Source organism: Chionomys nivalis, chromosome 23 (genome assembly GCF_950005125.1).
Source record: "Chionomys nivalis chromosome 23, mChiNiv1.1, whole genome shotgun sequence".
NCBI classification, from domain to species: domain Eukaryota; kingdom Metazoa; phylum Chordata; class Mammalia; order Rodentia; family Cricetidae; genus Chionomys; species Chionomys nivalis.
Window position 1 is genome coordinate 32437667 of NC_080108.1, and position 72089 is coordinate 32509755.

A 72089-nucleotide genomic window follows, 5' to 3' on the forward strand; every position below is an offset into this window, starting at 1 on the left:
TTGGGATGTGGAACTGTTCAGTGCCTCTTTTACCAGACAGGGTGTTGTCAGTGCAGAGGAAAAGATTGAGTTTAATAGATATAACTTTTCTTTAGGTCTTGGTAATTGAGGAAAAGGAGGGTGTCAGGACCACAGAATTGAGAGAAGGGTATGTCGGACCTGTTTCAGGTGAGAGAGCTGTGTATCTGACTTGTTTAAGGTGAATGCTTCACTTAGATTCCATGGAAATCACAAAAATTCTTTCAGTTTGTATAAATAGTGGTATCTTTATGCCAGAATGACTGTGACAGATGTTTTTGCTTAATTAAAATTATCTTTAGAAAATCACCAAAGAGGGCTGGAGAGATGGCTCAGAGGTTAAGAGCATTGCCTGCTCTTCCAAAGTTCCTGATTTCAATTCCCAGCAACCACATGGTGGCTCACAACCATCTGTAATGGAGTCTGGTGCCCTCTTCTGGCCTGCAGGCGTACACACAGAATATTGTATACATAATAAATAAATTTAAAAAAAAAAAAAGAAAAAAAGAAAATCACCAAAGAGAATTAAACTCTTGATAAGACTGTGAAATGCAGCATGACAGAGAAATGTGATAACTTGTATAAGTTCTCAGACCTTTATAATTTTGCAGGTACAAACTTTAATAACCTGCATTTATATATCTTAAGACACCTTTTATTTAGAAGATGGTAAGAAACTATACTGAAATTTGTTAGGTGAGGTTTTTCTTTTCAACTGGCAAAACCTGTCATCCATCAAATTGCATTAGAGATCTTGAGAAGGACACAATTTAACTTGATTATTGAATTTAAAAACACAGATGACTTAATCAATGACTACCTAGAGCCACCCCTTAGGTTCTTCCATGGTCATCAAGGGCAGAAGCATCAATGTTGTATTTGTCTTTTGTTGGAGCAGGGCCTGCCAGACTTTTGAACACTCTATGGATTAAGAAACCTGTAGGAAGACAAGCCTACTTACCCTGAGCATCTAGGCTGTCGATTTTAGTTAATTTGATCCACTGTCTGGAGATGTTCAGGAGTTTAGTTGAAAGGCTGTTCCACACAGTGGTTAGCCCTTTCACTTGATGAAGCAAATTGAGGATGGATTTTTTTCTGTGCCCATCTGTCTCCTATATTCTTTGGAAGCAATGGGGTGCTGCTGCTAGGAGCCAAACTCTCTCTGTGTTATGAAAAGTCTTTAAACAAACATTTAAAAGCAATATTCCCCACGATCTCTGAAGGTGAGGGTTTTTATCAAGTATATATTTTAAGTTATAACCACAGTATAGAATCTGCCTGGAGATCTCTGTCCAAGATTGGCTGTACTGGTTTTTAACTGAACATGAGAAATTTATCTGATTCACAGGACCAATAAAAAATTTACCAGTGGCATGACCCTGGCAGGTACCCTGGTGGGTGGGGAGGACACTGAGTGGGAGAGAAACAGATACACCTTGTAGATGGAGCATAGAGTTTATTTAGTGAGTATTAGGAAGAATATAAAGGTAAGGGAATTATGGTAGTAAGAGGTAAAAAGAGATGAAAGAGAGAGAGAGACAGAGAGAGAGAAGGGGAAGCAGGAAGGGAGAGGGAGTACAGTATATGGACAGTCAGGGAAAAAGGGAGAGAGAGAAGGGGGAGAGGAAGGGAGGGAGGAAATATGAGGAGGCAGAATAGTTTGCCTTGGCATAAAGGGGGAAATTGATGGTAGGATGAGCTTGTCTCTTAAAGGGACAGGGTATTCAGGTGACAGGGAAGGTCAACAGAATTCTGACATTTACTTGCTGTGGACATTTAACAGTTTATAAAATGTATGTTTGTTCCTTTAAAAACAAACCCACAAATTTCCACATTGTTTTTGAATTAATAGTTGGTTGTAATATGTGTAAAATCAATCCAGCCTCAGGAACTTGTCCTCAGTCAATTAACGTATCCTAATTAATCATGAAAATCACAAAAAGATTCATTCATCTTTCTTGCACTCTACATGAATGACATAATGAAACTGACAAGGGTTTGTGTTTAGATCAACCAAACTGTGTTCATGATCTTAGTTCTGATTCAGGACCTACCTATTTGCAACATATTAGTTATTAGGGACATAGTTAAACAATTTTAGGAAGACCCACAGACTTGACAATATACTAATTTTTTGTCTTGAAAGGTATATAGCAGTCTTTCTTTTCTTTACATAAAAGTTTGACTTTTAGGTAGTGATTACTGCAAACATGTAGCATCACCAAAAATTCTCACGAATTTTTTCCTTTCCATACATGCCAGGAAGCAAACATGTATGTTTGGTATGTATGGTACCCCAACATAAACAAATGAATAAATTAACAAATATGTATTCAGAAAGTTAAGAGTATATAAGAACATAAACATGGTGATCATTGGTCCTCAAAAGTAAATATATTCACATTGTTATTAAAGTATTTAAATATTTTGGATATACTAAGTGATTTATTAGATTTGCTGACTGAACCTTGTTAAGTATGGTGATGCTCACAGAATATTTTATTATCTGGGTCCTGATATCTTTTGTCATGGTGATGTCATGTCTCTTGCCACTTTTTTCAGTATCAATACATGAATATAAAATTACACAGAAGCCCTTGTGACACGTTGTGCTGTATTTCTGTTCTAAAGAACAGCCAATTCTTAGTTCCTTCAATATTCAATTCTTTGGAAGTTTGTACCTTCACCCCATGGTAGACTAGATGTTCAAGGGTATGGTCCCTTTAGACTTCAAACTTTTTCTTAGCTTTGGATTTGAAGACAGGAATGTTTATCATCTTAAAGGGACAATGATGACAATGAGCATCCCCTGTTCTAAAGAATGACTGATTTAGGAGATGGGGCAAATGAAGAATTTCATATTGTTATGATGATGATGAATTTGATGAAGAGAAATGAAGTTAAGAAAATATAAACTGATAAAGAAGTCTGTAAGTGCTAATCCAGGATCAAACCAGAAAAAAATATCAAAACTATTAACACTGTGATTAATAGCTAAAGAAAATTAAGAAAACAAATGGCCAAAGGACCTAGTTCTGTTGGCAGTGAAGTAAAAATGGAAGTATTGAAAGACCCAGACCCTCATACAGCCCCCTACTTTTGTAGTCATGAAGACCCATAGAAAAGACACAGCAAAATGTAGGCCTCTTACTCAACAAAATGTTCTGAGTCCTAAGCCTTGCCCTAATTACCACAGAGAAACTGCCCAGATAGCCACCATCCTGAGCATCTGACTTTGCCTGACTTTGCCCTAATTACTTGGGAGAAACTGCCAGATAGCCTCTATCCTGAGGGCCAGATCTTGTCTGGTTTGCCTTAATAACTGGGGAGAAACTGCCAGACATTGCCCATATGGTAAGGAACCAATCAGAAGTCACAGAAGTTAGCTGGCAGGCTCTGGACTTAATTTACTGATAATGGTGGAATCTTGGGACAGAAGTCAGAGCCCCAGGATTGGCCTCCAGGGATAGTGACCATTCTGCAGCTGCAACTGACCAATTGACTCAGGACAGCCAATCCTGAGACTGTTCCTTTGTAACTTCCAGACCACCAGCTGCACCCCTTTGCTGTACCCCTAATAAATGCCCCACCTCACTGTAGCTTTTGGGTCCCTCATAGTTCACACACAGTTTTGGAAGGATAGAGAATCCAAGTTAACCTATAATTCAAAAGACCTTTGATTATCCATTGGATCTATCTCTTGGTGGTTTTGGGTGGCCCCAACTCTGGGCACATGAATAAAGACTAAAGTTGATTTCTTAACAAAGAAATCATGTCACTATTTATATGAAGAATTACTTCTTATTGAATGAACAGTAATCTATCTACTCAAAATCTATTCTTCAGTGGTTATGAGCTTCTCTCGTTTTTTTTATACAAAACATGCCTTCTTTTACAAGAATCAATATTTTGGAATAAAACTTTCTGTAATTTCATTCCAGAGATTTATGAGAATATGCCACATAATTAATGATCAAAATAAATATAGTACCACAAGCTCATCTGAGTGAATATTACTGTCAAACTTGAACTACATATTTGCCTTTTAAAATACTTTTTTCTCCATTTTGTAAATAAAGTAAGTAGAGCATACTACTATTCATGTGAGTGTTAGCACTCATAGTTTGTAGAAGAAATGGCCAGAAAAGATGATATGGGCAAGAATTCTTTCCTTCTTTATAAGGGAGCATGAATTGGCTCCCTCTACTCCAGGAATTATCTTTTACAATTCTCATTGAAATGAACCTTTAAAACTGCTGATCTACACTTAACACAATATGTTTTTCATTTCCCATTTTGTGTTAAGTCCTTTTGTGTGTGTGTTGCTTTTATTGGTTAATGAATATAGAAGCCATGATGGCCTCTGATAGGACAGATTAAAACTAGGCAGGAAAACTAAACTGAATGATGGGAGAAATAAGGTGGAGTCGGTGAGAGTACATTGAACTACTGCAGGAGACTGATGCACAGGAACCTTGCTGATAAACTAAGAGCCTCATAGTAACATGTAAAATACTAGAATTGGGGTTATTTGTGGTATAAGAGCTGGCTAGAAACATGCTTAAGCTGTTGGATATCAAGTGTTGTAATAATACACTGTCTGTACAGACTCTGCCTGCAGCCATCATCTTTTCTTTCTTTCTTTCTCTTCTTTATTTTATTTTATTTTGCTTGTCGAGACATGATTTTTGTGTGTAACTACCATGGCTGTCCTGGGACTCACTTTGCAGATCAGGTGTGCCTAGAACGAAAGGAGATCCCTCTGTCTCTGCCTCCCAAAAATTGGCATTAAAGGTGTGCATCACCACCACCTGGTCCATCTTTCCTTTCGTATGTTTTAAATGACGAATCTTTAGACTCCTTTATTTCATTGGATGTTAGGAGGAAGTGTGAGCACACGAGTCACTGTTTTTCCAGTGTTAATGGGCCATGAAATTCTGATGTGGGAAAGACATGTAGGTAGACCAGAATTTAATAATTATTTTCAATCATTATATTTTATCTTTTCCTTAATCAAAAGATTTAAAGGAAGCATTATCTTCTCAATAAGTTAAGGATTAGACTGGAAATATAAGGATTATTCAATTACACACATCTAAATAAACACTTACATATTCTGAATTGAGTAGTGAAGAGTGGTATAAAAGACAGTTGTTTTGCTCACTCCAATTCTCAACATCAAGCTTATTGTTTTCACATGATTACTTTTTTAAAAAATTGTTTTTATTAAGACATATATTTTTGCTACTCTCTTCCTCTCTTCCTCCCCACATCTAGCATCTCCATGAGTTCAATGTTCCTAATTTACTCAGGTGATCTTGTTTTTTTCCACTTCCCATGTAAATTGGATCCATGTATGTCCCTCCTAAGGTCTTTTTTGTTGTCTAGTTTCTCTGGGGTTTTGAATTGTAGGCAGAATTTTGTTTGCTTTATGTCTAGAAGCCAATTATGAGTGAATAATCTCATTTTTACTACTATTGTGATGAGGTATATATTTATATAACTAAGTCACAAGCCACAGAAGAGCCTTGACATAGTGTCATCCTTGGAGTGAAAGAACCATCTCGTTTCATAGATGATTGTAGATAGAGTCACTGTGTAAGTCTTCCATGTTATGACTTGAAGAAAAAAATTCATAATGACTATTGGCAATAGCATTATAAATGCTTGACAAATTACACAAAAATTTATACGAGGCCATGTGAATCTAAGAAGCACAAACTGTCATGATAAAAGCATATTCATAGAACTCTATTTCAAATTTTATTTCAATATAAGAGCATCAGGAAGTTGGAGTACTTGTATAAAGACTATGAAACAGGTAACTATGTTGTGACAAAGAAATATACAAATATGGTGTTGACTTATTTTGAAAGATTGACAAGGCATTGAATTATAAAATATTCTTTTTATTTTCTCATAACTGTACTTTGGAGAATCTGATGTTCACGAGCAAATTTATGTTTCATCTCACAGTGCAATTTCAATTTACTTAAAAGCTCATACACTATGTTATGATTATGATGATTTTCATGATGACAAAATGAAGTTAACAAAGTAAAAATTAATGAACAATTCTGTAAGTTTTACTCCAGGTTCAAAACAGAAAAAACTCTTAGTGATTAACACCGTGATTCATAGTTCATGAAACTTCAGATATGTGGGGGGGGACTCTCAAAATGTCCAAAGGACTTAGTTTTGTTGACATTGAATCAAATATGAAAGTATTGAAAGGTCCATACCCTTATGAAGCCCCCCACTGTGGCAGCCATGACTGCCTATGGAGGCAAGATGTATGGCCCTGACTCAGCAGAATGTGCTGAGTCTCTGGCCTTATCCAAATTGCTGCGGAGAAACTCAGGTAGCCTCTGTCCTGGGGCCTTGACCTTTTCTTGTTTTTATCTAATACTGGGAAGAAACTGCCAGACATCCGTCATATGGTAAGAAACCAGTCATATGTCATAGAAGTTGGTTGCCGGCCTCTGAATGTACTTTCCAGATATGGTCAAATGCAGCAGCAGCAGTAACTGCCCCAGGGATAGTACTCAGTTATAGCAAGCTTTTATAGCTGAAACTGACCAATTATCTCATGAGAGGTTTCTCCAGCCCAATCCTGAGACTGTTACTATGCAACTTCCAGACCCTCATATGAATCCCCTGGCTCTACCTGAAATGAATGCTCCACCCCCAGCATCTAGAGAGTCTCCTGTACTCTTCCAGCTCTCTTGGAAGGATAGAGAACCCAAGTTAACTTGTAATTTGAAAGACTCTTTGCTTTTGCATTGGCTCTGGTCTCCTGGTGCTTAGGGAAGTTCCAGACTCTGGGCAAGAGAGTATAGACTAAAGTTGTTTTCTTACCAAAGAAGACATGTTCCGATCTATATGAACAGTTAATTCTGGTTGAATGAACAGAAATCTATTTAAGATGTATGTTGTTCTTAAAGGACAAAAAGAGCTCTAAAGAAGGAAAACATACTACTCCAGGAGCCCTGTGGGATAAATAGAGAAAGCAAGTAATCTTGTAATTCAAAAGACTTCCCAGTCAGTGGGTTCCCTTTTTGTCTTAGTGATAGTGTCCTTTGTTTTACAGAAGCTTCTCAGTCTCAGGAGGTCCCATTTATTTAATGATGCCCTTAATGTCTGTGCTGCTGGGGTTATACGTAGGAAGCGGTTTCCTGTGCCCATGTGTTGTAGAGTACTTCCCACTTTCTCTTCTATCAGGTTCAGGGTGTTCGGACTGATATTGATGTCTTTAATCCATTTGGCCTTGAGTTTTGTGCATGGTGATAGATATGGATCTATTTTCATTCTTCTACAGATTGACATCCAGTTTTGCCAGCAGTTTGTTGAAGATGTTCTCTTTTTTCCATTGTATACTTTTATCTCCTTTGTCGAAAATCAGGTGTTCATAGGTTTGTGGGTTAAAGTCAGGATCTTCTATTTGATTCCATTGGTCGACTTCTCTGTTTCCTGAACAGTAACCTTCATCAGGCGATGAAAGGAGACAGATACAAAGACCCACATTGGAGCACCGGACTGAAATCTCAAGGTCCAAATCAGGAGCAGAAGGAGAGAGAGCACGAGCAAGGAACTCAGGACCACGAGGGGGGCACCCACACACTGAGACAATGGGGATGTTCTATCGGGAACTCACCAAGGCCATCTGGCCTGGGTCAGAAAAAGCATGGGATAAAACAGGACTCGCTGAACATAGCAGACAATGAGGACTACTGAGAACTCAAGAACAATGGCAATGGGTTTTTGATCCTACTGCACGTACTGGCTTTGTGGGAGCCTAGGCAGTTTGGATACTCCTCTTAATAGACCGGGATGGAGGTGGATGGTCTTTGGACTTCCCACAGGGCAGGGAACCCTGATTGCTCTTAGGGCAGACGAGGGAGGGGGACTTGATTGGGGGAGGGGGAGGGAAATGGGAGATGGTGGTGGGGAGGAGGCAGAAATCTTTAATAAATAAATAAATAAATAAATAAATAAATAAATAAATAAAAAGGAAAAAAAAAGACTCTTTGTTTTTGCATTGGATCTGGTCTCCTGGTGATTTGGGGGAGTTCCGGACTCTAGGCAGGACAGTATAGACTAAAGTTGTTTCCTTACCAAGGAAGAATGCCAGCTTTTATATGAAGAATTAATTCTACTTGTATGTATATGTATCTATTTGAGACCTATGTTTCGCTTGTTTAGAGCTTTTATTGTTTTTGTAGAAATCTTCCAACCCAGAACCAATATTATGGCATAATATATTCTGTCATTTTGTTACAGAGATCTTACACCCACATCTCAATTCCATGGGCACCAGCCCCACATGTAGTACAAAATCATACACTCAAGCAAAAGAATTATACTCATAAAAAAAGAAATTAATCAAAATTGATTTTAGAAATCAAAGTTCATTAGGTAGAAACACTTGTATTCTTTCATTTCTTTAACAATGGATAACCAGTTGTCCTTCTTACACGACAAAATGATAGCATTCCCTAACTATTTTTGATAAATCTTTCTAGTTTTCATAGCCAAAATGTGGTCTCTAAAATTCCTGTGTTTTTCTTAAAAGCAGAGCTCCACCCTTTGGCTTTTTTGTTTATATATATATATATAAAATGCTATTAAACATTCAGTAATAACTTGGCCAGAAATGGAATATGGACTAATGTATGAGTAAGTAAACTCTGCATTTTATTTTTTTTTTTGGCCCATTAGCTCTATCTTCTTCTTTTTTTTTATTTATTTATTTTTTATTCTTTTTTAATTAAAATTTCCACCTGCTCCCCGTTTCCCATCTCCCTCCCCTCCTCCCAAATATTGCCCCCTCCCCCCACTCCCTTCCCCCTAACCCCACTCCTCTTCTCCTCCCCCCACACCATTCCCCCTCCCTCTCGATACTGAAGAGCAGTCCAAATTCTCTGCCCTGCGGGAAGACGAAGGTCTTCTATCTACGTCCAGGAAGGTGAGCTTCTAAACAGGCTAAGCTCCCACAAAGCCAGTTCATGTATTAGGATTGAAACCTAGTGCCATTGTCCTTGGCTTCTCATCAGTCTTCATTGTTTAGTAGCGTTGCAGGATACAAGATCAATTCCAAAAAATCAGTTGCCCTCCTATACACAAAGGATAAGGAAGCAGAGATGGAAATCAGAGAAGCATCACCCTTCACGATAGCCACAAATAGCATAAAATATCTTGGGGTAACCCTAACCAAGGAAGTAAAGGATCTATTTGACAAGAACTTTAAGTCAATGAAGAAAGAAATTGAGGAGGATACCAGAAAATGGAAGGATCTCCCTTGCTCTTGGATAGGGAGGATCAACATAGTAAAAATGGCAATTCTACCAAGGGCAATTTATAGATTCAATGCAATCCCCATTAAAATCCCATCAAAATTCTTCACAGATCTTGAGAGGACAATAATCAACTTTATATGGAGAAACAAAAAACCCAGGATAGCCAAAACTCTGCATTTTAATATAGTAAAAAAATCCAGCACTTACGGAAGAACACACAATGATACACTGTAATATTAGAATGTCAATGAGGAGAATGCACCAGACATCTAATGTGGGTACTACTCTCGCTGTCCAGTGGAAGGAGTCAATGGCACAGGAGGAGTTTCCATCACTATTTTCCCCCATCTTTGTTTTTTGTCATTCTTACTTTATTATTTTCCATAAAGATAGGATAGTTTACATCGATAACCATGGAAGAATTCATAGACACCTGATAGCTGAGACAATCAGGGTAGGAGGACTTAGTGATAAGCTTGTTAATGTCTGCCATTTCATCTTGCCATCTCCAATGCCATTGCAACTTTTTCTTCCTGTGTTAAATACTTGAGGTAAAATAAAGGCTTTTAAAATATTTTAATAGTCATCAATTTGATTAAACATTCTCCCAACTGTTTTACATATTTAATATTTTACAAAATTATGAATTAACTGGGTTCTTCATGAATTTTTTAAGTTAAAAGATTTTTTTTATACTTGTGAACCATAGAGAGCCGAAGAGGAAGAATATTTATGGGAATGTACCACATAGTGGATGATCACCAATATATATGGCAGCCAAGATCATCTGAATGGATATCACTGACAACTCTGAACTACATATTTGCCTTTTTAACACACTTTTGTCTCTCCATTTTATAAATAAATTAAGAACATCATAATTCTATTCATTTGAGTGTTAGCACCCACAATGTGTATAAGAAATGACAGGAAAATATGACACACCCAAGCAGTCCTTTGTTCTTTATATGGAAGCATGAATAGGATCCCTCTATTCCAGGAATTATCTATTACAATTCTCATTGAAATGAACCTTTAGACTGCTGATCTACTCTGAACACATTACGTTTTTCATTTCCCACCCTTGTGTTAAGTCCTTCTCTATACGAGCTGCATTCATTGGTTAATGTATAAAGAAGCCATGTTATATACTTCCCTGCTCCCATATCCACCCTTCCTCCATCCCAACCGTACCATTCCCCCATGCTCTCTCCATCCCCCCTTCTCACTTTTTTCTCCCCATCTTCCCTTACCCCCACCCCACCCCCACCCCCAAGTTTCCAATTTTTGCCTGGCAATCTTGTCTTCTTCCAATATCCAGGAGGATTGGACTTTCTGAACGTATTGGACAAGAAAAGCTGACTGAGAAGCCAAGGCCAATGGCACTGGGTTTTGATCCTACTGCATTTATTGGCTTTATGGGAACCTAGTCTTTGTGGGATGCTCACCTTCCTAGACCTGGATGGAGTGGGGAGGACCTTGAACTTCCCACAGGGCAGGGAACCCTGACTGCTCTTTGGACTGGAGAGGGAGGGAGAGGGGAATGGATGGAGGGGGAGGGAAATGGGAGGAGGTGGAAATTTTTAAGTAAAAATAAATAAATAATAAAAAGAAGCCATGTTGGCCTCTGATAGGCCAGTGTACAGCTAGGCAGGAAAATTAAACTGAGAAAGAAGATGGAGTGAGAGGCCTTTTTGCCATAGCAGGAGAGAGATGCGCAAGAACCTTGCTGATAAACTATGAGCCTCGCGGTAACATATAAATAATGGAATTAGGTTTATTTGAGGTATAAGAGCTGGCTAGCAATATGCTTAAATTATTTGACAATAAGTGTTGTAATAACAGTGTCTGTGTGGTTATTTTGGGTCAAGGTAGCCAGGAATAAACGAACAGGCTCTGGCTCCAGCCATCATATTTCTGTTCTTTCTTTCTTCCTTCCTTCCTTCCTTCCTTCCTTCCTTCCTTCCTTCCTTCCTTCCTCCCTCCCTCCCTCCCTCCCTCCCTCCCTTCCTTCCTCCCTCCCTACCCCCTCTCCTCCTCCTCCTCCTCCTCCTCCTCCTCCTCCTCCTCCTCCTCCTCCTCCTCCTCCTCCTCCTCTTCTTCTTCTTCTTCTTCTTCTTCTTCTTCTTCTTCTTCTTCTTCTTCTTCTTCTTCTTCTTCTTCTTTCTTCCCCAAGACAGTGTTTTCCTGCTTAACCACTGTGGCTGTTCTGGAACTCAGTTTGTTCACCAGGTTGACCTTGAACACAAGGAGATCCATCTGATTCTCCCTCCAAGAAATGGAATTAAAGGTGTGTATATGACCTTCCCTTAATCTCTATCATTTCATTGGATGGTAGGTAGAACTGTGGGCACAGGAGTCACTGATTTTCCATGTTAATGAGTCATGGGATTTCTAAATGTGGGATATACCTGTTGGTAGACAACAATTTCCTAATTGGTTTTCAATCACTGTATCTTTATATTGTGCATAATCCAAAGATTTGAGTAAAGTTTGTATTTTCTCAATAAGTGAACAATTAGACTAGAAAGATAAGACTTTTTGAATTACACATATCTAAATAAACACTTACATATTGTGATTAGAGTCATAAAGGGTGGAATAAAAGTCAGTTGTTCTGCTTACTCCTAAGCTCAAGATCAAGGTTATTTTGTTTCCTCATTCTTACTTTTTTTTTTAAAAAAAATGTTTTTATTGAGCTATATATTTTTTCCCACTCTCCTTCTTTCTTCCTCCCTCCTCTTAAACCCTCTCCATCATTTCTCTACTTCCAATTACTCAGGAGATCTTGTTTTTTTCCAAATACCATGTTGACTTAAGTACATGTATGCCTCTCTTAGGGTCTTTTTTGTTGTGTAGTTTCTCTGGAGTGTGATTTGTAGGCAGGATTTTCTTTGCTTTATTTCTAAATGCCAGTTATGAGTGAATACAGTCATTATTACTTTTATTGTGATGAAGTATATATTTTTATGTCTTTAAGTCACAATCCATAGAAGAGCCTTGATACAGTGCTATCCTTGGGATGAAAGAATCATCTCATTTCATATATGACTGTAGATATAGTCACTGCATCGATCTTCCTTGTTATGATGTGAAGAAAGGACATTTTTAATGAATCCTTCTGTATATGTGTTGCTTTTATTTGTTAATGAATATAGAAGCCATGATGGCCTCAGATAGGACCAAGTAGCAAAAGGCAGGAAAACTAAATGTAATGCTTGGAGAAAGAAGTCAGTGAGAGGCCATTTAGCCAATGCAGGAGACAGATGCACTGGAACCTTGCTGATAAACTGTGAGCCTCATGGTAAAAGATAAAATATTAGAATTGGGTTTATTTGAGATATAAGAGCTGCCTAGCTATATGCTTAAGCTAATGCACAAGCAGTGTTGTAATAATACAGTGTCTGTGTCCTTATTATGTGTCAGAGAGTCCAGGAAACAAACGAACAGACTATGGCTACAGCACCCATCTTTTTTTCTTTCTTTTTTCTATCTTTCTTTTTTTCATTTTTATAGCTTCTTGAGACAGTGTTTCTCTGTGTAACCACTGTGGCTGTCCTGTAACTCACTTTGTAGACCAGGTTGGCCTTAAAAACCCTGTGTTTATTGAGATATATTTTTTTCCACTCTCCTGCCTTCTTCCCCCCTCCTTGTCAACCCTTTCCACAAGTTCCATTGAACTCCCAATTACTCAGGAGATCTTGCCTTTTTCTAAATACCATGTAGATTGAATACATGTACGCCTCTCCTAGGATCTTTTTTGTTATGTAGTTTCCATGGAGTGTGATTTGTAGGCAGGATTTTCTTTGCTTTATGTCTAAATGCCAAGTATGATTGAATACTCTATTACTTCTATTGTGATGAAGTATATATTTTCATGTCTCTAAATCAGAATCCACAGAAGAGCCTTTACACAGTGCTATCCTTGGGGTAAAAGTACCATCTCATTTCATAGATGACTGTAGACATAGTCACTGCATTAATCTACTCTGTTATGACATGAAGAAGGGATATTCATAATGACTCTTGGCAACAGCATTATGAATGATTAAAAAAATTAAGGCAGAAATTTATGTGGGACCATATGAATCTACAAAGCACAAGCTGTCTTGAAAAAAAGGATATTTATATAACTCTACTTCAAAATTTACCACAAAATGAGAGCATCAAGAGGCTGTGGTACTTTTATAAAGACTGTATGAATCAATTAACTATGTTGTATCAAACAATATTCAAATGAAGTGTCAACTTATTTTGTAAGATTGACAAGGCAATGAATTATAAAAGATTCTTTTTATTTTTTCACAATTGTAGCTTGGAGAATTAGGTGTCCACATACAAATACATGTCTCATCTCACAGTGAAATTTCAAATAACTAAAAAGTATATATTCTAGGTAATTATCATTATTATGTTGATGATGAGAAAATTAAGTTAAGAAAATAAAAATTAATTAATAATTCTGTAACTGCTACTCCAGGTTCAAGCCAGAAAAAAAAAAACTCTAAATGTTTAACACTGTGATTAATAGCTCATGAAACTTACAAAATCGAGGGGTAAAACTCTCAAAATGACTAATATGAAATATGAAAGTATCATAAGGCCCATACCCTCACCAAGTCCTCCACTTTGGCAGCCATGACTGCCTACTGAAAAGACACAGCAAGATGTAAGACCTTGACTCAACAGGATGTGCTGAGTCTCTGACCTTACCTGAATCACTGGGGAGAAACTGTCACATAGCCTCTATCCTGAGGGCCTGAACTTTACTTATTTTTTCTTAACACTGGGAAGACATCCGCCAGACATCCACCATATGGTAAGGAACCAATCAGAAGTCAGAGAAGTTAGCAGGCGGCTCAAGATGTACTTTCCTGATAATGGTCAACTGTAGCAACAGCATTAGCACTCCCAGGCATTGTCTCCTATTACAGTAAACGTTCTGCAGCTGTATCTGACCAAGTAACTCATGGCAGATTCCCAGAGCCCGATCCTGAGACTGTTACTATACAAATTTCAGACTCCCAGATGCAACCCCTGGCTCTAGCTGTAACGAATGCCTCACTCCACTGTGGCTAGAGAGTCTGTTCTACTGCACCTGCTTTGTTGGATGGATAGAGAACCCAAGTTAACTTGTAATTCAAAAGACTCTTTGCTTTTTCATTGGATCTGGTCTCTTTGTTGGATTTTGGGGGTACAGACTCTAGGTTTGAAGAAAGTATTGCTGTTGGCAATAGCATTGGGAATGATGGACAAATTAACACAGAAATTTAAATGCGACCATGTGAATCTACAAAGCATGAATTGTCTTGAGAAAAGCATTTTCATATAACTCTGTTTCAAAATACATCTCAGTGTGAGAGCATCAGGAGTTTGGGGTACTAGTGTAAAGACTCTCTGCAACAAGTGACTATGTTGTTTCCATTAAATATTTAAACAATGTGTCATCTTATTTTGAAAGACTGACAAAGCAATGAATTATAAAAAATTCTTTTTATTTTCTCATAACTATAGCTTGGAGAATATGATGTCCACACACAAATTTATGTCTCTTCTTACACTGAAATTTCAACTGACTTAGGAGTCCATAGTCCTATGTCAAGCAGTGGTTACACATACCTTTAATTCCAGCAGAGCGGAATCAAAGGGTTATGGATCTCCATGATTTTGAGGCCAGCCTGATGTAAAAGTGCTATGTTCCAGGACAGGCTCCAAAACTACAAAAAAAAAAAAAAAAAAACTCTATCTTGAAAAATGAAAGAAAAAAATACAAAACAAAACAAAAAACTCAAGAACCCTTACCCCAAAACAAAAAAACTAACCCAATAATTTCATGGTCCTAAAACTACAGTCTAAAATTACATACCTTTTACCCCATTAAAGAAAACCCAAAAAGAAATTTTCTTTCTTAGAATATAGTCTAGACAACATATCTTATTTATTACATAACTGACTAAAAATTTATGAGGATGTTCATAAATATGAACTTATGTTAGGTTATAACTTTAATAGGAATAAAGGTGTATTGTATGCAATCCAGACAGTGGAAATATTTAGAAATATAAGTAGTGTATGTGTGTGTATGTGTATGTGTGTGTGTTTTCCCTTGAATAAACTACAATATAAAATACTGAAAATACAGACTACGCAATGTATACAAAGAACAACCTGGGATGAAAATTATCCAATGAGAATTGGAAAAGTAATAATAGGAGCGTTACCCCGAGGTCATTATTTAATGCTGTAGCAAAAGCATTAAGAGATCCTGCCTTAAATGTGTGACAATAAATTCCAACTTCTGCCTCAGTTTTACTAGGAGTTTTTCTAAATAGACCGAATTTACTTCACAGATACGATAATTGTTGCCAGGCAGTGGTAGCACATGCCTTTATTTCCAGCACTTGGGAGACATAGGCAGACCTTTCTCTGTGAGTTCAAGGCCAGCCTGGTCTACAGAGCCAGTTCCAGGACTGGATTCTTAGCTATTGAAAAACTATGTCTAGAAAAATCAAAAACAATGTCAATTGCAAAGACAGATTTTAAAATGACTTATTTTATTTTCTGTTAGAGTGTTTGGATAGATGTATGTGGAATTCACTGTCTGCAGATTATGGTGAGGGCAGCAGAGTCCCACTCATCCCCTGGTACTGGTGTCTCAGATCCTTCTGAGCACAGACGTGGGTGCTGTAAATTGAACACAGACTCTCTGGAAGAATATTCAGTGGCTTTAACGACTGAGATAATCTCCACGGCAATGGCAGGTTTCTTAATGCCAATATTAATTACTAATATTAACACACAGCCTCCATTAAGAGCAAACCATGTTTTAAAAGTCTCTATCACTTTGAGAAAATGTTATAGACTTAACAGTTGTTTTCACAAGTGGAAGGTAGAGGGCAAGAGGCCAGAGATATGTAATATTTTCAGTTGGTAAGGGAGGTCTTTTATCATCTAGTGACAAGACACACAACTATGCAAAAATGGCATATGAACCATGTTCTAGAGTTCCTGGTTTAGGTTGAAATGACTGATAGCATAAAGGAAACACAGTATACACAGAGAGAGGTCAAAAGAACTGTTGACCTTAGGTAGCTGGTGAGGGACTCTAAATCTCTCTTCTTGTCCAGAAGTAGTGTTATAATTTAAGACACAATTAAGATGAATTTTGATATATAATTAGAGATTTGGATGTCAGCTCTTGTCATGAGAATGGGGACAAATTTCTGTCACCCATCTCTACAATTCCCCTGGATCTTGAGTTTGGACTCTTATTTGATCTCAACATACTTACCCACTATGAGTAGAGCACCTGTTGTAGAAATTACAGTGAAAGATAATGTTCAAGGAATTAGGACTTTTAATTTCATTTTGCTATGCTGATGTTGAGAACCAGAGTAAAACCTACCAAACTGGACAAACAGTCATAAGATAACAGAGCTTATGAAAAATATTACAGTTGCTTATTGGAAAAGGATGGCATAGGTGATAGGGAAATATATCATTAAAAATTACTTGACTTAGTGGAATGACATTGTCAAATACCACTAAAGTCCTAGGTAAGAATGGATAAAGCTCTAGATATTGATACCTGTCAGCTTCTCTAGGATCACGAATTTTAGGCTCAGTGTCCTTTATTTATGGCTAGAAACCCATTATGAGTGAATACATCCCATGTTCCTCTTTTTGGGTCTGGCTCACCTCACTCAGGATAGTGTTTTCTATTTCCATCCATTTGCATGCAAAATTCAAGAAGTCATTGTTTTTTACTGCTGAGTAGCACTCTAATATGTATATATTCTATACTTTCTTCATCCATTCTTCCATTGAAGGGCATCTAGGTTGTTTCCAGGTTCTGGCTATTACAAACAATGCTGCTATGAACATAGTTGAGCATATAATTTTGTTGTATGATAGGGCATCTCTTGGGTATATTCCCAAGAGTGGTATTGCTGGGTCCTGGGGTAGGTTGATCCCAAATTTCCTGAGAAACCGCCACACTGCTTTCCAAAGTGGTTGCACAAGTTTGCATTCCCACCAGCAATGGATGAGTGTACCCTTTACTCCACATCCTCTCCAGCAATCTTGTTGCCAAGTAAATGAGATTAAGTAGCACATGTACCTAGGGGAAAGACAATTACTATTGTTTTGCCTAAGAATGAAACAATAAAATCAATCCTAACAGTTAGGGCTTCTTCCAACCAGAGAGGCCAAAGTTCTGGCAGAATGCTTAGCCACCCCAAGCTCTGACACTTCTTGGTTCGATGACTGTACACGAGGCATCAAGCATTCAGGCAATTTACACAGCCACCCAGTATGTTCAGCCCTACACGATCTATATGCTAAGTATGCTGAAAAAATTACTTCTGTAACCTTTCGATCTCAACATACTTTCAAATATTGATTCCTAACATGAGATAGCTAGGAAAACTACAGTGCAGTAGACCTGCTTTGTCAAAATTAAAATCTCAATACAATTCTTTAAAGAACTTGAAAAAACAATATTCAACTTCATATAGAAACATAAAAAAATCCAGCATAGTTAAAAGAACCCTGCAAAGTACAAGAACTTCCAGAAGTATCATCATCACTGATTTCTAGCTCTTCTACAGAGCTATAGTAAGAAAAATTACATGAGATTGGTATAAAACAGATAGGTGAGTCACTGGAATGAAATCAAAGATTGAGATGTAAACCTAAAACCTATGGATCCTGATGTTTGTCAAAGAAACAAAAATTATATAATGGAAAAAATAAAGCATCTTAAATAAATGGTGCTGGTGTAACTGGATGCAATCATGTAGAAGAATGCTAATAGATCCATATGTATTCCTCTGCACAAAACTCAAGTTTATGTGTATTAAAAAGCTCATAAACTAAATCCACATACACTAAACCTGATAGAAGAAAAAGTGGGAGATACTCTCAAACACATTTGCATCGGATATATATTCCTGAAGAGAACACCAATGGAATAGGCACTAAGATAGATAATTATTAAATAAGACCTCATAAAACTGAACAGTTTCTGTAAGGCAAAGGACACCATAAGTAGGACAAATTACCAGCATAAATAATAGGGAAAGATTGTCACCAACTGTACATTTGACAGATATCTGATTTCCAAAATTCATAAAGAGCTCAAGAACCTAGATATCAACAAACCACGTAATCCACTTCAATATGGGGTACAGTTCTCAACAAAGAATTCTCAACAGAAGAATCTTGTCTATCTGAAAAACACTTATGAAGATGTTTAACATCCTTAGCAATAATGGAAATGACAATTAAAATGACTCTGAGATTTCACCTTACACCTTTCAGAATGCCTAAGATGAAAAACACAGTGACAGTTCATACTGAGAGGATGTGGAGCAAACACCCCTCCATTGCTGGTGGTAGTGCAAACTTGTAGAGTCACTTTGTAAGTCAGTGTGACTGTTTCTTGGAACACTGGGAATAATCTACCACAAGACAAGGAAGGTTAATCTTTATACTATGTGTGTATGTGTGTGTGTGTGTGTTTGTATGCATTCATTCTTGAATATATGTGAAGCTCAGAGGAGATTTTGTGTAGTTAGTTTTCAACATGCACTTTTATATATGTTCCGGAGATTATACTCTAATTGCCAAGGTTGAACATCAATACCATTGTCTGCTGAGTTATTTCATTAGTCTTTATTTCACTTTAATTATTAGACTGTTTTATGCTTGTATATAATACATCTTAGCCATTAACATCCCATTACTTTCTTTAATATCTATACCTTTTTTCAATGGAATCCTTACTTTAACAAGATTCCACTTTACATTCATGATATATGTGTGTGTGTGTGTGTGTGTGTACACATATATATAACATGTGTGTATGTATTTACTTTAATAAATTATACATATTAAAGAAGTAGTGAATGTTTAACATGCTGTTATTTTATAGTTGTCATTTAAAGTTTTAAATTTAATTTTTTTTTAAAGATTTCTGCTTCCACTTCCACAAAACTGTCTGAGTCTTTGGTATAAACATTACACTCTCAATGTACTGACTTAGTTGGGCACTTGTTCTTTTCATTTTGAACAACAAAGAAAAACTACAATAGCCTCTGTATAATGTAAAAAGATTCTTTATTGAGGGCTGAGAGGTATTATTATTAATCACATTTGCTATATGTAGTACTTTGAATGTAATGGGCCCCCATAATTTCATTAACAGTGGAACAAGGTGTGTTCTTGTTGGAGTGTCTATGACCTTGACAGAGGACGTGTATATCACTGTGGGTATGGACTTTGAGGTTTCACGCAAGAATACTATCCAATGTTGTGGGATTTCCCTCTGTATGCTATGATTACTATTGATTAATAAGAAACTTATTTGGACCTGTAGCAAGGCAGAACTTAGGTATGTGGGAAAAACTAAACTGAATCCTGGGGAAAAGAAGGCAGAGTCAAGGAAAAGCCATGGAGCCCCACCGGAGACAGATGCCGGAACTATATTCAGTTAGCCACAGCCACATGGCAATACACAGATTAATGGAGAGTGTTAAATTAAAATGTAAGAGTCAGCCAATGAGAAACTAGAGCTAATGGGCCAAGCAGTGATTTAATTAATACAATTTCTGTGTGACTAATTCAGGTCTGAACATCTGGGAACAAACAAGCGGCCTCCTACAACAGTCCAGTATCTCAGTTGACTTTCTGTTGCTTGCACAATTTAAAAATGCCAGCTACTAATCCAGCATGCCACCACACTCCCCACCATGATGATATTGAACTGAACCTGTGTCCCTGTAAGCAAGCCACCCAAATAGAATCTCTAACTAAGATAAAAACTGACACCAGGGACTGGGGTACTGCCATGAAAAGCCTGCTCATGTTTTGCTTAGAGTAATATGGACTTTGGGAGTTTATATTAGGAAAGCAAAGGGATGCCTTACGTGTGATTTCACTGGGCAATACTAGTAGGACCATGGAAGACAGTGGTGCTGAATGCAATTTGATGAACTATGGAGATCAAGAGGTTTCAGAGCATAAGAAAATTAGCATGTTCTGCAAACTGGTCTGCGATATCTTGGTGGAAAATATAGCTTTTTTTGCCCTTGTTTGAAAAATCTGCCTAAGGCTAAAGTAATGAGTTTTGGATTAATTCCATTGGCAGCGGAAATATCAAAGGGCCTACGACTGACCTTACAGTCTGGTTATTAGTGGTAACTCTAAGTAAGGTTTATGATGAAAAGGAACAAGTTAGGCAAGGTCAATTACAAAAGTATAATTGTAAAGTATGGGAGAAAAAAGCAGCAAGAAGTAGAATGGAGTAAAATACTCTGTTCAAGGAAATTAACAGTTTAGGAAATGTAATTTTGGGAGTGGTGAACTCAAAAGCAAGATCTCACTCAGCTAAGTTTCCAACTTGTGAAAAGGAACTAAGAAAAAGCTTAGAACTGGATGTCGATTAGCACACCTTTAGTCTTAGCAATTAGAAAGTAGAGCCAGGTGGATCTCTGGGTTTAAGGCCTACCTGATCTACAGAGTAAGTTTCAGGAGAACCATGCCTAGGCAATAAACATAAGTATGAAAAACAAAGAGTTGATGAAAATGTAATTGAATGAGGGCAGCATGTTCCATCCCTGACAAGCAGCAGAACTTGGTAGCTTTGGGAACATTGTTTGGGTTTTAGAGTTTATCATAGATAAAAGAGTTTATGCAGTTTGTGTCCATGCCTAAGGAAAATGCTGAGGTTGAGCATAGATTAGGAGTTTACCTGAATGGGGGTCAAGAGATACCATTTCGTGAATCTGTGACATTGAAACCTGGATTGCCTTGGAAAACCCAATATGTTAGAGATGTCAGGGTAATGGGATATCTTCTAAGGATAGCTGCTAACAGGGAGTGTACCCAGTCAAGGAGAAAGAAGTGTGGTGCAGTCAACAGAGCTGAATAAAGATGAAGACGTAAAGAAGGTTTTGACATCAGACAAGGAGAAAGAGTTTGGAGTTTTCCCAGATGGCTCATATGGTGAGCCACCCCTATTAAATGTTTTCATTATAAGAGTTACCATGATCATGGTTCTTTTTCAAAACAATAGAAACCCTAACTAAAACACTGGAGGATTTCAAACAAAATCAAAACACTCATTCTTCAGTTTCACCAAGAAAAAAATAGAATTAAGGTAAGTGAAATGATAGTAAATTTTTCCTTGAATAAATTAACTCCAGAGCTGGAAAAATCTATATTTCGTCTACATTTAGACTTACTGAAAAATTTACTGTGGCATAACCCTGGCAGGTCCCCTGGTGGATGGGAGGCCACAGTGGGTTGGAGGCAAACAGATATGGCATACAGAGAAATCTTTGGTATAGGGTGTATTTAGTGGGTATGGTGAAGGATATAAGGGTTAGGGAATTATGGTACAAGAGAGAGAGAGAGAGAGAGAGAGAGAGAGAGAGAGAGAGAGAGAGAGAGAGAGAGAGAGAGAGAGAGAGAGAAGATAGGATTAGTTTTCATGGTGAGCTGGGGGAGATTGAGTGTAGGTGGAACAGAGTACCAATGTCACAGGGAAGTTCAGAAGAATTATATCATTTCTACCTTTTTTTATAATCAAAAGATAAGGAGGTAGGCTCAACAGTTTAAGGGGATGGAGCTATCGTGTTCTCTACTACTTCCTACTGGTTTTTGGACATTGCAGTCTTAGGAGACCTGGGAAAGGTGGGTGTTGGTCACACCCTGGGGTAGCTGGTTGCTTTGCTCCTGTCCAGGATTTGTGATGTGGAACTAACTGTTCAGTGTCTCTTTGACCAGATGGAGTGTTGGCAGAGGAGAGGGCAAGGTTAATTTTGGGAAGTAAAACTTTTCTTTAGGTCCTGGTAATTGAGGAAAAGGATGGTGTCAGGACAAGAATTGAGAGAGGAGTATATCTGACCTGTTTCAGGTGTGAGAGCTGTGTTTCAGACTTGTTTAAGGTGAATGCTTCAATTAGAGTCCATGGAACTCACAAGAGTTCTTTGAGTTTGTATGAACAGCAGCATATTTACACAAAAATGACTGTGACTGATGTTTTTGCCCAATGAAAAGTATCTTTAGAAAATGACCCAAGAGAACTTAATATCTTGATAAGACTATGAAAGGCAGAAGGCAGCATGAGAGAGAAATTCGATAACTTATTTTTGTCCTCAGACCTTTATAATTTTGCAGGTACACATTTTAATAACCTGCATTTGTATATCTTAAAACACCTTTTATTTAGAACATGGTAAGAAGACATAGTGAAATTGGGTAGGTGAGATGGTCCTTTTAAACTGGCAAAGCACCTCATCCATAAAATTGCATATGAGATCTTTGAGAAGGAAAAATTTTACTTGATTATTGAATTAAAAAAGAGAACTTACTCGACTGACTACCTAGAGTCACTCCTCAGGTTCCTCCATTGACGTCAAGGGCAGGAGAATCAGGGTTGTATTTGTCTTCTGTTAATGCAGGGTCTGCCAGGCTTTAGAAGATCCTGTGCATTAGGAAATCTGTAGAAAGACAAGCCTACCTTGGCTGAGCAGCTAGGCTGTTGATTCTAGTTAACTTGTTCCATTGTCTAAAGATCTTCAGGTGATTAGATGAAAGGCGATTTCACTTGTTGAAGCTAATTTCAGATGGATGTTGTTCTCTGCCCATCTGTCTTCTGTCTTCTTTGGAGGAAATGGGGTGCTGCTGCTAGGAGCCAACCTGTCCCTCTGTTATGAAATGACATTCAATAATTAGACATTGAAATGCCATATTCCTCAGATCTCCGAGAGCTCGAGAACTGTTTATGGGGTATGTATTTAAAGTTATGACTACAGTATAGAATCTGCCTGGAGACCTGTGTCCAAGCTTGACTGTACTGAATTTAACTTAATATTTGAGATTAAGTGATGTTGTCCTTTTAAACTGGCAAATCCTCTCAGCCATCAAATTGCATCATAGATCTTTGAGAAGGATACAATTTTACTTGATTATTGAATTTAAAAAGACGGAGAACTTACTCGACTGACTACCTAGAGCCACTCCTCAGGTTACTCCATTGACGTCAAGGGCAGGAGAATCAGGGTTGTATTTGTCTTCTGTTGACGCAGGGCCTGCCAGGTTTTAGAAGACCCTGTGGGTTAGGATATCTGTAGGAAGACAAGCCTACTTGCCCCGAGCAGCTAGGCTGTCTATTCTAGGCAATTAGATCCACTGTTTGTAGATCTTCAGGAGTTTAGATGAAAGCCAGTTCCACCCAGTGGTTAGCACTTTCGCTTGATGAAACAAATTGTGGGTGGATGTTGTTCTGTGTCCACCTATCTACTGTATTCTTTGGAAGAAATGGGGTGCTGCTGTTAGGAGCCAACCTCTCTCTCTGTGTGTTACGAAAAGCCTTTAAATAATTAGATATTTTAATTACATATTCCCCATGATCTCTGAGAGGTGAGGGCTGTTTATCTGGCATATATTTAAAGTTATGTCTATAATATAGAATACACCTGGAGATCTCTGCCCAAGCTTGACTGTACTGGTTTTTAAGTTAACATTTGAGATTTATCTTAATCATAGCACCAGTGAAGTATTTACCAGCGGCATGACCCTGGAAGTTCACCTGGTGGTTGGGGGGCCACAGCGAGTGGGAGACAGGCAGATACACCTTGAAGAGAAATTGGGTGCACAGTTCATTTACTGGCTATTGGAAAGGATATAAGAAGAGGAGTGGGGATGGGGGAGGGGAAGGGGGGAGGGGGCAATATTTGGGAGGAGGGGAGGGAAATGGGAAACGGGGAGCAGGTGGAAATATTAATTAAAAAAGAATAAAAAAAATCTGTACTTCACATAAATTTCAGAAAGAAAACAGCATCAAAGCACACATACTGTCATGGGGTACATCTGGGAATTACATTCGTAAGGGGTATGTAATTATGATTTAATGAAGGTTCTAGAATTTAATTTCTAGTGTAGTTTATTATCATGAAATCCTTAGTTCATACCATCAATATAGAATAATCACAAATAAGGAAATCCACCAACGATATCTGGTAAATAACTATATAAATTACACTTGTAGATTATTCTGATCTAGTTAAATGAATTGCTCATGATTTCAAACATATATATATACATATATCAAGTTTTATGGTGTTATCATTCTTGAATTATCATTGTCAATTCCTTTAACACTATGATTAATTTTAATTGTAGCCATGACCGAGTAGGAGTAGTCACTCAACAACCTAGACATATTTGTTTTGACAGTTACAAGGAAGTGACAGGCATATAATAGACACATTACCAGGTCTCTCCATATTTTGTATGTGTCACTTGTGTTTCTATTCTTTCCTTCCTACTTGAGGGTACATTGCATCAGCACTTACACAAGTTCTGTATTTCTCTGCCTTATAAAGTGTTGGTTGTATCATCTAATTTACGGTATCTGCATCGTTTACAGGAATTAAAAACATATGCACCAAAAAAAAAGAGTAAGGGGATTATGAGGGAAGAGAGAAATGAAGAGAGAGACAGAGAGACAGAGAAAGAGGAGAATGGGGAAAGCAGAAAGGGAGAGGCAGTGTTTATCTCTACAGAAGAAATATTGGGAGAGAGAGAGAGAGAGAGAGAGAGAGAGAGAGAGAGAAGTGGTGAGGAGGTAGATTAGCTTGCCTTGGCAAGATAGGGTGGAACTTGTCTCATAAAGCGACAGGGTATGCAAGTGACAGGGAAGCCCAGCAGAATTCTGACATTTACTAGCTGTGGGCATCTAGCATCTCATGAAATGTATGTTTGCTCCTTTAAAAACAAACACACAAATTTCCACATTGTTTCTTGAATTTTTGGTTGGTTATAATCTGTGTCCAATCAATCCAGCCTCAGGAACTTGTCCTCAGTCAATTAACATATCTTAATTAATCAGGAAATTCAGAAAAAGATTCATTCAATAGAGTTAACATCCCCATGTTGCTCCTGTACACTACATGATTGACATAATGACACTGACAAGGGCTTGTTTTTAAGATCAACCAAACTGTTTTCAGGTTCTTGGTCCTGATTCAGGACACTTCTAAGTGCTACCCTATAAATTCCAGAGTTATTAAAAACATAGGTAAACAATTTTAGGAAGAACCACAGACTTGACAATACACTAATTTTCTGTCTTGCAGTGTATAGAGCTGGGTTCCCTTTCTTTTCATTTGACTTTAATGTAATGATTCTTGCCAGCATGTAGCATCACCAAACATTTCTGTTAGGAAACTTTTACCCTTTGGAGTAAAATTTTGGTCAGTTTGAGTCTACTGATACCCAGGGCATGCTTGCCTAAAATTTGCACTAGATCACCCTGTGAAAACATGATTTTTATTCCCCCATAAATCTGAAATGTTTAAAATTTGTTTGAGTGAATGTAAATTTACAATGAATGCCTCTAAGGGAAATAGCAACAAACATAAACCATTACTAGAATATTTGTGGGAATATTTACAATCACAGATATACACACTCACACACTCATGTATGCATGTGTCCACTTTGAAGGACAAGAAATAATATAAAATATCTCAAATGGGTCTATTAAAATAGTTCAAGAAGCAAATACTGAACTGAATTCAATTATCAGGACTCAAATCGTAAAAACAGAGAACTCTGAAGCTCAAGGTTTTTTTCTCATTTTCATAGATGCCCTGACACATACAAGTATGTATTGCTTGTATGGTACGTACTGACATAGACAAATGAATAAACGAAGAATAAGTATTCAGAAATGGGTAAACATGGTAATCATTGCTACTCAAAGAACATATGTGTTAACATTGCTATTTAAGTATTTAAATATTTTTGCATATACTAAGTGATTTCTAAGATTTGCTGACTGAACCTTGTTAAGTATGCTGATGCACACAGAGTATCTGATTATCAGGATCCTGATATCTTTGGTGATGGTGATGTCATGTCTCTTGTCACTTTTTTCAATATCAATACATGAATAAAAACTAAAACAGAAGCCCTTCTGTTACGTTGTCCTGTGTTTCTGTTCTAAAGAGCAGCCAGCAATTAGTTCCTTCATGATTCTATCATTTGGAAGTTGGTACTTTCACCTCATCAAGACTATACAGTCAAGGACATGATCCCTTTAGACTTTAAACTTTTTTTTTCCTTTGGAATTAAAGGTATGAATCTTTATCACCTTAAAGGAACAAAGATGACAACAAGTATCACCTGTTCTAAAGAATGACTGATTTAGGGGATGGGGCAAAAGAAGAATGACATATTGTTATGATGATGATGATGATGATGATGATGATGATGATGATGATGATGATTTTGATGATGAGAAAATGAAGTCAAGAAAATATAAACTAATAAAGAAGTCCGTAAGTGCTAAACCAGAATCAAACCAGAAAAAAAAAATCAAAACTATTAACACTATGTTTAATAGCTCAAAAAACTTAAAAAACAGAGCAGGAATAACTCTCCAAATGCCCAAAGGACCTAGTTCTATTGGCAATGAAGTAAAATTGAAAGTATTGAAAGACCCAGACCTTCATACAGCCCCCTGGTTTGGCAGCCATGAAGTCCTACAGAAAAGACACAGCAAAATGTAGGCCCCTGAGTCATCAGAATGTGCTGAGTCCCAAACCATGCCTTAATTACCAAGAGGGAGAAACTGCCAGATAGCCTTTATCCTGAGGGCCCGACCTTGCGGGACTTCTCCCTAATTACTGGGAAGAAACTGCCAGATAGCCTCTATCTTGAGGGTCAGATCTTGCCTGGTTTGCCTTAATAATTGGGAAGAAACTGCCAGATATTTTCCATATGGTAAGGAACCAATCAGAAGTCACAGAAGTTAGCTGGCAGGCTCTGGACTTAATTTACTGATAATGGTGGAATCCAGAGACAGAAGTCAGAGCCCCAGGATTGGCCTTCAGGTACAGGGACCATTCTGCAGCTGCAACTGACCAATTAACTCAGGACAGGTTTCCCCAGACCAATCTGGAGACTGTTACTATGCAACTTCCAGGCCACCAGATGATCCCCCTGGCTGTACCCCTAATAAATGCCCCACCCCACTGCAGCTAGGGGTCCCTCCTCCTTCACCCACTGTTTTGGATGGATTGAAAACCCAAGTTAAATTGTAATTCAAAAGACTTTTGCTTATCCATTGGATCTGGTCTCTTGGTGGTTTTGGGTTGTCCCAACTCTGGGCAAATGAGTAGAGACTAAAGTTAGTTTCTTACCAAAAAAGTCATGTCACCATTTATATGAAGAATTAATTTTTATTGAATAAACAGGAATCTATTGAAGATCTATGACTTAGTGGTTAAGAGCTTCTCTTCTTTTTTACAGAAAACATGCCTTCCTTTACCAGAATCAATATTTTCAAATAAAACTTTCTGTAATTCTGTTACAGAGATCTAATACCCACATACTAATTCCATAGGCACCAGGCTCACATGCAGTGCAAAAACATACACTCAAGCAAAAATGATTACACTCATAAGACAAAATAAATTAATCTAAATAAGATTTTAGATAACAAAGCTCATCAGGTAGAAATACGTTGTCTTCCTTTATTTCTTCAATAGTGGATAACTGGTTCTTCTTATTATACTGCAAAATGGTAGCATTACCTACTTGTGTCTGGATAATCTGTCAAGTATTTATTGCCAAGAATATGGTCTCCAAAATTCCTGCTTTGTTTTTAAAAGTTGAGCTGTATCTTTTACCTATTTGTTTATATAGAGAGAATGCTATTAAACACACAGTAATAACTTGGTCAGATATAAAAATCTTGATAAAGGCTCAAGTAGACTCCATATTTTAATAAAGTAAAAACAATAGAGTACTCATGTCAGAAAGCACAATGATACACTGCAATATACCAGGTCTGTGAGGAGAAAGCATCAGACATCTAATGTGCGTACTGTACTGGATGTCCAGTGGTAGGAATCATAAGCACAAGAAAAGTTTCCATCACTATTTCTCCCATCTTTCTTTTTGTCATCATTAGCTTATTTTCAACCCATAAAGATATGGTAGTTTGCAGAGATAACCATGTTAGAATTTACAGACAAATAATAGCTCAATCATGGTAGCAGGTCTTAGTGATTAGTTTGTTAACTTCTGCCGCTTCATCTTGCCTTCTCTGATTCATTGCAATATTTCCTTCCTAAGTCAGATATTTAAGGTGGAAAAAAAAGCTCCTGAAAATATTATAAGAGGCACTATTTTGGGGTCACACATTCCACCAAGTGTTTTGAATGCATAGGCTCTGCAAGATTAAGTACTAACTTGGTTCTTTAATGCCTACATTGGTAAATAGCAATTTAATGGAAATCATTCAGCTTTCTCTAACTAATCCATTCAGATGTTATCTTTCATTGTTTTTCTGATCCAACTCATAAAAATCGATGTCGCACAATAATTGAACTACTTACTAAGGAACCCTTAGTAACTAAAACATGTCAAACTGAAAATGACAATGTTTAGTTCACACATCTCTCCAAAATGAAAAATATCCTAACCTTTATTGCAACAGAATAGGCAAAAGGAAAGAACCAACTAGGAGATAAGATGCAAAACGATGACAGAAGGAGAGATTATCTTAAGTCAATACACACAGCTCTTATATTTCCATAATTGTTTCAAAAATGGGATAAAAGTTCTTTGAAACTAGGATAATTTTTAAGTGCTCTTATAAAACAATAGCAAGCATTTGAGACAATAGATAGTGTTTGATATCGAACCAACCAATCTTATATTGAAGTAGTTTGTTGGTCAATTAGAAAATAAAGAATGCAGTAAATAAAGAAAATAAGAATGTAAAGCACAATACAGAATCAAAAAGAGCACACAGATATTACTTATAATATGCAAAGGTTTTAGATTAAGACAACATGGATACATGAAAAATTTCAATACTGTAGAGTTTAGATAAAAAAATTATTCAATATGTTATAATTCTACAGAAACCAGATAGTGCTTTAAACAACAAATACTAAATATTTTTCAGGGGAAGATATGTAACCAAAATGAGATTTAAACCGGGCAGTGGTGGCGCACGCCTTTAATCCCAGCACTCGGGAGGCAGAGGCAGGCAGATCTCTGTGAGTTCGAGACCAGCCTGGTCTACAAGAGCTAGTTCCAGGACAGGCACCAAAGCTACAGAGAAACCCTGTCTCGAAGAACCAAAAAAAAAAAAAAGAAAGAAATTTAATAAAAACTGAAGGAGCAAAAGGTTAAAACTGCCAGAAAGATAAAGTTGTGAACATGTTCACTATCAGTTGGATTTTGAGACTCGGAAGCATGTTTAAGACCTGAAGGAAATTTCCAGATGCTCATTTAAATAGACCCAGGATAAGCTGAAGGAAAAGAGAGGGAGATCTTCATCACTAACCTTCTCATCATGACCTCACAGTGGGAAACGAATGACTGAACATTCTATGCAGCTTTTCAATCTCCCCACTGTACCCCAGGATCTCCAACTTCCAACACAGCAGCAGAAACACTAAAATGGTGCTCAACCCTCTGCATTTGTCCAGTGCACCTGGTTACCACAGGGTTTCAGGGGCCTGCGACTTCCCTGGATATTCAAACCTCTCTCTCATATACACATTTATCTCATCTCATAGTGAAATTTCAACTGACATAAGAGTTCATACTGTGGAGATGATTATGATTAGTGTGATGATGATTTTGATGATGAGGTAATTGAAGTTAAGAAAAGAAAACCTAAAGAAGTAGTTTGTAAGTGCTACTTCAGGTTTAAAGCAGAGAAAAACTCTAAACTATTAACACTGTGATTAATAGCTCAAAAAACTAACAAAACAGAGGGAGAAAACTCTCAAAATGCTCAAAGGCCCTAGTTCTCTTGACATTGTAGCAAATATGAAAGGCCCAGACCCTCAACCAGCCCCCCACTTAATCAGCCATGACTGCCTACAGAAAAGACTCAGCAAGATACAAATCAATCAGTAAGAAGACTGCAGTGGGTCTCTGACCTTGTCCTAATTACTGGGGACAAACTGCCAGACATCCTCAATCCTAAACCCCAGACCTTGCCTGACTTTGCCGTAATTACTGGAAAGAAACTTCCAGACATACTCCATAGGAACCAATCAGAAGTTACAGAAGTTAGCTTGCAGGCTCTGGACCTGTTTTCCTGATAATGGTTGCATGCAGCAACAGCAATAATAGCTGTAAAATTGCTTTCACCAGGATGTCCGGGTGTCAAACAACACATGGAGACTCAATGACTATTCCGACTGCTCTGTGACATCATGGCACTTGAAAACCCATGAAAGCTTTAAATTAAGAGACCTTTGTAGTCTTGTGAATCGTAGAACAACTGAAGAGAAAAAATATTGTTGGAAATATACCACATACCTGATGATCAAGAATAAATATTGTATCACAAGTGATCTTAGTGAATTTCACGGACAACTCTGAACTACATATATACTTTTTTTGTTAATATACTTTCATTCTCCCATAGTATAAATAAAGTAAATACCGCCTAATAGTAATCATCTGAGTGTTAGCACTGAGAGAATGTGTAAGAAATGGCAGGAAAAGATGTCACGGGCAAGTTCTCTTTCTTTCTTTATAAGGAGGCATGAGTTAGAGCCTTCTACACCAGGAATTTCTTATTGCATTTTATATTGAAATACGTATTTAAAATTTCTGATCTACTGAACACAGATTTTTTTCCCTTAGCCAGCATCTTTCTTTTCATCACTTTTGAATGACCTTTCCTTAAGCTCCTGCCTTTCATTGGATGGTAAGTGACACTATGTGCCCTGGAGTCGCTGATTCTCCAAAGCAAAACGGATCCTGAGATTCTGAAATGTGGGAGAAGCTTGATGTTCTACCAGAATTACCTAGTTCATTTTCAATCACTATACCTTCATCTTATGCAGAATCAAAAAATTTAATGTAAATGTGCATTTTCTCAATGAGTTAAGAGTGGAAGGATGGAATGGTTCCTTGAATTACACATATCCAAATAAACATTTACATATTCTGATTTGAGTAGTAAATAGTGAAGTTAAAGTTACTTGTTTTGCTCACTCCAAATCTCAAGATCACGCTTATTCCATTCTCTCATTGTTATTTTTAATGTGACAAGGCCTATAATCCTATGACCCTAAATCACAAGCCACAGAAGAGATTTGAAATAGTAGCTATCCTCAGGGTGAAAATGGAATCTCATTATAGAGGGTTTTGTAGATGGAGTCACTGTATATGTCTTCCATGTTATGACACAAAGAAAGGAAATCAGCGGTGACTGCTGACAATAGCATTAGGAATGATTGACAAATTTATACATGAAATCTATATGGGACCATATGAATCTACAACACACAAATCTGCCATGAGAAAAGTATTTTCATGTAACACTATTTCAAAATTTATCTCATCATGACACCATGAGAAGGTTGTTGTACTTGAATATAGACTATACGAACAAAAGAGTGTGTTCTTTCAAGCAATTATTTAAATAAAATATCAACTTATTTTGAAAGATTATCAAGGCAATTTTCTTTCTCACAAGTATAGCTTGGAGGATTTGATGTCCACATACAGATTTATTTCTCATCTCAGAGTGACATTTCAATGGATTTAATCAGTCATACTCTAGGCGGTAATTATGATGATGATGAGAAAATAAAGTTAAAAAAGAAAAATTAATGAAGTAGTCTGTGTTACTCCAGCTTCAAACCAGAAAAAATACTCTAAACAATTAACACTGTGATTAATAGCTCATGAAATTTGCAAAATAAAAGGGAAATCTCTCAAAATGTCCAAAGGACCTAGTTCTGTTGACACTGAAACAAATATGAAAGTATTGAAAGGCTCACACCCCCACCAAGCCCCCCAACTTTAGCAGCCATGACTTCCTACAGAAAAGACACAGCAAGATGTAAGGCCCTGACTCAGTAGGATGTGTTGAATCTCTGACCTTACCCAAATCACTGGGGAGAAACTGTCACGTAGCCTCTATCCTGAGGCCCTGACCTTTCCTTATTTTTTCCTAATACGGGGAAGAAACTGCCAGACATCCTGCATATGGTAAGGAACCAATCAGAAGTCACAGAGTTAGCTAGCAGGCTCCAGATACACTTTCCTGATAATGGTCAAACATAGCAACAGCATTAGCAGTCCCAGGGATCTTCTCCAATTATAGTAAACTTTCTGTAGCTGTAACTGACCAATTAACTCATAGCGGATTCCTCCAGCTCAATCCCGAGACTGTTACTATGCAACTTTTAGACCCCAGATGTACCCCCTCGCTCTACCTCTAATAAGTGCCCTACCCCACTGCAGCTGGGAAGTCTGCTCTACTCCATCTGCTTTGTTGGATGGATAGAGAACCCAAGTTAACTTGTAATTCAAAGAAATATTTAATTTTATTGGATATGGTCTCTTGGTGTTATTGGGGGTTCTAGATTCCAGGCATGAGAATATAGACTAAAGTTGTTTTGTGACAAAAGAAGATATATCACTATTTATATAAAGAATTAATTCTGGTTGAATGAACAAGAATCTATTCAAGATCTGTTTCCGTTCAGAGCTTTTATTGTCCTTAAAGAAAACTTGCATTCATGTCCCAGAACCAATTTTGTAGCATAAACCTTTCTGTAATTCTATTACAGAGATAACACCCACATTTAATTTAATAGGCACCAGGCCCACGTGTAGTGCAAAAACATACACTCAAGCAAAACACTTAGAGTCATAAGACAATATTGATTAATCCAAAAACATTTTTGATAACAAAGCTAGTCAGATAGAAATACTTTGTCTTCCTTTATTTCTTCAACAGTGGATAACTGATTGTCTTACTATCCTACAAATTGGTAGCATTTCCACCTGCTCCTTGTAAATTTTTCTAGTTTTCATAGTCGAGAATGGGGCCTCTAGAATTCCTGAATTGTTCTTAAATGTAGATCTTCACTCTTTGACAATTATTGAGATATGTGTCGAATATTGTTAACCACTCAGTAATGATAGCTGTTGCTAGCTATGAAAAAATTGAGAAATGTACAAGTAAGTAAAATCTGTATTTTAATGAAGTAAAATAAAATAGAGCACTCATAGAAAAGCACACAATGATACACTGCAATATTTGCATGTCTATGAGGAGAACGCACCAGGCATCTAATGTGGGTGCTGCTCTGACAGTCCAGTGGTAGGACTCAATGGCACAGAAAGAGTTTCCGTCACTATTTTCCTCCTATCTTTTTCTGTCATCATTAGCTTACTTTATCCCCTAAAGATAGCATAGTTCACATGGATAACCATGGAATTATTTTTAGACAAATGATATCTTAGAAAATCAGGGTAGCAGGTCTCAGTGATTTATTTGTTGAATTCAGTCATTTCATCTTGCCTTCTCAAATACCATTGTAACTTTTTTCCTATCTCAGATATTTGAGGTAAAATAAAAGCTATTAAAAATAATGTAAGAGTCATTACTTTTGGTTATACTTTCTACCATCTGTTTTGCACATTTAATTTTCTACAAGATTAAGTATTAACTTTGTTCTTTATGGATGCTTTAACTTCAGGGACCTTTTTATTCTTGTGAACTATAGAGCAACTGAAGAGAGAAAATATTTATGGAAATATACCATATACTTGATGATCAAGAATAAATGTAGCAGCATAAGATCATCTTAGTGACTTTCACTGACGTGTTTGAACTACATATTTTCTTTTCTTAATATTATTTTGTTTATCCATTTTGTAAATAATGTAAGTACAACATAATAATATTCATGTAACTGTTAGCACTCAGTATGTATAAGAGATGCCAGGAAAAGAATACATGGGCAAATATTCCTTCCTTCTTTATAAGGAAGCATGAATATGCTCTCTCCTCCTTTTCTCTCTCTCTCTCTCTCTCTCTCTCTCTCTCTCTCTCTCTCTCTCTCTCTCTCTCTTTCTCTTTCCCCTTTAATAAATGCTTTTATGGCAAAAAAAGAAAAAGAAAAAAAGGAAGCATGAATAGGATCCCTCTACTCCAGGAATTATCTATTACAACTCTCATTGAAATGATCCTTTAAAACTCTTGATGTACACTGAAGATATTATTTTTTTTTATTTCCTACCTGGTGTGAGAAGTCCTTCTGTATATGCATCACTTTTATTGGTTAATGAATAAACAAGCCGTGATGGTCTCTGATAGGACATAATAGAGCAAGGCAGTAAACTGAATGCCGGGAGAAAGAAGGTATAGTCATTGATAGGCTATTTAGCCACTGCAGGAGGTAGATGCGCTGGAACCTTGCTGATTAACTGTGAGTCCCGTGGTTAAATATAGAATAATGGAATTGGGTATAATTGAGATATTAGAGCTGGCTTAATATGCTTAAGCTGTTGGCCAACCAGTGTTGTAATAATATAGCTTCTGTGTGGTTATTTTGGGTCAGGGTGGCTGGGAAACAAATGAACAGTCTATAGCTACAGTGATAATCTCTCTTCTCTCTTCTCTCTTCTCTCTCTCTCTCTCTCTCTCTCTCTCTCTCTCTCTCTCTCTCTCTCTCTCTTTAGCTTCTCGAGAGAGGGTGTTTCTGTGTAACCAGTGTGGTTTTACTGGAACTCACTTTGTAGACCAGGTTGGTCTTGAGCCCACAGAGATCCCATCTGCCTCTATCTCCCATGAACTGGGATTAAAGGTGTGTGGTGTCTGCCAGCACCACTCACTCTATCCTTCTTTTCATGCGTTTTAAATAACCTTTCACTAAGTGCCTTCATTTCATTGGATGGTAGATGGAACTGTGAGTACAGGAGTCACCAATTTTCCCGTGTTCATGGTCCATAGGATTCTGAATTATGCGATAGACCTGTAGGTAGGCCAGAATTTCTTAAATGTCTTTCATTCACTATATCTTTATATTCTGCATAATCAAAAGATTTGAAGGAAGCTTGTATTTTTTCAGTAAGCGAAGGATTAGACTGGAAGGATAAGGTTTCTTGGTTTACACATATCTAAATAAACACATATTCTGATTTGAGTAGTAAAGAGTGGAGTAAAAGTCACTTGTTTTGTTCACTACAAATGTCAATATCAAGCTTATTATGTTTTATTGAAAAACTGTTTTTATTGGGCTATATATTTTTTCAACTTCCCTCCCTTCTTCTCCCTTTCTTGTATACCCTCTCCCATGATTTCCATGCTCCCAATTTACTCAGGAGATCTTGTCTTTTTTAATTCCCATGGAGATTATATCTATGCGTGTCTTCCCTAGGGTCTTTTTAATTGTCTAGTTTCTATTAGGTTGTGAATTGTGGGCAGAATTTTCTTTGTTTATGTTTAAAAGCCACTTATGGGTGAATATTTTCAGTGTTACTTTTATTGTGATATGGTATATATTCCTATGACTCTAAATCACAATCCACACAGAAACCTTGACAGAGTGCTATCCTTGGGGTGAAAGAGCCATCTCATTTTATGGATGACTGTAGATATAGTCAATGCATAAATCTTCCATGTTATGACACGAAGAAAGGAAATACATACTCATTGTTGGCAATCCCATTTTTTGACAAATTACACAAATATTTATATGAGACCATATGAATCTACAAAGTACAACCTGTCTTCAGAAAAGCATAATCATATAACTCTATTACAAAATGTATCTCAACGTGAGAGCATCAGGAGATTGTGGTACTTGCATAAAGACTCTACGAAACAAGTGACTATGTTGTTTCAAACAAATATTTAAACAATGTGTCAATTTATTTTGAAAGATTGACAAGGCAGTAAATTATAAAAAATTCTTTTTATTTTCTCACAACTATAGCTTGGAGAATTTGATGTCCATATACAAATTTATTTCTCATCTCACAGTGAAATTTCAACAAATTTAAGAGCTAATACTCCAGGTGATGATTATGATGATGATTTCCATCATGAGAAAATGAAGTTAAGAAATTAAAAATTAATGAAGAAGTCTGTAAGTGCTACTCCAAGTTCAAACCAGAAAATACTCTAAATGATTACTACTGTGATTAATAGCTCACAAAACTTACTAAATAAAGTGTAAAAACTCTCTAAATGCCCAAAGGACCTAGTTCTGGTGACACTGAAACAAATATGAAAACCCTCACAGGTTCCCACTTTGGAAGCCATGACTGCCTACAGAGAAGCAAGCTGTAAGGCTCTGACTCAGTAGGAATGTGCTGAGTCTCAGGTCTTACCCTAATCACTGGGGAGAAACTGTCACGTAGCCTCTATCCTGAGGCCCTGACCTTTACTTGTTTTTCCCTGTTACTGGGAAGAAACTGCCAGACATCCTGCATATGGTAAGGAACCAATCAGAAACCACAGAAGTTAGCTCACCGGCTCTGGATGTTCTTTCCTGATTATGGTCAAAGGTAGCAGCAGCAGTAACTGCCCCAGGAATGTCATTCAGTTAAAGCAACCTTTCTACAGCTGAAACTGACCAATTATTTCATGACAGGTCCCTCCAGTCCAATCCTGAGATTGTTACTATGCAACTTCCAGACCACCAGCTGCACCTCCTGGCTCTACCTCTAATGAGTACCCCACCCCACTGTAGCTAGGGAGTCTGCTCTACTCCATGAGCTCTGTTGGATGGATAGAGAATTCAAGTTAACTTGTAATTAAAAAGCCTCTTTGCTTTTACATTGGATCTGGTCTCCTGGTAGTATTGTGGATTCCTGACTCTAGGCAGTAAAAGTCAGTTGTTTTGCTCACTCCAAATGTCAAGATCAAGCTTATTATATTTTCTCATTGTTACGTTTTTTAAAAAACTGTTTTTATTGAGATATATATTTTTTCCTGCTCCCTTTCCTTCTTCTCCCCTACCTGTCTACCCTCTTTCATGATTTCCATGCTCCCAATGACACGAAGGAAATCCATAATGAATGTTGTTAATAGCATTAGGAAGATTTGATAAATTATAACAGAAATTTATACGCGGCCATATGAATCTAAAAGCACAAATTTTCTTGAGAGTAGGATATTCATATAACTCTATTTCAAAACATGTCTCAATGTGAGAGGATCAGGAGGTTGTGGTACTTGTACAAAGACTCTACGAAACAAGTGACTATGTTGTTTCAAACAAATATTTAAATAATGTGTCAACTTATTTTGAAAGATTGACAAGCCAATGAATTATAAAAGACTCTTTTCATTTTCTCACAACTATAGCTTGAAGAATTTGATGTCCACATACAAATTTATTTCTCATCTCACCATGAAATTTCAACTGATTTAAGAGTTTATAGTCCTATGCCAAGCAGTGGTGATCCATAGCTTTAATCCCAGCAGTGGGGAGGCAAAGGGAGGTGGATCTCTATGACTCTGAGGCCAGCCTGATCTAAAGGAGTTAGGTCCAGGACAGACTCCAAAGGTACAGAGAAACCCTATCTTTAGAAACTAAACAAAAACAAAACCAAAAAAACCCCTAAAAAGACAAGATGTTCATAGTCCTAAAATTACAGTCTAAAATTACATGCTCTTTACTGCATGAAAGAATACGCAGAAACAGATTTTCTTTTATTGAATATAAAGTAGGCAACACATCTTATTTATTACATAACTGACTCAAAAATTATGAAATTGTTCAGGAAATATATACTTTTCTTCCGTTAAGTATTTTTGATAGGAAAAAAAGTGTATTGCATACAATCCAGACACAAGAAATATTTAGGAATATACGTGGAAAAAGACACACAGTGTGTGTGTATGTGTGTGTGTTTTCCCTCCAATACACTACAATTTAAAATACTAAAAATACAGACTACGCAACGTCTACAAAGAGAAACCTAGGATGAAAATTATTCAAAGACATTGGGAAAGTAATGATAGGATCATTGCCTCAGAGTACATTACATAGTACTGTGGCAGAAGCATTAAGAGAGATCCTTCCTTAAAAGTGTGATAATAAATTCCTATATCTGCCTCAGCTTTACTAGCAATTTTTCTAAATAGTTCAAATTTACTTCACAAATATGGAAATGTTTGGGGGCAGTGGTGGCACGTGCCTTTGATCCCAGCACTCAGGAGGCAGAGGAAGGAAGTTCTCTGTGAGTTCAAGGACAGCTTGGTCTACTGAGGAGTTCCAACTGGTTCCATAGCTATTGAGAAAACATTTCTAAAAAACTCCAAAAAATATTTCAATTTCAAAGACAGATTTTAAAAAGATTTTATTTATTTATTTATTTTTTTTGGTAGTGTGTATCAGCATTTGGATAGATGATGTGGAATTCGCTGTCTGGAGATCATGGGGAGGGCAGCAGAGTCCCACTGATCCACTGGGACTGGTGTCTCAGATCCTTGTCAGCACAAATGTGGATGTTGTTAATTGAACACAGACTCTCTGGAAGAGTATTCAGTGGCTTTAACTACTGAGAAAACCTCCAGGGCAATGGCAGGTTTCTTTTTTTCTTTTTTCTTTTTTTTGAAAAAAAAAATTTCTGCCTCCTCCCTAATGGCAGGTTTCTTAAGGCCAATATTAATTACTAGTATTAACACTCAGCCTCCACTAAGAGCAAACCATGTTCTGAAAGCCTCTATTACCTTGAGAAGATGTTGTAGACTAAACAGTTGTTTCCACAAGTGGAGGGTCGAGGGAAAGAGGCCAGAGATATGTAACATTTTCAGTTGATAAAGGAAGTTCCTTCATCATCTGGTAACAAGACACACAACGGTGCAAAACTGGTATATGAACCATATTCTAGAGTCCCTGGTTGAGGTAGAAATTGCAGATAGCATAAAGAAAACACAGTATACAGAGAGAGAGGTCAAATGAACTATTGAATTTAGGTAGCTTGTGAGGGATTCTAAATCTCTCTCTTTGTCAAGAAGTAGTGTTATAATTTATAGACACAATGAAGATGAGTTATGACATGTAATGAAAGATTTATCTGTCCACTCTTGTTATGAGGATGGGGACAAAATTCTTTCTCCGACCTCCACAATTCACCTGTCTCTTACATTTTTTTTGTTTTGTTTTGTTTTTCGAGACAGGGTTTCTCTGTGGCTTTGGAGCCTGTCCTGGAACTCCCTTTGTAGACCAGGCTGGTCTCGAACTCACAGAGATCCGCCTGCCTCTGCCTCCCGAGTGCTGGGATTAAAGGCGTGCGCCACCATTGCCCGGCCTGCCTCTTACATTTGCCCATTTATCTGATTTCCAAATATTTTACCACCATGAGTAGTGTATCTGTTTTAGAAATTACAGTGAGGAGAAATTACAGTGAGGAGAGATGTGACTCAGTGGTTAAGAGCACTGACTGCTCTTCCAGCAGGACCTGGGTTCAATTCTGAGCACTCACATGGCAACTCACAACTGTCTGAAGATCCAGTTGCAGGGGATCTGACATCTTCACACCAATGCACATAAAATAAAGTTAAAAATTTAAAAATAAAGAAACAAAAACTTTATCATAAAAAATTACAGTAAAAGATAATGTTCAAGGAATTAGGACTTTTAATTTCATTTTTCTATGCTTATGTTGTGAACCAGAGTAAAACCCACCAAATTGGACAGAATGGTTATTAAGATCAGTGAAGTAATGAAAAATATTACTGTTGTTCATTGGACAAGAATGGCATAGGTAATCGGGGAATATATTATTAAAATGACTTGAATTATGGGAATGACATTTTCAAACACCACTAGAGAACTTTGCAAACATGGATAAAGCTCGAGAGATCGATACCTTAAAGCATAAGGTAGAACAAAAACAACAAGTATTGCAAGAAAAATAACAACAAAACAAACACACTTAAGCCTCCTAAAAATGACATTCTTTCCTTAATCAAAATTCACTTAGTATTATTGTATTTTATTTTACTGTATCTATACACTTTCACTTAAAATTCTTTCTTAACAAGAACTGCATTTGATTGTCCAATAATCCACCAGCCTGCCCATCTGAGTATGTTTCTCATCCCTTACCATTTTAAAGGTGATGTCTTATAATTCTGGTTTTTCTGGAGCCAGTCTTTCTCAGTGCTCAATAATTTCCCATTGTCTGGTTCTTCACCTATTTCTTGGATATAAATGAATTCCCAAGAACTTATAATGTCCTCTGATATAAGCTTCATCTCTGTAACAGGAAGACTGTGTTAAAGATTCTTTTCTTATCATAATGAAGAATTTTACAGACAGTTCAAAAAGAGTGTTATTTTTTAAAACACACACACACACAGAGCTTGATACTTGAAGATGAATTATTGGCATTGGAGCAAATATCTCTTAGGAAACTTTGTTTTGCCCCTCACTTTCCCCTTTAGAGATACACTAACATTATAACAGAACAGTAGAATTAAATCAAGGCATGTGTTAGACGTCCACTTTGTATTTAAGAAATCACATCTAAATGAGGAAGGAAGGAAGGAAGGAAGGAAGGAAGGAAGGAAGGAAGGAAGGAAGGAAGGAAGGAAGGAAGGAAGGAAGGAAGGAAGGAAGGAAGGAAGGAAGGAAGGAGAAGCCCACAATCTTGCTGAAAATTGCATGCAACAATTCCATATTATAACTAGAACATCGACTGACAAATAAGATGACCTCTCTAAATCCTGAATTGAGCCTGAAAGTTTCATTTCATTATTAATAACATAAAAACTTCTTTTAGTACGCATTTATAAATCTGTATCTAAATACCAAAAACTTAACAGACCGAGGCAATGACTTGTAAAACTTGAAAAGGAAGGAAGAAATGCGCTCAACAAGCCTCTCCAGCAAAACAAAAGGTAAACAAAACAAAACAAAACAAAATCGGGGTTTGTTGCTTATGTATGGCGCTAGGGGAAGTTGCAAACCGAAATGAACTTTGGTCCTTGTAGTTTTTCGTGGTTCCTTTTCTCACAAGCTGGTCTGCCGCCTGAGTGTGTGTCGTAATTCTTGTTGCCCTTCTTCCCAGGTCTGACTTTGCCATAGGCTTTTTGGGGTTTTAGACAGTATAAAAGGAAAAGGCTGTGATCAGCCTTAATGTGGGTTTTCCTTCTTTTCCCTGTCGATATTGCCTAGGAAGCATCTTTTATGATTTGCTGGATTTCTGAATTTAGTCTTCAGAACAGTGTAGGAATAAAATTTAAAAATAGTTGTACGAACTAAACAAGACAGCTAAGGTAAAGCACCCGTTCATGAAGTAGTTCACCCAGAAGCAATTAAGTCACTGGTGGGGGAAAAAATCGATATATGAAGTATAACAATAGATTTTTTAATGACGTTTGTTTTGATATTTCAATTAAATATTGAGACTATAAATACTTTCTAAACAATTATCCCAGTATTAGCTCAGCCTTTAACAAATACTGCTGAATGATTTAATTCTGTTACTGAGAGGCTGGAAGGGATTTCATTTCTGTGCTGGGACCTTTTGTGACTTTGAATTTTACCCCAATCCCCAGGACAAGCTGAAGGCCATGGGACGCTTCTTAGGGGACATATTAGTTAATGGAAAAACCCAAGTTACACCAAGCTGATGACTGTAGCCCATTCCCCATGCCTTAGTCATACAGAAAAAAATGTTGACCACATAACTTCCCTTATCAGTTGAATAATGATGGACCAACCAGACAGGATTCCAAACAGCCCCTGAATTTAGCAAAGGATCAGCAGATGTCCTGAAGTCATGACCAGGGGGCAGCTGCTATCCCCCTTAAATAATAATGGCCTATCAGGAACTAACAGCTAACCTTTATCCAGTTGTGATATAGAATAAGCAATTTTGTACTTTGAAACTGTGACTGTCTTATGGTTTTTGACTTTATAAATCACTTACAATAGTAGATGGGGTCCTTCTTCCTCCATCTGCTGTGCCAGACTGTGAAGCACAGGACCCGTTCTAACCCCTACATGATAAACGGAACTTTGCTTTTGCATTCGGAAGTATGTGGCTCCATGGTCATCTTCTTGGGAGTCTCAGGACTCAGGCACAACAATTATAATTCTACATTCTACTTAATACATACAGAAAATAAAATTAATCTTATGGATAGAAAAACATTAACTCTTTTGTCATCTTAGGTATAGTCATGGCTAGGCCACTTTGAAACACACATACATTTTAATGTTTAAATTTGGATGGAAAAACCCTGATTAGTATGTTGTTAAATAGTAACTACATGAATATAAGTGTTGGGAAATCTTTTTCATGAATTATATTTTTCTGAAAAATGAACCTGTGTAGCCCAAGACAACCCAGAGATATATAGATTTGTGTTTGCATGTGGGTTGTGTGTGCCTGTGTATATGTGTGTGCATGAGCATGTACGTGTATGTGTATGCATTGTATGTATGTATGTGCATGTCTGTGCGTGTGTGTGTGTTCATGTGTGTGCATGAGTGTGTATATAACAGAAGCAATGGTATGAGTAGGAAATTCCTAACATTTTCAGTAGTTTTTATGTTATCTTTTGGCTCTAAGTATTTAATATTGGCCAGTACTGTATTTGGCAAGTTCCATACCTCTGTGCTCCCTGCCTCTGTGTTCAGATAGATTTTCTGACTTTGCCAGTATTCTACACTTTTAAAGTTTTTATCATTCTAGTTTTCACCCTCCATAATTATTACTTAGAAATTTGAGATTTTTATTGGCATTTGACAATGCAGGACTACAATCTTAGGTACATGCACGTGTGAGGAATTTAGGTCACAGCATCTAGACCTGTGCACCAAAAAAGCAACATTAAGGCTTTTGGTTAAACCGTAGGACAAACAAGAATAGGATTTAAAAGTACATCTGACAAATGGTTTTCAGATATTTGTGCTAGGACAGAAACTAGTAACAGAGCATTGGAGTCTGTTAAAAGATGGAGTAAAGGATGGGAAGACTTTAGAAAGCAGTGGTGTATGGGGGTGTGCCAGACTGGGTGGTGCAGACTGGGTTACCTGATGAGGGGAACAGATGTCAAGGGAGAGGAGTGAATATGAGGAAGGAGAAACATTGAAGTCATTTGAAAATGTCCTGTGGAAAGATATTATATAACAATGTCTTATTATTCATGCACTGTTAAAATACTTCTTAAATGTTAAAAGTGTGCATTTTCTAAATAGTGCTGCACTGGACAGGGATGATCCTGTAATCTATGACTGCTTCTGAGAGCAGGGTTATAGTTTTGGGAATATCGTGTTCTAAGGAAAACAAAACTTTGAGCCTAACACGGTTGAAAAAGTAATTGGAGTAATTTGAAAAGCAATCTTGTAACTAAATAATAAAAAAAATGTAAGTTTCAGAATATTTCTATGGGTTTGTGAAATTCAAAACATATATGGCAATACTTGAAATTAGTTCATCATTATACATTTTTTTAAATTAAAACAGTATCTTGTAGTGGTCTATATAAAATTCAGTAAATGTTTGATTTTGAAAGCTCTATAATTTCTGGGGAAAAGTTTTGACTGAAAAGGATGATTGGTTAGAATTCTCGAATTTTCAGATGTTCCATGCCTCCTAACAAACATACTTACAATTTATCATGGAGAATTTTATTGCCCTAAATAGCTTCTCTGATGTTGCAACCAAGATATTTTGAAAAGTGTCCTGATTCATAACTCTCTTTTTTTGGTTAGTATACGAAGTCAGTATAAGAGCTTCCACATTTGAAGTTGGGTTTTCCATGCCATATTACATATATAAGGTTCCATAAGGAAATTTCTCCTGAGTCCTGAGTGAACTTTATGATTTTCTGCCAACAAATTAACGTTGTCACACTCAGACTTCCTAGAATTCAGTGAAAACGAAGGCACAACCTACCCAAACCTATGGGACACTATAAAAGCAGTGCTAAGAGGAAAGTTCTTAGCACTAAAAGCCTACATAAGAAAGTGGAGAAAGCTCATAGAAGTGACTTAAAAGCACACTGGAAAGCTCTATAACAGAAAGAAGCAGACTCACCCAGAAGGAGTAGAAAACAGGAAATAATCTAATGGAGAACTGAAACCAGTGAAATAGGAATAAAGAAAACAATACAAAGAATCAATGAGACACAGAGACGTTTCTTTGAGAAAATCAACAAGATAGGCAAATCCTTATCCAAACTAATCAAAAGGCAGAGAGAGAACATGCAAATTAACAAAATCAGAAATGGAAAGAGGAACATAACAGCAAACACTGAGAAAATCCAGAAAATCATTAGCTCATACTACAAAAACCTGTACTCCACAAAATTGGAAAAAATAAAAGAAACGGACAATTTTCTGGATAGGTACCAAAAACCAAAATCAAATCAAGACCAGGTGAACAATTTAAATAAACCTACAAATTGCAAAGAAACAGATTCAGTTTTCTTTTTTCTTTTTTCTTTTTTCGAGACAGGGTTTCTCTGTGGTTTTGGAGCCTGTCCTGGAACTAGCTCTGTAGACCAGGCTGGTCTCGAACTCACAGAGATCCGCCTGCCTCTGCCTCCCGAGTGCTGGGATTAAAGGCGTGCGCCACCACCGCCCGGCCAGATTCAGTTTTCTATCCACATTGTTCTTAGTCATTTGAACATGCCTATGGCCAATACTCTGGGTGGCATCTGCTTCTATGGCTGTCAGGAGCACTTCCCTCTCCTTTGAGTCTGAGACAAATAAATAAAGCCACTGTCACTCTGCATGTACATTTTAAAGAGCAACAAGCTACCAAATGTCAGCTGATAAAATTCGGTGTGTTATATGAATTGTTATTGATATAAAATGTATGGAGAAGAAAATGCACCCACACAGAATGAAGCATAAATATCACATACACAATGGTCAGATTAGCTGTTTCTAGATTCAAAATCTGCACTAAGTGTGTGCCACTGCCAAGTATGTCTCTTGACCCACGTTTTATTCAGTCAGCCTTGAAGGCTTCTCATTGATCTTTAACCTTTGTACTGGTTTGTGTATGGTGTGACCACTGATAGGGTCCTGCAAAATTACTCCCTGTGTCTCTGCCTGGGAACAGACAATTGATAACCCCTTGTAGAATTCAGGCAACGGGTTTTGATCTCAGATGATGTTTTTAATCCTTTAGAAAAGGCGGAGGAGAGGTGATTGTATGTTAAATCAAATTACAAAATAATAAATTAAAAAAGAAAAGAACACAGTCATTTCCTAATATTCTTTTCAGAACTTCTTGTAGATTTTCATTGGCCTTTTCATTTCGGTGATCACTAGATGGCGCTCTGAGCACATAGATCAATACTCCCTCAAGCACAGCTTGGAACATGGTTTTCAAGGGCAAGATTCAAATCTGCTTTTATCATGACTTGTTACATTCCAGTAATAAATGTGTATTCTAAAGTAGTTTCACCTAATTTTTGGTGATGAATTTAAAAAAAATTTATTACATTTATATACTGCCAGGAAGTAAAAAAATTACTTCGTATCCCTGTGTGATGTATGCTGGAAATATTGTGGTTTCCTTGCTTGCTATTGTTTCTCTGTGAATACTAATCCTTCCATTGTCTTCCCTACCTCCAATTTCCATGGCTTCCACCTGTTTATCTTTGTTTTTCAATTATAATTTGCTTCATCTAATGACTCCTTAGTGATTATTCAAATTCTGGTTTTCTTTAAAGAAAAGGTCACATTCTCATTCATCGGGGATATGCACATCAAAAACACTGTGGGATTTCATCTTTAATTAGAATGAGCAAGAAGAGTAAGAAAATTGTCAGCACTTGCTGGTGAGGCTACAAAGAAGGAAGAGTCCTTGTTCATTGCTGGGAGAAATGCAAATTACATAGACAGTGTTGGGGGGCCCTGGAAAACTGGAAAGAGATCTATTTCATTATCAAGATGTACTATTCTTTTTTTAAAAAAAATATTTTGGTGAAATATTTATTTATTTATTTATTTATTATGTATGCAATATTCTGTCTGTGTGTATGACTGAAGGCCAGAAGAGGGCGCCAGACCTCTTTACAGATGGTTGTGAGCCACCATGTGGTTGCTGGGAATTGAACTCAGGACCTTTGGAAGAGCAGGCAGTGCTCTTAACCACTGAGCCATCTCTCCAGCCCCAGATGTATTATTCTTCGTCAAATATCAGAAATGCTCTACATCCTATTACGGAGACACCTGCTTCATTTTTCTTTGTCAGAAATAGGAAACATCCTGGATGTTCATATATGGATAATGAACATGGAGTATATTTGCACAAAGAAATATAACTCAGAGCTCCCAAAGTCCAGTTGAAGAGTGGGATGTGTGAGAATATGAGCAAAGAGGTCAAGACCATGATGGAGACACCCACTGAATCAGTTTTCCTGAGCAAATGGGAGCTCCCCCACTCCAGCCAGACAAGGAAGGAACCAGCAGAGGACTAAACTAGGCCCTCTGAATGTGGGTGACTGTTGTATGGCTTGGGCAGACTGCAAGGCCACTGGCAGTGGGGCCAGGATTTATCCCTACTGCTTGTACTGTCATTTTGGAACCGATTTACTTTGAATGGACACCTTGCTCAGCCTAGATATAGTAGAGAGGTTCTTTGTCCTTGTTCAAAGCCATATATATATATGCCTTGCCCTACCTGAGGAGTGGATGGGGGCATGTGGTGGGGGGAAAGTGGATGGAGGTACTGGGAACTGGGATTGGTATGTAAAATGAAAAAATATAGTTTTGTTTTCTTAAAAGTAAAGTAAAAAAATAAAAAAAACCTCAGATATCTAAGGTATGAAATAGTGAAACTCATATGTAGATACATGTAGCAAGAAAAATGTAATACTCAGTGGGTTACTCAGTATCCAAAGATAAATATAGTATGTAATGTCTTCAACTTATCCAAATTAAGCATTTAATCATTACAAAGACATGTAAGAATTCTTAAGTTCACAGATTTAAGGTGAGGAGTCAGAGACTAAAAGGCAGGGAAACTTTTTTGAGAAAGGGAAAGTAGTTCAATAACTTTGGATCACATTGGAGATGATTCAGAAATGGAATAACAGATGAAGAGGGGAAAGATGTGGGGCATAGGGAGAAAATCCCAGGAGGGATACCTGAAACTATGGACCATTTGCAAATTGTTATAGAAACCACCTCCAGTAGACTTATTAGTGTATAAGATATAAATGAAAGAAACGTGAGTGAAATCATCATAGAACAGGAAGAGAAAGCCTCACAGAGATGTCTCTTCCTACCAAATGGAACCTCCAGTGGGAGGTTATATTTAATCGATGGGAATTATATTTAACAGATTTTAAATATATTTAATAGAATTATATTATATTTAATAGGTGGGAATTATATTTAATAGATTTTGTTGACCAAAGTTTACCGGTGTTATCCCCCAAGTAATTGAGACCATTTTAGAAGCTAATGTTTGTTTTACACAAACAAATAGTAAGGTCCTATGTCTAAGGGTCAACAATTATAGATCTGACAGAACATGGAGAATTTGAGTTTGTTTCTTCATTGCTCCTGGATAGTGTTCCCCATACTGCTAGGTATTATGAATGCTCCAGAGGAGACATTTAACAGCAACCCAGCTCTTAATCCTTTGAAGTAAAACGCAGACTTGCCTACATGATACATTGTTGTAATAGTGGCACAAACTCTGTGGGAGTAGGAAACCGTTATTTTTTTTGGATTTAAGACCTATTCCATGATACGGAACACATTCTTGACATTGCACTTGTTGTCAAGTACATTAGATTAAGAAGGATATGATCTAGGAGAAAGGCAAATACCATTGTTTTGCTGAAGAATGAACAATACAACGAATCCTAATGGTTATAGTTTCCACCAACCAAAGTGGCCAATGTTCTGGCAGAATGCTTAGCCACCCCTCAGGCCCTGGAACTTCTTGGTTCCATGGCTGCACATGCATCATCAAGCGTTCAGACAACTTACACAGCCACCCAGGGTCCTCAAGACATATGGGATCTCTACGTGTCTTGGTTTTGTGATCTATGAGTGATGGCCTGTGCCAACAACAGACTTATTTCCATGAGGTGGTTTCACTCCTTGATAGTAGTTCTTCAGAGCCAGTATCCCATGGTTCTGGGATCTCTAACATTTTGTGGTGTGCAAAGCAATCCAGGCTTCATCTTCACAGATTCAAGAAATGGTCTCTCTAGGCCTTCACTCAAAGAAAGCCCTGACACATGCCTGGCTTTAGCATTTTCCTCGTAGGCAGGGAGGCAAATTCCATAACCATGTTTTTTTGTCTTTGACTCTAAAGTTGGAATCATGTGGCCAAATCTGCCAATTTTGCTTCTTGCTGTGGCTAGAACATGGATCCATCATTCAATTATATCTTCATCATCTTTCTGTTTTCAGTAGTTTTTATTTTACTGCCTGAACTTGGCTGTCTCTGAACTTTCTCAGTAGACAAAATGGTCTCAAACTCAGAGAACTGCCAGCCTCTATCTTCTGAGTTCTGGGATTAAAGGTATGTAGCATCACACCTGTGTCTAAACTTTTCTTTATTTCCTTTTCATATGTTAGAAACTTAGGTGGGTGGGACCTTGTTATGAGGTCACTACTTCCTTTATTCCATTTTAAAATCCATTTATCTATCCTGGCACACAGGATCTGTGTTTACTTCACTCTGTGGTAACTATTTTTTCCTCATTCTGTACATTTTGTATTTTTGTTTATTCAGTTTCTCATTCTCACTGTATGTCTTCATTAGCATTACCATTTATAAACCATATAACAGAGTCTGTTCTAAGATGTCTTGATATTTCTACTGCAAAGGGAATTAATTCAAGAGTCTTCAGGCTTCGTATAAGGGCAATAAGCAGCCACTTTTATCACCAAAATATCACATGAATGATCTTTAGGAAACATAATAAAATTCTTCTGCTTTGAAAACCCTAGAATCAGCCCCCCAGAGTTCAAATAAATCTTAGTCTTCCATATTCCTACTAGTATGGTCCATAAAGCAGCAATTAAAGCAGTGAACTATTTTTCTAATCCACAGTCCCAAGGTCTATATTCCCTAAAGAAAATACATGGTCATGCCTATCACAGCAATATCTAAGCCTCTGGTAACAACTTCTGTGTTAGTTAGGGTTTCTATTGCTCTGAAGAGACCCCATGCCAATGACAACTCTTACAAGGAAAACATTTAATTGGCTTGCAATTCAAAGATCAGTCTATTATCATTGTAATAGGACATGGTAGAGTACAAGCAACACTGTGCTGGAGAGGTAGCTGAGAGTCGTACATTCTGCAGGGAATGGGAAATGGTCTGAGACATTGAGTGGTATCTTAAGCATATATGTAACCTCAAAGACAACCTCTTCACTTCCTCCAAAAGGACCACACTTACTCCAACAGGACCACACCTACTAATAGAACCACTCTCTTTGAGTGCCATTTTCTTTCAAACCACCAAAATAGTAGAAGCACAGAGATTCAGTTTAGAATAAGGCATTATATGTGACAGGTCTCCATAGGAAAGGGAGATAAAACAGTTTCATATGGATTAATGGGGTAGGGGCTGAGAGGGGAGAAACAAATCAGAAGTGTCAGAGCAGAAAAGGGAATACAGGGAAATGCTGGAAAATTAAGGAACATTTAGGGTTAATATGGAAGCATAAAGAGTAATAGGCTCCTAATATAAATATACGTATGAATTATATTTAAATAAAATTGCAAAATAATAGAGGGATTGAAGTCCAACTGGAGATCTCCCATCATCAAATTATTTTTCCAGTATCAAGATTTGATGACATCTACAGAACTCACTGCCAATGGAAAAATAGTGAGGGTGCCTACATAGAACATGTCCTAACAACTGTGATACATGGAGGACTCTGCCAACTGCCAAAAGAGAAACATAAAGATGAACACATCCACAAAGTCTTTGATCTACCATCGTGTCCTGCCAGAAAGGTATGCTCCTGCAACAATTAACAAAGATTGTGAGAATAAAAAAATCTATATCTAAATTGATTTAGGTCCACTGTCTGAGATGTAACCAAAACTGGACACTTTTGTATGATAGAGAACCTGAGAGTGCATTATCTAGAAGCCTGGACAAACAATATGTTACTGTTCTAAACACACACATATGCACACACACACACACACACACACAAATGCATACATGTATACATTCATACACACCAACCCACCTTCTTTATCCCTGAATTCAGTTTAGTTTTCCCGCCTCCCTATATTCTGTCGTGACATAGACCAAAGCAGATTATTTATTAACCAACAGTAAGAAAACATATTCATTGCTTACAGAGGGGAATCCCACATCAGGAACTTGCAGTTCTAAATGGAATATCTCCTTCAAATAGCTCTCCTCCCTGTTCAGATAATGCCATAGCTAAGGAGGCAGGAAGAGTGTAAAGGTCAGAATGGATGGAGCATTTTGGGAGAAGAAGGTCCTCTGAATAAGCTGAAGTGGGCTCATACAAGCTCACAGACACTGAAGCAAGCAAGTACAGAGTGTACACTATCTGAACAGGGTCCTCTGCATAATGTGGGAGTGTCATATCAATCTGTTGATTTCATTGGTTAAGTAATAAAGAAACTGCTTGGCCCTCATAGGTTAAAACATAGGTGGATGGAGTAAACAGAACAGAATGCTGGGAGGAAGAGGAAGTGAGCTCAGACTCGACAGCTCTGCTCTCTGGAGCAGACGCCATGCTCCCCTCTCCCCGGCAGATGCAATGAAGCTCTGACCCAGGATGGACTTAGGCTAGAATCTTCCCGGTAAGTGCACCTTGGGGTGCTACACACATGAATAGAAATGGGCCAAGCAGTGTTTAAAAGAATACAATGCGTGTGTTGTTATTTCGGGTATAAAGCTAACCATGTGGGAGCCGGGCAGGACGAAAAGCAGGCCCGCAACTTCTACTACATCTGCATACAGAGTGTAGCTTTCAGCTTGGTGTGTTTATGGGCTTCCAGAGCCTGTGATGAAATGGGTCTCTGCTTTTTACGTCTGTTCTTACCCACTCTCCCTTCTGTGGGTTGCCTTCTGCAGCATCATTATGATGGTTTTTGTTTTATCTTATATATCTTTTTATCGTGTTTGTTTGTAATCTCTTAGATGTCTTGTCCTTTCCTTGCCTTTCTTTCTTTCTTTCTTTCTTTCTTTCTTTCTTTCTTTCTTTCTTTCTTTCTTTCTTTCTTTCTTTCTTCCTTTCCTTTTTATTCTTTTGTTTTCAACATAATATTTCTATTTATTATTTGAAAATTCCACATCATGAACCCTGTTCACACTTACTTCATAGTCCTCCCAGGTTAGCCTCCAAACCCTTGTGACCTCCCACACAAAGAAAAAAAAAAGAAATTCCAACTAGTTTTGCCTATATACAGATTAGAGTATCCTCAAACATCCAGTAGCCAACCTCTTAAATAAAACAGAGTCCTTCCCCACCTGAATCCTCACCAAAAACCCTCATCAATTTAGAGCTACACTTCAGTGCCATTATCACCATTTTTGAGAAATCTCTTAGTCTTCTGTATAAGTTGTTATTTGGTGAGGTAGGAGGGGTAGGTGATTGTGTAGGGGTTGTCACTGATGCCTACTATGTCCCATTTTTTCAACTCTGGGTATGCATTCATGGGAGCTACTGCAAAAGATGCTTTTGTGTCCTTTACAGCTATTTGGAGCATGAATTTTGGACTTCTACAGGGTTCCTGAAGATAGCACAGGACATGGGTATGTGCATGGTCTCTTGTCATGGAAGACAGCAAAAGAGTGGATCTGGAAGGGAGGTGATGTAGGTAGGAGCTGGGAGATGTAAAAGGAAGGGAAGCTCTAAGCATGAAAAATTGTAGGATAAAATAATCAGTTTTGAATAAAAGAAAAGATTAAATTCAGAAACCACATGGAATTAAAATTTATTAAAAAAACAAATGAACAAACAACAGACAAAGACACTCCCCTGTGTATTTGGTTTTTAGAGAATACCTAAAAAAATTGTTCATGCCATTTGCATATGTTATAAACTTCACCAGAGTGGGAATCAGAGCAGAGTGGAAGAGATGACATAGTCAAGCCAAAATTTTTCCAAACCATCAGATTATTGACAGACCCTGATAACACCCCAAATAAGTAAGCAAACTAAAAGTGACAACACAGCATGTTGACAATGTTCATACTGGATCACATTACAAGACCACGGAAAAAAGCTTCAAATCTGGACCACTGTGTAGAATCCAGTATGGGAAAGACACCTGAGTTGCACATATGGGCATTTTGCTGACACAGCTACTCTTAGCTTCTTATGCTTAGGTGTAACACACATACACACACACACACACACACATATTGATTCACTCTGCACCACTCTTGTCTTGCAGCCACTCTAAAAACACCTTTCTTTTATTATGACTATGGTAGCATCAGAAATCATCCTCACCCGATCCTCCTAACCATTCAGAGACGGGCAGGTGCAATCCACTGTGGCCCGTTGTACTGTCACCCCGCTGCTCATGTGAATGCTAACTCTCAAGTGCTTGCATCTGTTCACAGCTTTCAGTGTATGACAGACAATTAGCTGTGATTAGGAATATTACCTCTGTGAGACATCCCAACACCAGAACAAATGTTCAGTTTTGTTTGGTCACTTCCTTTACTCCCTTGCAGCAATAAACTAAAATACTGCTTGGGCTTTGAAATGTTATTGTTCACCTGGAAAAGAGGTAACTGAGGAACTGAGGAAAAGTGACAGGATGAACTGAAGGAACAAGGGGAGGAGCCCTGTGCAACCAATACAACCCAGGGCAGGGCAAAGGAAACCTGGTCCTTTTCTGATAGCTTTCTGATCTGATTCTTCAGAGTCAAACATGTGAGATCTATAGGATAGTGTTCTAATCTTAATATATTTGCAATGCCCATGGTGAAAAACATTATCTCACCTTACGAACGATACAACAGGATCCAGAGGGGATGATGTAGTGGGAGCTGCAAGCTGCGTTCCTGCCGCCCCAGGTCCTGGGCCGCCTGGCTAGCTTATGCCTCAAAATAACAACACACAAACTGTATTCTTTTAAACACTGCTTGGCCCATTAGCTCTAGCCCTTACTGGCTAATTCTCATATCCCAATCAACCCATCTCTAATAACCTGTGTAGCACCAGTCTTACTGGGAAAGATTCAGCATGTCTGACCTGGCGGCTTGCCTCATCGTGTCTGCCTCTGAGAGGAGCTGCCCTGCATCTGCCCAGGAGAAGGGAACATGGCATCTGAGCTCACTTCCTCTTCCTCCCAGCATTCTGTTCTGTTTACTCCACCCACCTATGTTCTAACCTATGAGGGCCAGGCAGTTTCTTTATTTTTTAACCAATGACCTTCCTCCATCAGACTGATCTTGGTTTCTGCATTCTCTTGCTGACCATTTATCAGGTGGTTGTGACAGACATCTTTGGCTTTCTCTTCTCTGAGTCGGACCTGTTGCTGCCTTGGCTTGGTTCATCACACTCCCATTGCCCAGTGCATGCTAGTGAACCAGCCCAACCCTGCAATCATGCATGCATGCGTGTTTGCCATGCATCAGGGTCTAGAGATTCTCTTCTGAACTCAGGGACTTAAGGCAGATGGCTATTAGATTTGAAGTTTCTTATAGCTCGTATGGAAACTTTGCTTTTGCATTCGGAAGTGTGTAACTCCGTGGTCGTCTTCTTGGGGGTCTCAGGACTCAGGCACAACAATTGCAATTCTACATTCTACTTAATACATACAGAAAATAAAATTAATCATATAAAGGGAGAAAACATTAATTCTTTGTCATCTGAGGTGTAGTCATGGCTTCATTCAAGCTAGGTCCCAGTTTACCCCTGAGCTAATCTTTGAAACACACGTACATTTTAATGCTTGAATTTAGATGAAAAGGTCCTAATTAGTATGTTGTTAAATAGTAACTACACGAATTAAAGTGTTGGAAAATCTTTTTCATGAATTTTTTTTCTGAAAAATTAACCTCTGCACCCCAAGACAACCCAGAAATAGATTTCTGTTTGCATGTGCGTTGTGTGTGCCTGTGTGTATGTGTGTGCGTGTGCATGTATGTGTATGTATGTGCCTATGTGTTTGTGTGTAACAGACAGGTGAGTATTAATATTTTCTGTAGTTTTTATATTATCTCGCGCATCTAGTGATTTCCTATTTCCCAGTACTATATTTTGCAAGTTCCATACCTCTGTGCTACCTGCCTCTGCATTCATATGGATTTTTATGACTTTGCCATTATTGTATACTTTTAAAGTTTTTATCATTCTAGTATTAACCCTCCATAATAATCGCATAGAAATTTGAGAATTTAGTGGCATTTGACAATGCAGGACTACAATCTTAGATACATATATGTGTGAGGAAATTGGGGCACAGCATCTAGACCCGTGCACCACAAAGCAACATCATGAAGGTTGACTGCAAGTTGATGAAACTGTGCGTCAAACAAGAAAAGGATTCAAAGGTGCAACTGACAAATGATTTTCAGATCGATATGTCAGGTCAGAAACTGGTAACATAGCATGGGAGCCTGTTAAGGGATGAAGGAAAGGAAAGGAAGACTTTAGAAAACAGTGGTGTACAGGACTGTGACAGATTAATGGTGCAGACTGGGTTACCTGGTGAGGGGAATGGACGTCAAGGGAGAGGAGTGAATATGAGGAAAGAAAAACATTGAAGTCGTTTGATAACCTCCTATGAAAAGATACCGAGTAACAATGTCTTAATATCTATGCATTGTTAAAAATACTTCTTAAATGTTCTAAGTGTAAATTTTATAAATAGTGCTGCACTGGACAGGGATGATCCTGTGATCTATGACTGCTTCTGAGAGCAGGGTTATAGTTTTGGGAATATTGTGTTCTAAGAAAAACAAAAAAACATTGAACATAAGAGGCTGGGAAAAGAAATTGGAGTAATTTGAAAACAATCTTGTAACTAATAATAAAATGCAAGTTTCAGAATATTTAAATAGGTTTGTGAAATTCAAAACATATATGACAATACTCGTAACCCTTAGTGCACCGCCATGCATTTTTTTTTCTTAAAAGTAACATCTTGTAGTGGTCTATATGAAATTCGATAAATGTTTGATCTTGAAAGCTCTACAATTCCTGTCAAATATGTACCCAAGAATTCATAGGAAAAAATTTTGACAGAAAAGGATGAATGTTTAGAATTCTCGAATGTACAGATGTTCAATGCCTCCTACCAAACATATTTACAACCTATCATGGAGAATTTTATTGCCCTAAATATCTTCTCTGAAGTTGTAACCAAGATATTTGAAAAGTGTTCTGATTCATAACTTTCTTTGTTTGGTTAGTATATGAAGACAGTATAAGAGCCTCCACATTTGAACTTGGGGGGTGGGGGTTCCAGGCCATAGTACATATATGAGTTCCATAAGAAAATATCTCCTCTTTCCTGAGTAAATTCCATGATTTTCTGTCAACAAATTAAACTTGTCACAGTTAGAATAGAGAATTATAGAAATATAAAGACAGACGGTGAATAATATTACAGTCCAGTTAAACACCAAAATGAAAAAAATCTATCAATAAAAAACCCTCCACTAATACTGAAGTTTAAGAATTCAAAATCATGGCGTTAGGACACACTGTCTGTAAGTAAATATGAGAGGAAAAAGGATATTTCAGAAACAGAATTATCTGTATTGTAGGAAAGGAAGAGACTATCATTAGTTGATGGAGGAAGGTCATTGGTTAAAAAATAAAGAAACTGCTTGGCCCTCATGGGTTAGAACATAGGTGGGTGGAATAAACAGAACAGAATGCTGGGAGGAAGAGGAAGTGAGCTTAGATGCCATGCAGCTGCTCCCCAGAGCAGATGCGATGAAGCTCCGACCCAGGATGGACGTAGGCTAGAATCTTCCCGGTAAGCGCACCTTGGGGTGCTACACAGATTATTAGAAATGGGCTAGTCCAGGTGCAAGAGTTAGCCCAGAAGAGGCTAGATATAATGGGCCAAGCAGTGTTTAAAAGAATACAGTTTGTGTGGTGTTATTTCGGGGCATAAGCTAGCCAGGTGGCTGGGAGCTGGGTGACAGGAAGCGGCCTGCAGCTCCCACAACAATTAGTTAATTCAGAGTTATAGAGCACAAAGGTAATCATCAAGAGGCAAATTAATCAGAACTTTTTAATGCGTGGAAACAAGTTAAAATTTTGCAAAGCAATCACCACGGGAGTAATCCTCAGTAGTCGGTTAAGGAGGAAGGGAACTGTCCAGTGTGCAGAACAAAAGAAACGTAGGGAGGAAGGAGCTGTCATCAGGCTGACTTCTTAGACTTTTCTACCTTAAGAGGCAATCAGGATCTGCCTGCTAAGGAGACTATTCTTCTACCTTTAAGAAGACCTCCCCGTAGAACAGATTCAGTTTTTTTTTTTTTCCAATTGACTAGGTCACTCAGTGCCATACACTAATAGTGGGAGACTTCAACACCCCATCCTCACCACTAGATATGTCTTCCAGACAGAAAATTAACAGAGATATAGAAAAACTAACAGATGTCATGACTCAAATGGACTTAACAGACATCTATAGGACATTCCACACAATCACAAAAGAATCTTCCTTTTTCTCAGAACCTCATGGAAACTTCTCTAAAATTGGTTACATACTCGGTAACAAAGCAACCCTCAACAGATCCCAAAACATTGGAGTAACCCCCTGTATCTTATGGGATCACCATGGTTTAAAATTAACTACTCAGAAAGCCTACAAACTCATGGAAATTGAACAGTGAACTATTGAACCACCCCTGGGTCAAAGAAGAAATAATAAAGAAAAACTTCCTGGTGAGAGACCCTCACCCCTTATTTTCAAAATATTTTAAAATTAGAAGCACAGACTAGCAGCACTTTTCTTCCCCCCTCCCACCCGGGAGATTCTGAGCACAAGGTCACTTAACTAGCCAGCCACCTAGTGATAACAAGAAAACAAAGAGAAAGCTGACTTAGCAACATGGAAGGGAGCAGAAGTCTTGCACCCCTGACAAAAGTCACTTCATAAAGCATTTTTTTTGTAGATTGCACCTTTTAAAAACTAACCCCCGCAAAAGAAATCTTAAATTCTCTCTCTCTCTACCTTGTTGTGTCAGGGTAGTTAAGAGGAAGTTCCTGGCCCGCCAGTAATTGCGGGTACCCACTTGTACTTGCTATAAAAGAGTTAAACCTTGCAAATTGCAGTCTGGTACCTTCTGCTTTCGGGTGGTCTCCCTCTGCGGGAAGGAGGAAGGGCTGTGCTCAAGGCAAAACACTGGAATTAAATGAAAATGATGGGACAACATACCCAAACCAATGGGACACAATGAAAGCAGTGCTAAAAGTTCATAGCACTAAGTGCCTACATAAGAAAGTGGAGAAAGCTTACACTAGTGACTTAACAGCACACAACAATACAAAGAATCAATGAGACAAAGAGCTGTTTCTTTGAGAAACCCAACAAGAGAGAAACCCTCATCCAAACTAACCAAAACACATTAACAAAATCAGAAATGAAAAGAAGGACATAACAACAGACACTGAAAAAATACAGAGAATCATTAGATCATACTACAAAAACCTGTACTCCACAAAATTGGAAAAAAATAAAAGAAATGTACAATTTTCTGGAAAGGTGCCACATACCAAAATTAAATCAGGACCAGGTGAACAACTTAAATAAACCGGCAAACAGCAAGGAAACAGATTCAGTTTTCCATCCACATTTGTTCTTGGTATGTGAAAGTGCTTACTCTGGCCAACACTCTGGGTGGCATCTGCTTCTTGGGCTGTCAGGAGCACTTTCCTCTCCTAAGAGTATGAACCAAATAGGCAAAGCCACTCTCACTATGCATGCACTTTTTTTTTTTAAAAAAAAACAAGCTGCCAAATGTCAGCTGATGAAATTATGTTTATTATATGAACTGTAACTGATATAAAAAGTATGGGAGAGAAAATGCACACACACAGAATTGAGCATAAATATCACATACACAATGGTCAGATGACTTTATGGATTTGAATCTGCACTAAACGTGTGCCACTGCCAAGTATTTCTCTTGACCAATGTTTTATTCAGTCAGCCTTGAAGAGTTCTCATTGATCTTCAACCTTTGTACTGATTTGCGTATGGTGTGACAGATAATAGGGTCCTGCATCTGTACTCCCCTGTCTGCATGTGAACATACAATAGATAACCCCTGTACAAATCAGGCCATAGTTTTGACTCTGAGACTTTTTTTAAATCCTTTAGAAAAGGTGGGAGGTGAGGTTGGAGGGAGAAATGCGATTGGGTGTTAAATGAAAGTAAAAAATAACAAATGAAAAAAAGATAAGAACACAGTCATTTCCTATTGTTAGGTCCTTCAAAAAGATAAGAACACAGTCATTTCCTATTGTTAGGTCCTTCTGCATTCCTTTTAGAACTTCTCCTAGGTTTCTATCGGCCTCCCCACTTTGTTCAACACTAGATGGCACTCTTAGCACATAGATCACTGCTCCCTCAAGTAAATCTTGGCACCTGGTTTTCAAGGGCAAGATTTAAATCTGTTTTTAGGATGACTTGTCATGTTCCAGTAGTAAAAGTACATTCTTAAGTAGTTTCACTTCATTTTTGGTGATGAATTTATAAAATTTTATTACATTTATATACTGCCAGGAAATAAAATTACTTAGTATCCTTGTGTGATGTTTTTCCAAAATATTGTGGCTTCCTTGCTTGCTACTGTTTCTCTCTGAATACTAATCCTTCCATTGTCTTCCCTACCTCTAATTTCCATGGCTTCCACCTATTTATCTTTGTTTTTCAATTATAATTTGCTTCATCTAATGATTCCTTAGTGACTATTCAAATGCTGGTTTTCTTTAAAGAAAAGGACACATCCTCATTCATCAGGGATATGCACATCAAAACCACTGTGGGATTTCATCTTCCACTAACCAGAATGGGCAAGAACATAAGAAAATTGGCAGTGCTTGCTGGTGAGGATATGGAGAAGTCCTTGTTTACTGCTGGGAGAAATACAAATTACATAGCCACTGTTGGAATCAATGTTGGGAGCCCCCTGGAAAACTGGAAAGAGATCTATTTCATTATCAAGATGTACCACTCTTTGTCAGATTCCAGAAAAGCTCTACATCCTATTACAGAGACTCCTGTTCCATTCATCTTAGTCAGAAATAGGAAATATCTTGGATGTCCATATATGGGTAATGAAGATGGAGTATATTTGCCCAAGAAAATAACTCAGAGCTTCCAAAGTCCAGTCGAAGAGTGGGAGAAGTGAGAATATGAACAAAGAGGTCAAGACCACGATGAGGACACCCACTGAAACACCTTGCCTGAGCTAATGGAAGCTCAACAACTCCAGCCAGACAGAGAAGGATCCAGCATAGGTCCAAACTAGTCCCACTGAATATAGGTGACAGTTGTCTGGAAGGGGCAGACTCTGGTGCCACTAGCAGTGGCACCAGGATTTATCCCTATTGCTTGTACTGTCTTTTTGGAACCCATTTGCTTTGGATGGATGCTTTGCTCAGCCCAGATATAGTAGTGAGATTCTCTGTCCTTGCTCAAAGCCAGGTGCCTTACAATCTCTGAGGAGTGGATTGGGGGATGTGGTGGGGGAAATGTGGATGGAATGGTAGGGGGAAGAGAGTGGGAACTGTGATTGGTTTGTAAATTGAAAAATATTTTTTTTGTTTTTCATAAAAACAGTAAAAATAAAAACCCCCTCAATTTCAAAAAAATATGTAATAGTGAAACTCATATATAAGTAGATGTAGCACACAAAGTGTCCTCCTTAGTGGGTTACTCAATAATCAAAGGTAAATACAGTATTAATGTCTTAAATGTGTTCAAATGTAGAATTTAATAATTACAAAGGCATGTAAAAATCCTTCAATCCACAGATTTAAGGTGAGGAGTCAGAGGCTAAGAGGCAGGGAAACTTTTTCGAGAAAGGGAAAGTAGTTCAATAACTTTGGATCACACTGGAGATGATGCTGAAATGGAATAATAGATGAAGAGGGGAAAGATGTGGGGCATATGGAGAAAATCCCAGGAGGGATACATGAAACTATGGATCATTTGCAAATTGTTATAAGATATAAATGAAAGAAACATGAGTGAAATCATCACAGCACAGAAACAAAAAGCCCTAGGGACATGTCTCTTCCTACCAAACGAAACCTCCAGTGTCAGGTAGGCATTATATTTAATAGATTACTTGACTAAAGTTTACCGGTGGGTATGATCTCCCAAATAATTGAGACCACTTTGGAGGCTAATGTTTGTTTGACACAAACAAATAATAAGGTCCTATGTCTAAGGGCCAAAAATTATAGATCTGTCAGAACATGGAGAATTTGAGTTGGTTTCTTCATTGCTCCCAGATAGCATTCCTCATACTGCTAGGTATTATGAATGCTCCCAAGGAGACATTTAACAGAAAGCCAGCTCTCAAACCTTTGAAGTAAAGTATGTACTTGCCTACACGATACATTATTGTAATAGAGGCACAAACGCTGTGGGAGTAGGAAACCATTATTTGGTTAGTTTAGGGCCCATTCCATGATACTGAACACATTCTTGACATTGCTCTTGTCGCCAAGTACATGAGATTACGTAGGACATAAACCTAGGGGAAAGACTCTTGTTTTGCTGAAGAATGAAACAATGCAATGAATCCTAATTGTTATAGTTTCTAACAACCAAAGTGGCCAAAGTCCTGGCAGAATTCTTAGCCAGCCCAGGCCCTGGCACTTTTTGGTTCCATGGCTGCACATGTGTAATCAAGCATTCAGGCAACTTACACAGGGTCCTCAAGACCTATGGGATCTATGCACATCTTGGTTTTATGATCTACGAGTGTTGGGCTGTGCCAACAGCAGCCTTCTTTCCCAGGCTGGTTTCAATCCTTGATAGTAGTTCTACAGAGCCAGTATCCGATGGTTCTGGGATCTCTAACATTTTGTGGTGTGCAAAGCAATTCAGGCTTCATCTTCACAGCTTCATGAAATGGTCTCTCTAGTGCTCCACTCACAGACAACCCTGAATATGCCTGGCTTCAGTATTTTCCCCATAGGCAGGGAGGCAAATTCCATAGCCATGTTGTTTTCAGTCCTTGTGGCCAAATCTGCCAATTTTCGCTGCTTGCTGGAAATGGAACATGGCTCCATCATTCAATTACATCTTCACCATCTTTCTGTTTTCTGCAGTTTTTATTTCACTGCCTGACTTTGGCTGTTCTTGAACGTTCTCAGTAGATAAAACTAGTCTCAAACTTAGAGAACTGCCAGCCTTGATCTTCTGAGTATTGGGATTTAGGACACGTAACACTACACTTTGCTCTAAGATTTTCTTTAATTTCTTTTCACAAGCTGGAAACTTAGGTTGGTGGGACATTGCCCTGAGGTCACCACTCCCTTTATTCCATTTCTTAATCCATTTATCTATCCTTGAACACAGGATCTATGTTTACTTCACTCTGTGGTACCCTTTTTTCTCGATCTGTACATTTTGTAATTTTTGTTCCGTTTGCTCATTATCACTGTATAACTTCTTTAGCATTACCAGTTATAAATCATATACCAAAGTCTGTGCTAGGATGTCTTGATATTTATACTGCAAAGCAAATTAATTTAGAAGTTATCAGGCTTCAGATAAGGGCAATAGGCAGCCACTTTTGTCACCAAAATATCACAAGAATGATCTCTAGGAAGCATAATAAAATTCTTCTCATTTGAAAACCCTAGAGCCAGTCCCCCAGAGTTCAAATAAACCTTAGAACCACTGTCTTCCATATTCCTACTAGTATAGTCCATTAAGCAGCACTTAAAGCATTGAATTATTTTTCTAATGCACAGTCCCAGGGTCTATATTTCTTAAAGAAAAAGCATGGTCAAGCCTATCACATCAATATCTAAGCCTCTGGCAACAACTTCTGTGTTAGTTAGGGTTTCTATTGATCTGAAGAGACTCCGTGCCAATGACAACTCTTACAAGGAAAACATATAATTGGCTTGCAACTCAAAGATCAGTCTATTATCATTGTAGTAGGACATGGTAGAGTACAAGCAACACTGTGCTGGAGAGGTAGCTGAGAGTTATACATTCTGCAGGGAATGGGAAATGGTCTGAAACATTGAGTGGTATCTTAAACATAAATGTGACATCAAAGCCAACTTCTTCAATGACATACTTCCTCCAAAAGACCACACTTATTCCAACAAGGCCACACCTACTAACAGAGACACTCTATATGAGTGCATTTTTTTTCAAATTACCAAAATAGCAAAGCTACAATCTGTAGAAACACAGACATTCAGTTTAGAATAAGGGACTATGTGTGACAGGTCTCCATAGGAAAGGAAGATAAAAATAGTTTCATATGGATTGATGAGACAGTGTTGTAGCAGACCTCAACCACCCAGAACCAAAATAATTACACAGGAACTGTATTAATTAAATCACTGCCTGGCCTATTAGCTCTAGCTTCTTATTGGCTAACTCTTATATATGAATTTAACCCATCTCCATATGTATAGCCACATGGCTATGGCTCACCAGGTAAAGTTCCCAGCACTTGTCTATGGCAGGCTACATGGCTTCCCCCTGACTCTGACCTTCTTTCTCCCAGCATTCAGCATAGTTTTTCCTGACTATCTCTTTTCCCCTAAAGCTCTAATGTAGACCCAATGCAGTCTCTTTATTTATCAATGGTAATCACAGCATACAGAGGAAAATCCCGCATCAGGATATGGGCTGAGAGGGGAGGAACAAATTGGGAGTGTCAGGGTAGAAGTGGGTAGAGAAGGGAATACAGGAAAATTAAGAAACATTTAGGGCTAATATGGAAGCATAAAGAGTAATCGACTGCTAATATAGGTGCATATATGAATTATATTTAAATTAAATTGCAAAATAAGAGGGGAGATAGAAGTCCCACTGGAGATCTCCCATCACTACATTATTTTTCCAGTATCAAGATTCGATGACATCTACAGAACTGATTGACAATGGAGAAATAGTGCAGGTGCCTACATAAAGCTTTTCCCTTCACCCATGCCCTAGCAACTGTGATAAATGGAAAACTCTGCAAACTGCCAAAAGAGAAACATAAAGATAAACCCATCCACAAAGTATTTGATCCACCATAGTGTCCTGCCAGAAATAAACACTTCTGCAATGATAGAACAAAGATTGTGAGAATAAAAAAAAAACTATATATAAATAGATTTAAGGCCCAATCTGTGATGGAACCCAAAATGGACAATTCTTTTTTTTTTTTTTTTTTTTTTTTTTTTTTTTTTTTGAGACAGGGTTTCTCTGTGGTTTTGGAGCCTGTCCTGGAACTAGCTCTTGTAGACCAGGCTGGTCTCGAACTCACAGAGATCCGCCTGCCTCTGCCTCCCAAGTGCTGGGATTAAAGGCGTGCGCCACCACCGCCCGGCTTTTTTTTTTTTTTTTTTTTTATTTATTTTTTTTTTAAAATGGACAATTCTTATGTGACAGAGAACCTAAGAGTGCATTATCTGAAAACCTGAGCAAATAAATATGTTACTGTTCTAATCACACACACATGCACACACAAACACACATGCACACACATACCAACGCACTCCCACAAATGTGCACACAACAAAACAATTAAACCAAAAACCTTATCAATCAAATTACCCCCAATAACATTCTGCTATGTGTTCAGATCAGTGCCTTGTTCAGCCATCATCAGACAGGCTTCCTTCTGCATTACAATGGGAGCAGATATGAAGCCCCACAGACATTATACAGAGAAGGAGAGACCTTGGAGCATTCACCCTTACACTTTATGCATCCATCAAATTCATTTCTTCAGGCCTTAGGAAACCCTGAAGAAGAATATTCTTCTGAATTAAATGACATAAGACAATTGGCCATTAGCTTTAAGCTTTCTTACAGGTAGTACAGAAAAAGAAGGACTTCCTAAACTAACTCCCGGCAGAAATTGTTCAGGAACAAATTTATGATGTTTTTGTAAGTAATATGGCCTACATAATCTTAATTTATATTCTCCTTTAGATTACTATATAGAGTAGCTTCTTAGGAAAAATGTATCTCAAACTAAAGAAGGTACTATGGCAGAAGAAATCACTAATAATTAAAAAATGCTATATTAAAAACATTCTGCATTAATCAGCTTGTACATGAATACTTTATGTTTAAATTTTTTATTCTTAAAGTACCACATGCTTTCAGATAAAGTGAAACCCCTACCACATGATTGCTGACTAAGTTTTCTGTCCTGTCCATTCCCACAGTCATTAAAGCCCAAAGAAATCACACAGAGGTCTACATTAACTATAAACTGAGGTTCTTATTATATCTTATAACTTATGTTAGCCCATTATTCTTGTCTATGTTAGCCATGTGGCTTGTTACCTTTTTTGGTGAGGCAGTTACATCTTGCTTGCTCTGTGGCTGGGTCAGGACTGCAGACCAAGCTTTCCTCTTCCCAGAATTCTCCTGTTCTCATTTCCCACCTCTACTTCCTGTCTGATTGTCCCACCTATACTACCTATCTGGTCACTGACCAATCAGCTTTTTATTAAAATAGAATTGTCAGGCTACAAACCATTGTCCTGCAGCACTCCCCCCCCCTTTTCTTAAAGAACAAGAACTCTGAATCTATGTTTCAGTAAAAGTGTTGGGTTATCATTCACTGATTAATTTATTCATGTTTTTAAAAAGCACTTGCTATGATGTAGATTTTGCATTCATTTATTCATTTGTTTTTAAAATGGTGTCTTGTTCTTGAGAGCTTGCCTGACTGGGAAGTCAGTTTGTAGACCAGGGTAGGGATAAACTCACAGAGTTTCACCTGTGTCTGCCTCTCGAGTAGTGGAAATAAAATCATGTGGCATCATGATTAGCTATATTTTATTATTTATAATAATGTATATATGTATTTCTCTCTTCAACCCCCCTGTGTGGTTGTGTGTGCTTGTATGCCCTTGTAAACATACATGTAGAGTTATAAATGTAGAACAGAAGCTTTGTTGGCCTCCAGATCTGGAGTTACATGTAGTTATGACATTCCTGACATGGGAGCTGGGAGCTGGACTCTAGCCCTCTTGCAAAGCAGCATTTGCTGTTAACAGTTGAACTATCTCTCCAGCTCTGCTATTCACTTTTATGCCTTGGTAAGTTAGATCCCTACTGAACATTCAAACAAACAAATGAACAAAAATCTAAATAAACTCTTAAATGTTTATATATGCATACATTACATTCTTCTGATAATTGTAACTGTGATGTTGAAGTAATAATATCCCCGCTGCAGGCCAAAGACTACATGGGAAAGGGAACTCCATATTGATTTGACAAATGTACTTTGGAATTTGAAAATCGACAATGTACACTATAACATCATAGAAGGGACAGATCTGCAATATTAAAAATATGGCTTTAAAAGGAAATTTATATTGTCCTTTAGTAATTTTGAATACTCCAAACAAACTTAAGGCACTCCATTGGACGAAAAGTCCCCAACAAGGCTTACTAGTCCAGTTTGAGAAAGAAGAAGAAAGAAATACACCAGGACTCTTCTAGAGACTCTTCCCTTGCTGATAAATAGGGCAAACAATGCCCTAGTCTTTGCTTTATTCATCTCCCCTCCTCCACCTAATACTTGTAGGGAGAGAGCCTCTAAGATTCGCATTGTCCTGTGGAAATAGGGGAAGGAATGAGAAACAGTGGTTACCATAGCAGCCAAGTGAAGAACTGCTGCCATTCCGCTAGGTCAGAGGTGAACAAGTTCTTACAATCTACACTTACAGCAGGCGGGCAGCTGCCTCAGCTCCTGTACTTGCGTGCCTGGCTCCCTATCTCTTGACAGCACTACCAGGAGCTGTCCCAGTGTGGTAGAATTTGCTGCAGGGCAGGAATGAGCAGATAAGGATGCTCCTATCACAACTCATACAATACTGTGGGGGCGGGGGGAGCTCCCTGAAGCCTGCTGTGCTCCTGCTGTACAAGTCATTCCCTCTTGAGCTTATGCTAGATTCTAAGAACTCCAATGTATGCTGAAAACATGCTCCTGTTATCTTGCAGTGAAAGTACACCTTTCAAATATTGATTCCTAACATGAGAAAAGCCAGGGAAACTACAACGTAGTAGAGTTCTCTGTGAAAATTGAAAATTGTGAGAAGATACCTGGCAGCAAGTTCTCAGCAAGATTTAGTGGTTTTGTTACTACGAAAGCCAGTGTTTCCCTCGATTGCTCTATTTATCAGTGAATAGCAAAATATTAAACAATGCCTTGTGCACCCAACAAGGCACTGCAATATGAAATTATGACTATTATTATAATGTTCACAGGACCTATGTATCTGTTAGCCAGAAAACATCCCGGCATCTACAGAGAAAACTCCACCAATAGCTGAGGCGATTGATATTTTATAACTCCCAGGAGACCCAGGGAGAGGAATGTGGCAGTTAGAAAGTCATTGGTCCCCAGAACACCATAGAGAGTGTCACTCTTAGGAAACTTGGCCTTGATGGAGTAGGTATGATCTTGTTGGATGTAGAGTGTCACTGCGTATGTGGACATTGAGGTTTCTTATAGGTTATATATACTGCCCACCGTCTTCTTTTCATTTGACATTAAATGTAATGGTTACCACCCACACCTATGGAACTAAAGAGTTCTGTTAGGGCACGTTAGCCTCTTGCTGTGAACTTTTAGTTACTTTCAGCCCACTGATACTCAGGGCATGCTTGCTTAAAATTCCCATTAGACTATCCTGTGAGAATATGACTAACTTACCAGTAATTATGATCACTTGAGGGTTTTGTATTTGTTAATGTAAATTTGCAAAGAAAATATATAAAGGGAATAGCAGTAAGGTTCAACCATTACCAGATGAATGATGGGAAAGTTCTCAAAGACAAATGCACATACATATCCACATTCACATGGGCATGAGGGCACTTTGAAAGACAAGAAGTGATATAAAATACCTTAAATGCATCTATTAAGATGATTAGGAAGGAAAATAGCTTGCATCTAAGAATCTTTCTTATAGTTATCTCATCAACTACTGGGTCTTAAATAAAGAAAGGAGCAAACGGAGTCTCTTAAGTTTCTTCTGGTGTCCACAAAGGGTTTCTGGCATGCAAACCACAACCAGATTAAAGAAATTAATAAATACATATCAGAAAATAATAAAAGTATATCTCAAATTAGTAAACATGGTAATGATTGGTGTTCAAAGAAAAAACGAGATCACCTTGTTAATTCCTAGGTATTTAAATCCTTGTATTTGATATATAAGATTTGTTGAGTAAACCATTGAGAACTAAAGTAATCTACACAGAATATATGATGATCAGGGTCCTGATATTTTCCAATGTAACATATTTTTTAAAAAGTATCAATACATAATTAAAATAAATAAAGTAAGCCATCTCTCAGCCTGTGTGTCTGTTCTGAAGAGCATCTGGCAATTAACTCCTTCATCCTTCCTTCATACTGAAGTATAAATGTCTAGTTTAGGGAAGACTAAGTAGTCAACGACATTATTCCCTGAGATTTAAAACTTCTTTGGTTATGAACATAAGGACAGTAAAGATCATCACTTTGAGACGATGGTGATGAAAATAAGTACCACTTATTCTCAAGAATGATCAGTTTAGGATCCAGGAAGAAAGATAAACCATATATTGTTGAGGCAGAGATAATATGTTATGAAGAAATTTCAATCATATTAACTCTTGCAAATATGAAAATGTCTACAACTATTTTTCTCTTGGATAGTTTGACATTATACTCTGTGAAATGCTGAGGCTGAAGACTTGCTCAGGGCCTGTGCACTATTTTAGATAGCACCTAGTTGATATGAAATAAAATTCAGAATTAGAAGAATAAGATAAAGAGGGTACAAGAAATCTTAATTTTATTTGTAAAATGTTGTATACTCAAAACAGGCTAAAAGTTTCTACTGAAAAATGTAAAAGTAGCTTTAGATGGTGATGATGATAAAAGTAATATTAAAAAACTACTGTAAAATTCTGTAACAGAAACTCTTGTTTCAAACCAGAAAAGATTCAAGATCATCAACACTAATTGATAGGTCAAGTATCCTTCAAAAATACCAAAGGGGGAAAAAAACAAAAAATAATCTATAATGATAAAAAGACCCATTTCTGTTGACACTGAAGCAAAAATGAAAGTAACAATAGGCAAAAGTTGTTGTTTTCTTTCCAAAATATAAGCCACACCCATAATTACATGAAGAATGGTTTCTGTGGGAATCACATTGTTGTTGGAGCCATCAGGTTCTCAAAGTTTTGTGCTGTCACCGGGGGCCGTGATGAAAACAGGCCCTAAACAATGCTGCCAATGGCCATATCTGTAGCAGACGGAGTCTGGGTGGATGTGGTTCTGCTTTTTCCTCCAGATGATTGGCTGTATTGATTCATGGGGGGTGGTGGATGGAGCAGAAGCAGGAAACAGGGATCAAGTTGGCTGTAGATACTAACGGAGACAGCCTGCCAGCAGATAGACTTTGATGAATCAGTGTAACTTTATTCCATATATAAGCAATATACAGGATTGGGTATTCTAGGGAGAAACCCTAGCTTGCATTAAGTGAAGCACTACTACTATCACAAGGCTTTGTACGCCACAGTAGGTTCTTCCGGCAAAGCTCGCAGGCACAAGTCATTCTTATCAGGAATCTGTTCCAAAGAACCAAGCTAAAGATAAATCAGGCCTCTGGTTTAGAAACAGCTTTCAGATAAGGTCAGTCCTCCAGGCCACGGGGCATTCTCCAGATAAGGGTAGGTCGAGGCAGAAAGTTCTGTTGGAGGGAGGGGAGCCCCTTGATACTGAGCTATTGAGTTAAGTTTAAGTTTCCAGGCAATAGGGAGACTTCAACCTCTACCAGTCAGCAAAAAGCTTCTAACTTATGGATGTCCTTTGCCTGTGTTACCAGAGGAGCCCTTATAACCATGTGTTAAACCATTTTTCAAACCTTATGTTGAAGTACCATGGCCCCCACCATGCACTGGCCCAGAATGACCTGTACCTCTACCTGAGAAGAGCTGACGCTGAACTTCCCAGCCCTGAGATAATGGACCCCTGCACCTGGCCCCACCACTTAGTAGGAGAGCTAGCCCCCTACACTTGGGAATGCTCATCCCAACCCTCACCATGTTCCTGGAGAGTTGGCTCCGTCCCTCAACTGAGAGGAGTGGTCCCAGTGACCTGGACTGACCAACTTATCCACCCAGGCACAGATCTAGAACTTGAAGTAAGCACACCACAACATCTGCCCTATCTTTAACTACAGGATCATCATAATCCATGACACCAGCAGGCTATTGGAGAGGAATGTCAGTGGGGATCCAGCATTATGGTATAACAAAGCCAAGGGCCTTGAACTTGAGCAACAATTCAACAGTCAGTGAATGTTTGCAAGTCAAGCTGTTCGGACAAATGTGAATAATCCATGATACAGCAGCTCTAGATGCTCCTAAGATGAATGAGTAAGTGATAGAGAAGTGGAAAAGATGATGTGCTTTTCTTCTTTATTATTGTTTATATTCATAGGAATTCTTAAGTTTGTTAAATAGAAAATTACCTCTTAATGTGCACATTTTATATTATATAATGCTCTTATAATTATCTAGATAATTTTAATTTTAATAATTTTTTATATATGCTTTCACTATTTCCCAGACATTATATATGCATTTGGTACAGAGTACTGAATTGTTCCCTACAAAATATTAAGTAGAATCCTTACCTCCCAGTGATATTATAGCTGTGAGAGAGCATTTGGGAGTTTAATAGGGTCAATAGGATTGTTAGCCATATCTTTATGCTCCACATAAAGGAATGATTGGCTTTATGAGGAGGTAATGATGGAAAGATGAATCTATTTTCCTCTCATGTGAAAAGCTAGCTAAAGGGCAGTAGTCTGCCTGCCAAGAATAAGGCCTATATCAAGAATTCACTTCCCTGGCACCTGGTTCTTAGTCTTTTATCTTTTCATAACTTATGATGGAAATATCTGCTGTTCAAGCCTTTCAGTTTAAGGAATTTCATAGCAGATCCAATGTCTAATAAATGATAAATAGGATTATAAATTCATTTGCTAACAGCAAGTGATGAAGCTGGATTTGTGCCAGGTAGAATTTAAGAGCTTAACTTAAATGAAACTAGAATATGATGTGGTGGAATAGCTGATGGGGCATTTTTTTTCTGTAATAAAATATCCAAGGTGGTTATTTTAATTTACGAAAGATGCATTTTGTCTCCTAGTGATGGAGGAAGGTCATTGGTTAAAAATAAAGAAACTGCTTGGCCCTCATAGGTTAAAACATAGGTGGGTGGAGTAAACAGAACAGAATGCTGGGAGGAAGAGGAAGTGAGCTCAGATGCAGGGCAGCTCCTCTGAGAGACAGACGCCATGCTCTCCTCTCCAGAGCAGATGCGATGAAGCTCTGACCCAGGATGGACGTAGGCTAGAATCTTCCCAGTAAGCTCACCTTGGGGTGCTACACACATGAACAGAAATGGGTCAAGCAGTGTTTAAAAGAATACAGTTTCCGTGTAATTATTTCTGGTGTAAAGCTAGCCGTGCAGGAGCCGGGCAGGACGAAAAGAGGCCCGCAGCTCACACTACGTCCTAGCATTAAACATTTCATTGTGTTGTTGTTTGATTCCATTGAGTATGTGTCTAGGCAGCACACCAATGTGAACTGCATGCGGTTGACAAATATGTCACAGTCTAGCAGTCATGACAAAGAATAATAGAAGGAGGAATAGACAGAGCTCAATTTCCCTTATTGGTTTAACATTCTCAATTACCTAAGAACTTTTGGATCTTAACACTTAGCATTAATATTACCTCTCCTAGATTCCCATCACACTGAAGCAGAAGCCTTTTAGATCTGAAACTGCAGCAGGAACTATGACAACCAATAACCTTTAAAATAAATAATTGCAGTGGGTGCCAATGTTAAATTATTTACCCTGAAAAAGAAACTACTTGAGGTGTGCATATTAATACTCTTATATTTAAGTAACTATAGCTATAAGGACATTTGACTATTTTAAAAACTTGGAGATAACCTGTAATATTTTGTTTTTTAGCATGCATAATGCTAGACTGAAAGTTCATTGCAGAGTATTTTACTTGTAATAAACAAATTACAGACATAAATCCTAAGAAAGAGTTTCCATATCTCAAACAGTTAAAATTGAAAGTTTTCCTCTAGCATTGTAGATCAATTACTCTTGTCATCATTCAATTTATGGGCCAAAAAGCTATGCTATATCTTATTATTAAAATTATTTAAATCATTTTTTATATGACAATCAGATATTCTCCTTCAATTTTCTGGAGAGCAATTGTTAAGTTTTTCTGACTTGACTGGATATGGTTGCACACACCTTTAATTCCAGCAATCAGGAGGTAGAGGTAGGTGAATCTCTACACTAGCCTGGAGTACAAAGTGAGCTCCAGGACTGTTCTGTTATACAGTCTGTTGTAGTACAGAGAAACGCTGTCTCAAATAAAATAAAATAAAAAAAAAGAATCTCTTACTATGTGAAGAAGTGTTTGATTACTCACTCTTTAAAGTCATTCACTCTGCCGAATTGTTACTTATATTTCAATTTTTAAATATTACTTCTTAGTGAGTACTACAAATCATGGATGTGAGTGAAATTAGGAAAATTGTTGATATTTTATTGTAGAATACATAAGAAGGAAATTTGTGCTGTTGCAATGGGAAAAGAAAAAAAATCTCAGATACATTCTCAAACTAATTTTGTAAATTAAAACATCTAGAAATGGGTATCTCAAAACACTCTTTTTATCATTTTTTCTTTGAATTGTCTTAGAAAACCAATGCAGCTTCTTGGGACAAT